Here is a 72,089-nt window from a genome sequence, read left to right on the forward strand (position 1 = left end):
TTGCCATTAGTACAAAGAAATTGTTTTTCTTTGGCTCATCAATGTTTGATTCCGAAGATAACTCATCACAAGTTATTTTGAGGGCCTTCTTCTTCTTAAACTTTTTCGACTTGTCTTCCTTGAGATTGTGACACTCGTGCTTATAGTGCCTCTTTTTGTTGCACCCATAGCATGTGATGTTGACTTTGTTGCTGTTGGAGGTAGACTTTACCATCTTCTGCAAGTCCTTGGTAAAGTCCTTCTTTCTCTTAATGAATATTTTTCTTACCAAGTTCACTAGGTGTTCTTCATCATCTAAGTCTGAATCAGACTCAATTTCTAGTTTAGGTTTAGTTATGGACTTTGTTTCTTTAGAGGAACCTTCAAGGAGAGCAAGACCTTTCTTGACTTGTTTGGAGTTAGTTTGCTCATGTAGTTCTAATTCATAAAATAGTTTGTCTAATTTTAACTGTAACAAATTTCTCAAAACTTTGTAGGAATCTACTATCGATGCTCATAGTGCATTTCAAGGAAAAGAATTCAGGACATACCTTATTAAATCCCTGTTCTCTAGCTAGTGGCCGATCAGATTGAGTATGTTGAGGATATCTTTGATCCTCATGTGTAGCTATGTTGTCATTTCTCCATCCTACATTTTAATGTTAAATAAAAAATTTAGCAAAAGATTTGTTTTGGTTACCTTCGCATAGTTGGTGCCCTCGTGTAACTCGATCAGCTTGTCCCAGAGCTCTTTCGCATTTCTGAATGGTCTAACTCGATTGAATTCTTCTTGGGTTAGTCCACATTGAAGGATGTTCAGGCCTTTTGAATCAACCTGGACTTGTTTCTTCATCTCTGGGTTCCATCTTTCTAGGTCAAGTGGAATCTCAGTTGCTTCTTCTTTAGGAACCTTATACGCTCATTGTATGCTAATCCACTAGTTTATGTTTGTTTTCAGATACACCTCCATTCTTCTTTTTTAGTAGGGGAAATTATTCCCACTAAAAAGTAGAGGGCGAACAGTACTATATCCTTGCCTTGGGCCATTTGAATTTGTACTTGAACACAAGAAGATAAAAGGAAGAGTTGCCAAGACTAAGTTTTGGATTAGTAGTGTGGGAAATGAAAAAAAATAAAAAGACTCAATTGGTGTTTCACTAATTCAAAGTATTTTGCAATGAGAAAACTTGTCCAAAAGAGATGATTGTACCAATTTGAACTAGATCAAAAATCTTAAAACTAGACGAGGCTTAAAAGAAAAAAAAAACTAAGAGAACTCCCTACCCGATTGATAGTTGTATCAGTTCAGAGCGAACAAGATTCTGATACCATTTGTTGGATTAAGGCATGTGAGGGGGGGGGGGCCCATGAATCACATGTACTTAAAAAAAAACTTTCCTTTTGAAACTAAAGAAAAGGTGAGTAAAGTGCGCAATAGAAAAATAAAAACGAAAGAACACATGGAGTTACTTGGTTCAGAGCCTTCGTTGACTCTTACTCCAAGACTCACGATCCCTCGAACCATAAAAATAGGCAATCCACTATAAACCTTTTTCGGAACCACCAGAAAAGGGAATCAAGTACAAGATTAAAAGAAGGACAGTGTAACAAATTACACTTCCTTTTGAATAATAATAAAACAATTAACTTTAATTAACAATTACTGAAAGATTGTCATGCCATTTTCGAGAACTATTTTCAATTAATATTAGTTGATTAGCATATGAGTTACTCTAGACATTTTCATTTTTCTTTTTCATTCTCTTTCTTATTTTCATTATGCATTTTATTTCTTGTCTTTAAATTCTATATTCATTTTTTAAAAATAAAATAAAATAAAAATTGGTTGAGTGTCTTGATTATTTTATCTCCTATATCCATGTCCTATGTGATAATTACTCATAGTGTCTTATGAGTTCAGTGCTAGTATTTTAGGTGAGACTAGAAATTTTCTTTGGCCGTCTATAGGTATCACTACAAGAAATTTTGGATTCAACGACGCTTTTTCACTATTATTGTAAGCCCTTTAAAATTGTTATTAAAAACCCTGTTGTTAAAAAGGGTGCTCAAAAATAATGATAAAAAACTATTATCGTTGACCAATGACAATGGTTTTTCACCATAATAGAGATAAAAGATAATTATCTAGATTGACCGGATCAAATTACCAAGTCAAATCAAATTAAGTATTAGGGTTATTCTAATAATTCAGTTATAATTATTAGAATAATTCTCAGAATAATTTTTAGAATTATTCTATTATTTGTTAATTGGTTAATTGACCGAGTACTTGTTTAAACCCTATATATTGTATTGTTCTTATCCCACCTATTCTTTTCTAAAATAAACCTCTATTTCTCCACCCTCCCTCTCTGCATTGCCTTGTGCGAGAACATCCTCGCCCAGCAATATATACCTGTTTTCTCTTCTTTTGTCCTTAGAATAATTCGCTTCTTTGCTGCTGCTCCTAAAGATCTCAATAGCTGTGGATTTTCCTTCTTCTGCCGCTGTATAAGAAGAAGCTGCCGGCAAGGAGCAAAAGTCCTGCCCACGCCAAGGAGTTCCAAAGAAGATAAGTTATTGTGGTGACACAAAAGTCCTGCCCACGCCAAGGAGTTCCAAAGAAGATAAGTCATTTAATCTTTTTTTTTTTTTTTAGAGCACCTCTCTCCACCATCCACCATCCCAGATAAGCTATCATTACATAACTCACTATTTTATAATGTCAGAACTTTCATCTCCATCATCTACCACAGAAACAAACCTTGGAACACAACTCTTTTCCTTACCCCTAAATGCCATGTCTTATTTACCCATCAAACTCACCAATGATAACTATATGCTTTGGAAGATGCAATTTATTTCGCTACTTCGTGTTCATGATTTACTCGGAATTATTGATGGTATCTCTCTTAAACCGCAAGAAGATGATCCAGGCTATACTATATGGAATAAGAAGGATCAACTAATTATGACATGACTGATTTCAACAATTAGTGAGCCTATACTTCCTGCGATTGTAGGACTTGTTAGCTCTCGTCAAATATGGGAAACTCTTGCTCGAACCTTTGCTTCACAGTCTCAGGCTCGTGTTCTTCAACTTCGCATGCAGTTACAATCAATGCACCGAGGAGACAAATCCATCAATGAATATATGCAATCAATCAGAACCATTGTCAATAATTTAGCTGCGATTGGCAATCCAATTTCAGATCCAGATTTATTAATACATGTTCTTGCAGGATTGGGGCCTCAATATGATAGCTTTATTCCTAGCATAACTACTCGCATCGATCAAGTGTCACTTGATACCCTTCATGGCTTGCTCTCTTCACATGAGATACTTCTACAATTACAATCTCAAAGGGTTTCAGATTCTATTGCTCTTACGGCATGCAAGACTGATAGTACTATCCACCAAGGAAATCAAGGAGGTCGAGGACGAGGACAAGGTCGAGGACGAGGTCAAGGACAAGGACGAGGTCAAGGCCGAGGACGAGGACGAGGACGTTGTCAGATTTGTTTCAAGATTGGTCACTTTGCTCATCAATGTTATAAGAGATATGATCCAAATTTTACTGGAGGTTTTGCATCCACATCTCAAGCATCAACCTCAACTTCATCATATCACCCGGGGGCATTTTCTCTTGCAAGCAACCCTTATGTACCTACGACAAATTCTTCAGTCTCAGGATGGCATCCAGATTCTGGAGCAACCCATCACGTTACATCAGATTATGACATTCTTACAGAGGCCTCCTCCTATCATGGTCCTGATACTGTACAAGTAGGCAACGGTTCAGGTTTGCAAATTGCTCACCTTGGAAACACATTTTTTCATTCATCTGGTCGACTCTTTTCCATGCGCAATACACTTCATGTTCCTTCCATCACTAAAAATCTACTTTCAGTCCGTCAATTTGCTCTTGATAATAATGTGTTTTTTGAATTTCACCCTCACTATTGTCTTGTGAAGGATCCCACAACCAAAACCACCCTGCTCAGAGGAGAAATTAGAGATGGTCTTTACTATCTTCAACCTACATCTGCCAAAGCTCTAGTTGGAGAACGCACAAATAAAACCTCCTGGCATGCACGACTTGGTCATCCATCTCTACGTCTTGTTCAAGGAATCATCAATCGGTTTGGCCTACCGACATCTTTATCATCCTCATCTCATTCTTGTGAAGCATGTTTGAAAGCAAAAAGTCATAAATTGTCCTTTGTTTCTTCTTCTCATATGTCTAGTTTTCCTTTAGAACTTATTCACTCTGATGTTTGGGGCCCTGCTCCTATTTTGTCAAATCAAGGTTTCCTCTATTATGTGATTTTTATTGATGACTTTAGCAAGTTTACTTGGATATTTTTCATGAAACGGAAATCTGATCTTTTTGATATCTTTTGTCAATTCCAAAAACACGTAGAACGTTTCTTTGATCGTAAAATACTCTCTCTCCACTCTGATTGGGGTGGAGAATATCAAGCGCTTAATCGTCATCTGGGCTCTTTGGGCATTCTTCATCGAGTCTCATGTCCTCACACTCCCGAACAAAATGGTTCTGCGGAAAGGAAACATCGTCATATAATCGAAACCGCCTTAGCTCTTCTCAATCATGCATCAGTTCCACTCAAATTTTGGGATGACGCAGTTCAAACTGCTGTTTATCTTATTAATCGTCTCCCTACTCCATTACTTCACCATAAAAGCCCCTTGGAAAAACTCCACAATCAGTCTCCTAACTATACCTTCTTACGTATTTTCGGTTGTGCATGTTATCCATGGCTACGACCTTATTCTAAACATAAACTTAATCCTCGTTCTCAACAGTGTGTTTTCCTTGGTTATAGTAATTTGCACCATGGCTATCGTTGCCTACATATACCGACAGGGCGTATATATATATCTCGGCATGTTATTTTTGATGAATCTCTATTTCCTTTTGCAGCCACAACAACAACTCTATCCTCAAGCAGTGGTACTTTCTTACCCCCACCTGATATCCCATCTGAATTACCACAGGTTGCTCATCCAATTAGACACACTGGAAATGCAAGAGGAGATGGCATCCTGGGTTCTGCTCCAGAATTCTCTGCAAATTCTCCAAGATCACCAGAATTGACCCAAGTGGCTACTCCATTAAGAGCAGGGCATACTGATGAGAGGAATAATGTTGTAGAACCTATTCCGTGTCCAATCTTGGAAGCATCGCCAGCTATGGATAATATACTCTCTAACTCTGGATCGTCAAATAATACAAGTCCGTCATCGGAATCGCCATGTCAGTTTCCTTCCTCCTCCTCGTCAACAAGTGATTCGAATGATGGTCCTCCTCGTCGCATGCTTCCCTTAAGTGACATATATGCACGATGCCCTCAAATAACAACTCGACATCCCCTTCCTCGAGCTCTATTGGTTTCTTCAAAATCTATTGAACCAACTTGTTTTACACAGGCAAACAAGGATCCAAATTGGCGTAATGCAATGGCTATAGAATTTGATGCACTTCTTCGTAATGGAACATGGAACCTAGTTCCACGTACTCCCTCCATGAATGTGGTGGGCTCTAAATGAGTATTTCGTCTTAAGCATCGAGCTGATGGTTCTCTTGAACGACATAAAGCTCGCCTCGTAGCCAAAGGATTTAGTCAACAACTAGGTATTGACTTCAATGACACTTTTAGCCCAGTCATCAAAATTACATCTGTCAGACTATTGTTATCAATAGCTGTTAGTTCTAATTGGCCCGTACGACAATTAGACATTTCAAATGCGTTTCTCCATGGTCATCTTGAGGAAACTATTTTTATGGAGCAACCACCTGGGTTCATTCATCCACAATTTCCATCTCATGTTTGTCAACTCAAGAAATCATTATACGGTCTTCGACAAGCTCCTCGTGCATGGTTTCATCGATTATCTAATTGGTTACAAACTCAAGGATTTTCTGGATCAAAGACCGACTCGTCTTTATTTTACAAAAATAATGATGGATTTATGATATTTTTTCTTATTTATGTGGATGACATTCTGGTAACCGGTAATGATCACAAAGGTATCACAACTTTATTAAGTCTTAACAATCAAGAATTTCCTACTCGAGATTTGGGCATTGCTCGATTTTTTCTTGGCATTGAGCTTATTCCACATGAGGATGGATATCTTCTCTCTCAGAGCAAATACATTACTGGACTTCTTCAAAGAGCTAAAATGGATGGGGCACGTCCGGTCTCTACACCAATTGCTGTAAACAACTCTCTATCTTCATCTTCTCCTGCTCTGTCTGATCCACAGATTTATCGAAGCATTGTTGGAGCCTTACAATATGTCACTATTACACGGCCTGATATTACTTTTGCAGTAAATCGTGCCTGTCAATTCATGCATGCTCCGACTGAACAAAATTGGGATAATGTAAAAAGAATACTTCGTTATCTCAAAGGTTCTATTCTACATGGTCTTCTTCTATATCGTCAATCGTCTCGAGATTTACATGCTTATAGTGATGCGGATTGGGCTAGTTCTCCTGAAGATAGACGCTCTACTAGTGGATATGCGATATTTCTTGGACGAAATCTTATCTCATGGAATTCGAAAAAGCAACCTACGGTATCTCGTTCAAGCACTGAGGCAGAATATAAAGCTATAGCAAATACAACGTCTGAGATTATTTGGCTTCAATCACTTCTTTCTGAACTTCATCTTGCATCAAATATTGCACCAAAAATTTGGTGCGATAATATTGGAGCAACATATCTCTCAGCAAATCCGGTCTTCCATACTCGTACAAAACATGTAGAAATTGACTTTCATTTTGTTCGTGAACGTGTGGCAACTCATCAATTATCTGTCTCTTATATCTCTGCTGAAGATCAAATCGCTGATATATTTACTAAGCCATTATCCAGACACCGTTTCAACAAGTTAGCAAGCAAACTCAACGTTAGAGATCTCCCGTTAAGTTTGTCGGGGGGTAATAGAGAAAGAGATGAGAGTAATAATAAATCTTGTTCATTGAAATTTGTCCTAAGAACAATACAATATATAGGGTTTAAACAAGTACTCGGTCAATTAACCAATTAACAAATAATAGAATAATTCTAAAAATTATTCTGAGAATTATTCTAATAATTATAACTGAATTATTAGAATAACCCTAATACTTAATTTGATTTGACTTGGTAATTTGATCCGGTCAATCTAGATAATTATCTTTTATCTCTATTAACCATTGTCATTTAGGATGATCGATAATAGTTTTACAGTGATTTTTCATCGTTGTCGTTTAGGATGATTGATAATAATTTAGCAATGGTTTTTCACTGTTGTTATTTAGGACGATCTACAATAGTTTAGCAATGGATTTAAACCGTTACCTTTGGATGGTATAGATAACATATTGACAACAAATAAAAACAGTTGTCTGTTGTTTTAACAACAAAAAAAAAAAAAATAAACTGGTGTCTAAATAATTAAAAAATATTGGGATCAATCCAATTCAACAACAACTATAGCATCATAAAAATACTTCACATTAATAAAAAATGACAATAACATCTACAATATATTGTAACAACGGTTTCTCCAACATCATAGTTACAAAAAGACTTAGCAAAAGTTTCTCCAATGAACACATAAAACATGCAGTATTATTATATACAAAGCTAGATAGTTTCTCCATGTAAGGATAGACACCAAAACTTGGCTGCTGTCTATTTGTACAATGCATCCATCCTCCATGAAAATCTAAGGCACTCTAGTTCGTCCAGTTTCTGAGAAGAGAGATGAACATGGAAAGAGGGATCAAGTCATTCAAATAAATCAGGAACCAGTAAAATGAAACAACTAAAATGAATGTGATACTCCAAAAAGAATGGCCTTTCAAAAGAGTTTGTGTTTCCATATAAAATTGAATTCAACTGTATGCACAATAAAAATAATGCACAATAATAAACCTTTGATTATATTTTCATGGATTTGTAGGAAATTTAAACCCATGCACTGTGCTAATAAAACCAGTGTGAAACAAGTAAAATGAATGTGATACTCCAAAAAGAATGGCCTTTCAAAAGAGTTTGTGTTTCCATATAAAAATGAATTCAACTGTATGCACAATAAAAGTAATGCACAATAATAAACCTTTGATTATATTTTCATGGATTTGTAGGAAATTTAAACCCATGCACTGTGCTAATAAAACCAGTGTGAAACAATAGGTGCCAGAAATGCAAGTCGAGTATTTTGCACCAAATGAAGATGTGATACTCCAGAAAGAAACACCCACAGATTTATGCATCATAGTATCAGGATCAGTGGTTAGTACATCATAGTATCAGGATCAGTGGTCAGAAATGCAAGACTAATTGTTGGCTATCTAATTGCAGCAGGTGGTAATGTTTTCAGATGGAACTGAATAAGTAAGACTTGAAGATTATGTATACATTAGTTAACCAAACACTATTCTATGTAAAATATCACAGCCGTTCACCATAAGAACCATTGAGTTATCCCAAATCGTCACACTAAATGGGACTGCACTTTACAACACTATTCAGGAAAGCAAATTTAGATGCAACTATTATTATGAGAAATCTTTACCAGGTACATTTAACACTTGTAACACAGTTTAACTAAATAGAAAAATTGTGATATCATTTTCTCACAGAAATAGAAGCTGATACTGCTGGCTATTTAAAATCCTACAGAACTTAAAACTTGATGACAAAGTACACCTTGGGATACATCAAAACAATCCATAAGATTTTTAGAAAGAACAGTCAGACATAGATCATATGAATAAGAGCAAGAACAATGCAAGTGATTGACATGATTATCAAGGATACCTACTACGTGACAAGGAAACTAACAATGATAACTGTGTATAGGAAAGATGCAATGAACAATAATTCTGCCAATGGGAGACAGCAGAAGCCACCATGTAGCTAGCTCATATAGCAAAGATTATGTCCCTCTTGTTTTCGAGTTTTCTTCTAATAGCAAAGGTACTTTTAAATGAAATAAAATGAATTCATGTACATACCTATTCATAAATATGATCTTGTATGCATTCAGCAACCTTGGTGCGCACTTCATCAATTTCTTCTTGAGAGTACTCTGCTTTTGTGAACTGTGAACACACATAAATTGTCATGTTTCAATCCATGTAGTTAGGTGAAAAATTATTGTAAAGGGTTAACTAACATAAATAACATCTAATCACCAGTAGATCTTATGTTTGATCCTTGTTATCGAAGTTAATATGGTAACATGATGGTTTTGTCTTGCTTGTTCCATCTAAAATTACCCATGTGAATAGAATACAGATGTTCCGGACTCATATGAAGCTAACTATGGTGCCAGTGGAGCTTTTAAGTGGTTAGTAAAAAGGCAAAACAACACTACAATGTACTAGATTAGGGTTGTTCTGAAAAGAAAAATCCTTTGTCTAGCAAATGAATTTTAAAATAAGAATTTTGAAATATACTTACTATTTCTTTAGCATATTGTGCATATCCTTTATGAGCAAGGCAATGTGGGTATATGTTCTTCTTTCTTTTCTCTTTCTGTTAATCACTTAGTTTCTAGTCAAGTAAAACATTCCACATATCAAATAAACTATTTCAAAAATTACCCTAATGTCTACTTATTTTGAAAGAACAAAAAACTAAATGTGATTCAGATCATATTTACGAGCAATGCATATTGTGAACTACCTTAACGTCATTCATAGCAAATGACTGTATCAGGATAATGAAGTAAGTTTAGCCTGCAAACATATAGTCTCTTTATCATGTATTGTGTTTCATCTAATGGAGTTACAACAGGAAATGAAGATTCAGAGTAGATGACATCTATAAAAATACAACAGTTCTTCAAAGTAGAAGATTACTGTAGTTCAGATCATGAACAAGATTGCTGTAGTTCAGATCCAAATAATGTAACAACTCAGAGACAAATAAAAAAACCAAAATTTTTAACACCCATCCATCAAATCCAAACATCTATAAAAAATGATTGATTTGGAAGCAACACCAATGACTCCTTTTAAACCTCACACAAAGAAGACACATATTATCAAAACAAAACTTTGTGGACGATAAAACAAGGCATCTACATTTCTGATTTAGAGAAGTAAACGCGATTGAAACATCAGAGGCAAAGAGATCAGATGGCCCTGGAAAGAAATATGCACACTAGAAGTAGGATCAGATCGAAGATGAAAGATAAGTCGGGAGGTACACATACTCGAAGCGATCGTGTTCAGACGGCAGAGTAGAGGTACGATTTCTGTGGAGGGCTGCTCTTTGTTTCCAAATTCTTCTGATGGCGATGACTCCCTGTCCTTGACTCGTTCCAGTGGAGAGGCGAAAAGCAGAGGAGGGGTTTGGGTGGAGGAGTTGCGGATGAGGGGTTTTGGCAGAGGCTAGGTTTTTTCCGTGGCGTTTTTTTCGTGGAATTTTGTTACAGTTTAAAAAAACCCGTGGTTTCTTATCATATTTTTAGGATCCAAAACACCCCATATGCAATAATTTTTTTAAACGGTTATCTGTTATCATGTAAGTAACGCTAATAGATAGTGATTGATTAAATTCATTATCATATATCTAACAAATAAGTTCAACAATAATGATTTTTAAAAAATCGTTTGACATACATAAGATAACGTTTTTTAAAAAATTATTGTCATTTTTTTTTTTAGAATAACAACCGTTTTTAAGAAAATCATTGTTAAATGAAAAAAGATAATGTTTTTTTTATTAAAAACCGTTATCTTTTGGGTGTTTGAATTTAAAATTTCTTGTAGTGTATTCTTGGCAACTTGGAGGTGTAAAGTATAATTTGGATGATGAGCAAATATTGAACATATGCACAGTATGTGGTAGTTCATCCCATCCGTTTACCATATGTCACCTCTTCTAAAATGAAGTTGACCCTTCCACAGAATCAACTGATGATATCTGCACAGTTTGTGGCAGTTCATCTCATCCAACTGCTATATGTCACTTCTTCCAAAATACTGTTACCTCCTCCACGAAATTTCAGAATCTATTCCAACCTGTACATCAAGACATGTATGATTCAATTCTTAGTACTTCTATCTACGACTGGGGAGATCCAAAACTTTTAACCCCAGCATACTTCTGAGGAGGATAAGTAGTTACTATTACAACATCATATCCCTGACTCACCTCAACACTACAATCAAGATGGGATGAATTATCAAAATTTTGAATATAACAATATTTAAAGTGTTGAGCAGTCTTCTCAAGTAAATCAAAGTCCATCAGAATTTTAAAATGATTCACTGTTAGATGGACCATATCATAGAGAGTAAGAGAAAGATTAAGGAGAAGATGAGAGAAGGAATAAGAGATGATCTTGGAAAGGGATGAATTAGGATTTTGGTTTTGTTATGAAGCTAGTTAATATCCTTATGCATTGTTCATTTACCTAACTCCATCCTTATACTCGTGTAGGGATTCTAACTAAACCCTATCACAACCCCCGCGTAGGTTGCACTAGAGAGTCTATCCAAGTTCTAACACCATTAAGTAGAGTGGTAACCTAGGAAGTTTGGTTAAGAGGGAATTCCTATCACTAGTACCCCCGGTCATATGTTCCTAGATTATATAGTCACTTCCTAACGGTAGCATTGGAGTATCCACTTCAATTCGAATGCCCTAACAAGAATTAGTCCCTATGTTAAGATCTTTTGACTCTAGAAAGTGGGTAAGTATTAATGTCCTTTGTCACTAAGGGCATAATATGTCTGGTTGAATAAGTATTCTCTGTCACTAAGGATCCCCCGGTTATCCAGTCTAATAGCAACCTTAATATAGAGACAAATATCTCACATCTACATGTATTGACCTCACACATATTTCATCAAACACATACAAGGCACAATACACATAAAACATGATATAAATATTTCATAACACAAGCAAATGTCCAAATACATAGTCCATATATCACAACACATCAATTACATCCTACATCCTAGATCTGGAGAATCTACTACATTACAAGGGAGATACAATCAAGAGATGATAAATATAGCATCTACTGTTGGTTAGTCCTAGGAAAATGTACCAATTCCACTATACAAAAATTTTGTACAAGTGTCGAACCTTTCCTTAAATAACCTATTGGTTCTTTAGAAGTTAAATTAGGAATCGCAGACAGAACTTAACATCATTGATTCCAAATTTAACTTATCTGTTCTTAATGGTTTAGATTTGAATCGCAAGTGGAACTTAACACTATTGATTCAAATCCACCTATGTTATTAATTCCATTAAATATTAATTTCTAAAATTGGCTTCCAGGACTACATGGCGAGACACATGGCTTTCTTGGATATGGGAGCAACCACCACCACCTAGACAAAGCCTTTTAAGGAAAGCTAATATTTAATTTCCTTAAATAACTCTAGGTTAACCAAAAAGAACAATTGAATCACAAGTTCAAAAAAGAAGAAAACACAAACTCGAAAAACTAATTCGAAAAACTAAATCTAATGCCTCTTGTGTTTGGAATTCTTACAAAAAGAAATAACTAGCATGATGTGGAAAATAATTACTAATTATACCTTCTTTTTGTATGCTAATGACCTCGAGATCTTCTGCCGTATTCCTCACCTCGCCTTGGACGTCGTGTGGGCGACGATCTTCCAAGATGAATACCACCCAAAAGCTTGCTTCCTCTTCCTCTAAAATCCGGCCACCACCACCACCAAGGAGAAGAGAGCAAAGGGAAAACGATAAGAGAGAGGGTCGGCCACCACCAAGAGAGACTCCTCCAAGAGAATAAGAATTCTCTCTCATGAAGCCTCCTCACCACTTCTTTTATAATACTTGCCCAAGGCAAATAAGAAAAGATTTTTTTACAAAAACTAAAATCTTCCAAGAGTTTTTCCTTTTCCCTTTTATTTTTCCTTTTTCTTTCCTCTTGATTGAATCAATCACCAAATCAATTTGAATGATGATTTTATTTTTTTGTTTTGGCCGGCCACATTGCTTGGGCACCAAGCAAGGGTGGCCGACCCCTATAAGAGGAAAGAAATAATTTTTTTTTATAAAATTTTACAAGAAGAAACACTCTTATAAAATTTTACAAGCTCTCTTTCCTAAAGTAGGAGTTAAAAAAGGAAAGTTCTAAAAATTAAAACCATGTTTTAAAATTTAAAACTTCTCTTATAAAATTTTCTTTTTTAACATGGTGATAGAAAATTTAAATTTTAAAACTTATCTTCCTTTTTTTTCTAAACCATGAGGATGGTTAAAAAAGGAAAGTTTTAAAATCTTTTAAACTTTCTTTTAAAACATGTGGCCTAATTCAAATAAGGAAAGTTTTTGAAATTAAAATCTCTCTTTTAAAACTTATAGTTTTCTACAAAGAGAAGATTTTAAAAATTCAAAACACCCCTCCTTGTTTGAATTATTGTAGTCGGCCCCTACATTCTTGATCACCAAGCAAAGGGCCGACCCCTATAGAAGAGGATGTGACCGGCCCTTGCTTGGTCACCAAGCATTGGATCGGCCCCCTTCTTGGACACCAAGATGGGCTTATATTTGGATGGGCTTGAGGCTTTAATGAGGCTACGACAGGGACCTAGAGGAGAAATTGGTTTTGGCTTTCTGATGAGCTTGAGTATCCCGTGCTCGCTCCGAACACACAACTCAAATTCATCGATAATAACTCATTCCACTAGAGAGTTATTATCGCACTACCGCACCAATCCCAAATTACATTATGGGCTCCTTCTTATCATGAGTGTGTTAGTCTCCCTATGTTTAAGATAATGAATGTCCACTAATTAAGTAAGTTACTGACAACTCACTTAATTAATATCTAGCTCCAAGAGTAGTACCACTCAAATTCATTGTCATGTCGGACTAAGTCCACCTGCAGGGTTTAACATGGCAATCCTTATGAGTTCCTCTTGGGGACATTCTCAACCTAGATAACTAAGACACAGATTCCTTCTATAATCAACAACACACACTATAAGTAATATCATTTCCCAACTTATCGGGCATATTGATTTATCGAGCTAAACCTCACCCTTTTGATAAGTCAAAGAAATAAATATTAAACATATGTGCTTGTTATTATATTAGGATTAAGAGCACACACTTCCATAATAACTAAGGACTAGTTCTTTTATTAAGTCAGTACAAAAAGAACTTACCTAAATGGTCCTACTCAATACACTTAGAGTGTATCAGTGTAATTTATTAATCAAGATAAACTAATACTTAATTACACTACGACTATTCTGATAGTTTGTTTCTTTCCATCTTAGTCGTAAGCAGCTATTTATAATTTATAAAGAACCGACAACATGATCTTCTGAGAGTGACATCACACTCCATGTTATCTACTATATAAATTAATTGAACAATTACATTTAACAAATAAATGCAGATATTGACCAATGTGATTCTTTTATTTAAAAAAATAAATGTTTTCAAAAGCTAGGCATTTAGTATACACTCCAACATCTACAACTCAAAACATGGATTGAGAGAGAAGAGGATTCTTATCTTTGAAGCATAGTGTCCTTAGAAGCACTCTCTTGCTCTGGAGATGTAAGGACCTTGAAGAAGAAGTGCCTTAGGGCCCCCCCTAAGGGGAGAACCCTTCCCCAAGGAGAGGGTGAAGTCCTCAATCCCAAGATTAGTGAAAAAGGGGAGAAAACCCCTTTTTATAGCACTTAGCATGGACTGGCCACGGCCCCTGCCATGGTCATGTAGATTCACACGGCCAAGTTCTGCTTGGTTTTTGGAAATCTCACACGGTCGTGTGGATTCGCACGGCCTGACTACTTCTTTTCTGGAAATTCCACACAGTCGTGTAGAGTCACACGACCATGACTTGACCCTGGCATGGCTCTGCATGGTTGTATCTCACAGAAAAATCTTTTAGACAATCAAGATGTAGTTTTCTCTAGTTGAAGTCTTCAGCAAAGTTGTAGATCTTGAAGTTATCCACATTATTATATAAAGAACACCCATAACTCCAACCAAACAAAAAGTTATGGGCATTTTACTTTCAATATATAGTGCAAAAAATTCCACAAGACTGCGCCTTTTTTTATACATGGCTATGTGAAATCCACACGGTCAGAGCATGGGAAAATCTTGGTTTTCATATGGTCATGTGGGTTTCACATGACCTAGACACTTTGGAGGCTCTAGATTTCATTTTAGCTCCATTTTCCATCCAATTTCTTTCGTAGGAACAAGCACATGTCAAGGAATATGGCTAGAGCATATTACTTGATTAAATCTCCAATTTGAAGGTCTTTTGAAAGATTTTTCCTTAATGTATGTTTCATATGAGCATGCTCCTTCCTCCGACTTCACATTTTGAGGTTTTTTACTCCATTTTTGCTCTGAAAATACATTCTATCAATCAAAATATGCAAAGAGTAGATATTCAAATAAAAAGAGTAGAAATATGAGATTATAATGAAATAGGATGCAAGAAATATAGATTATCATAATAAAATACAAGTAGATGTACGTTAAAATATGCATAAAAGTGTATATAATCTATGCACATCAGTTACTAATCACAAAGTGTGTAGATGTGGGATGCTTGTGTATTGGTGTTGGTCTACTAGAAGCAATCAGATATCTCAGAGCAGTAGCACAGTAGTAGGACATAGTCGGAGTAATAGAAGAGTCATTGAAGCTCGTAAATCAGTTGTATGGCAAATGTTGGTCGAATATATCTTTTAAAGAGGGTTGAAGATGTCTCCAAGCTCATCTGAGACACCTCCAAGCTCAAAGATGATCCCCAAACTCTCGAACTCGATAACCTCCATCGACTTCAGTTTCTATCTACATGAGGGCGCCTGTAAGCTCTCTGAGGCGCCTCCATGCCATAAAGTTTTATCTTCCAATCTTATCTCCTTGAGGGAACCTCTGACTGGTCCAGGGTGCCTCCAAGCATCGATCCAAGGTGCCTCGGATACTATTCATCCAAGGCTGATTTTTGGTACTTCAATCTTGAAAAATCTATTAGTCCAAAAATAAAGTGTAACATACAAAAAAAATGTTAGAAAAATATAAAAAAAACATTATTAATTAGATTTTGTTGGATTTAATTAGATCTTGTTTATCCAAGATCAAGATCTAGTCATGGTCTCAGTTTAGGTATCCAAAATAGACCTAAACTAGATCTGCGCTTAAAGTCCCTAATTGGAACTCGCCCTCACTAGAACACTCTCCTCCAGTGGCTTACCTTACTTATACTATGCAGAATCGCTTGACCCTCCTTTGACCCACTAGGTCTTCCCAACAGTTGTCAGGTCCACAGATCTAACTGGATTTCAGCCAACTGTCAGGTCCCTCAGACCATGCCGAACTTCCCGCTATATATTAGATCACTCTTTGACCAATTTGGACTTTCCACTGTTGAATTGAAAGTGCTAGAGGTGGGGTGAATAGTGCTCGTAGCTTTCACTTTCATTTTGAAAAACTCAAAGTAAAATGCAGCGGAAATAATAAACAAACAAACACACGAACTCCAAGATTTACTTGGTTCGGAGCTTGGGGCGACTCCTACTCCAAGGCCTACGCTCGTTGAGCATTTACTTTGGGCAATCACTATAAGCACGGGAATATTATAGTTTGAAATACAATTAAAGCAATAATAAAGTATATACCGACAACAAAAAATAATAAGTTTGAAGCTCCTGGTCGTCAGGGTCTTGCTATAGCTTTTCTGGATCGTCTTTTGAGTAGCACGGAGAAGACAGATTGTGATTACGTTGTTGTTCCAAGCTGCTGCTCGAGACTGTCTTTTATAGCCTGTGGAGGGTGCCCTCAACATCATCGAGGGCACCCTCATCCATGCCGAATCCGCAACGTGGATGAGCTCCGACCCAGTCGCAGCCTATCCACCTGAGGGCGCTCTCAACCTCCATGAGGGCGCCCTCACGCAAGTCTAGGGTGCCCTCAAGCTCCATGAGGGCACCCTCGCCCCAATGTCCAGGGTACCCTCAAGCTCGATGAGGGCGCCCTCACGCCAAGCTATGAGGCAGTCTCTACATACGACCTGAGGCGCCTCCAAGCTCCATGGAGGACACCTCGGGTACTGTTCATCCAAGGCAAAGTTGTCCAATTTACTTCCTGCAAGATACGTTAGTCCAACAAACCAACTATACCCTGTAAAACAAAGTTAGCACAATATAGACATGTAAAATAGAGTATTTGACAGTCATCGAACTATCCAGTTCTGACTTTGGATTTTCGACCGAAAATCCTAGGTCGAACCGACGTCTACTGTTCCCTCACCGGGGAACATGTCCTCACTTACTCCACTTAAGAGAGTTTACCTGTTGCCAGTTGATCCTCCAGACCAACTGGAATTTTGCTCAGTGCCTGAGACTTCAGGACTTTCCGCTGGGCGTCCACTCCATGACCCGCCCAGTCTTTCACCTAGTTCGCGACACCAGAACTTAGTCCTCAACTCTAGGACTTTTGCCCAAGCCCTTGACCAGCCAAAACTTCTCGCCTAGGGTTACCACCCCGTAGGACCTAGGGTTACCTCCCCTTAGGATTTTTCACCTGCCTAACCGCAGCTAGGACTTTTGCCTAAGTACACTTAGGACTTTCCTGCAAGCTCATTCAAACATGTTAGATAACAAATAACCTTAACTTTGAACCGTTTGTCATTATCAAAACTTAGGTTCGATCATCAGATGCTTTCTGCGCCAACAATCTCCCCCTTTTTGATTATGACAACAAAATTCAAAGTTAAGTAAAACAAAAAGTACTCAAAAAAGATAAATGCAATATTAAGAATCAAGTCATTGCAATAACTAGAACATGTTAAGTAATTGTAGCAAATTGAACAAAATGTTCTAGTTTTCTCTTTTATTCATTTTTACTTTAACTTTCTTAATTTTCACTTTCCTCTCATTCTTTGCCATATATCAAAAATATATAAAGTAGAGAAAAGGATGTAAAGAAAAGATAATCAGCTCCCCCTGAAAGGAAGCTTTGTTACTTGAAAATAATAGTTGTATAAAAATTCAAGTCTTAAACTTACTCCGTAAAAACTTAGCAAATAATATCTAGTCAAAATAATAGGTTTGCTAGTTGAGTTAATAAATTAAATTCAAGTTTTAAAACCAAGCTAATTTAAATTGAATAAATTGAACATAGTTAAAAACTTTGAAAAAATACTAGGCTTAAACTTTCAATTTTAATTCAGACTCCAATTCAAAATAATTTAATCCAACCTTAAGTATAAATAAGTCAAAAATAATTTTTATTTCAAAGCCAAGTTAAAAAATAATTTTATTTCCAAGTCAAAAATAATTTTAAATCCAAAAAATAATTTTATTTTAAACCAAGTCAAAAATAATTTTATTTTAAATCCAAGAAAATATAATTTTAAATCTAAAAAATAATTTTATTTTAAATCCAAGCAAATATAATTTTAAATGCAAAAAATAATTTTATTTAAGAAGGGGTTTAACCCTTCTCCTTGGGGGAGCGAGCCGTCAGCGGGAGAACTGCCTTGGTGTCGCTCCACGCCATCCAGGACCTCTGTCCAGCGATCCTTCATTACCACAGCAACTCCAGAAGCAAAGGATTGGATTCGAAGATCACTCGTCGTAGTGGATAAGCATCATTTCTCTTTCTCTCCTTGTTTGAGGATTGTATGCTTGATTACATTATGTCTTCAGGTTTTTCTCCGGCGTCTATGAAGTAGATTCCTTTTTCTAGGATTAGAGAGTAGTTGTGGATTGGTTTTGATGTAAGACTTGTATTTATGCCTTTATTCATTGGATGATTTCGCTTGCTTTGTTTCAACTATTATGCTAGATTTTCATATCATATTAATTGATTGTGTAGGAATTGTCAACCTCGTAGAGGGAATACCTTAGATCGTACACCTGAGGGGCCCTAGTGACAGGGGTAACCCGTTCATGGACATCTAGGGTACTTCCTTGAAAGGAGAGGCGAACTTGATGACTCAGCAAAGCCAGCTCGTCAGCACTGATCAGCAAGCAAAGGAAATAAGCTGATCGGTCGACCGAACCTGGGGATTGGTTGACCGATCCAATCAGCATGTATTCAGCTTTAATTGATGGTCTCGGCAGAATCACGACGAACAGGGAAGGAGGCTGTTCGGTTGACCGAAAAAGGGGTTCGGTCGACCGAACCATTAAAGACCAGTAAATGCAAAAGATTGAGCCAGCTTCGAACTTCAGCCAGGAAGGAAGGGAGCGGGTTCGGTCGACCGAACAGAGGGATCGGTCGACCGAACCTCCAGTACACCTATAAATTCAGACTCAAAGACAGAGGCCAGAAGAACAATTTTCTGATCTATTCAAGTGCCTGTCTGCAAGCTTGTCGTGCTACGAATTCTCATCAGTCCTGCAAAGCTACTCCATCCGACCGAGCTTCGACTTTAAATTTCCATTGTCAGTATATTTCTTTTTATATTGTACTTAATTCTATAAGATAGTAGAGTGTTACTATCTTACATGCTTGTAACTGTACGATCCACTTCTCTCCGAAGGTTTCGGAAAGAAGTGTTATAGTGGTTTGCCCATCGATACAATCAAGGACCGCGGGCCTTCGAGTAGGAGTCGAGCTAGGCTCCGAACGAAGTAAAATACCTTGTCTCTCTTTATTTTCCGCTGCACGACTTTGGTTTCAAAAGAAAAGAATAGTTTTAAAGCGCGCGATATTCACCCCCCCCCCCCTCTATCGCTTCAAACGATCTATCAGATGGAAATTCCACTCCTCAAGTTGATAAGTGTCCGCTCCGCTGCAAACACTTAATAAGAAAGAAGAGACATGGTTAGAAGAGTTAGGCAAATCATACTCCAACCTTTCCTTACCAATTACCAATGAAAGCTTATGATTTTTAACATCAATTATTGCTCCAGCAGTTGCAAGGAAGGGTCTTCCTAATATGATTGGAATCTTCGGGTCCTCTACCATGTCCAGAACTACAAAATTTGTGGGAATTGTAATCCCACCAACCTCTACCGGCACGTCTTCAATAATGCCCATAGGATATCTGCAAGAATGATCATCTAATTATAGTGTCATGGTAGTAAGTTTCATATTTTTGAGACCTAACTTATTACAGATTGAATAGGGAATGAGGCTAACACTTGCCCTTAAATCACAAAAATCTTTTTCTATGAATTTAGATCCTATGTTGCAAGGAATGTAAAAGCTTCCTAGATCTTTAAGCTTTGGGGGCATGTTCTTCTCAAATAAAGCGTTGCATTCCTCGGTCAGTGCAATGGTCTCAATATCTCCCCTTCTTTTATTCTACATAATGTCCTTTAGAAATTTGGTAAACTTTGGCATTTGTAGGATTGCATCAATTAAAGGCACTTCAACACAAATTTCTTTGACTTTATCCAAAAATCTGCTAAACTCTTCATCCTTCTTTAGCATTACTAATCTTTGAGGAAAAGGGATTACTTGACTCTGTTGGTTTAGTGGAAGAGTCTCTTCAACCTTAATGGTACTGTCCTCATTTTCTTGAATTTGATTTGGTTTATGTGCTGGAGGAGAGAGCTCTTCTTCAACTTTCATCCCTTTTGGAGCAGTCACTTGAGGATTACCCAAGGTCTGCTCGCTCCTAAGCTCGATCTAATTGCAATGCTTTATTGGATTAACATCAAGTTTTCTAGGAAATTGCCCTGGTGCTCTTGAAGATGATGAAGCTAGCTAGGCAATTTGGCTATCTTGAATCTTTTGATACTTTTCAGAATTATCTATTCTCTGAGTTAGCTTCAAAATATCTTGCTTCATTTCATCTTGATTGGAGATAATTTCCTCAGGCATCTTCTCAAATTTAGAAAACTGATAGCCTTGAGAAGATTGTTGTTGTTGCTGAAAATTCTATTGCCTGGATTGGAAATTCGATTTGCCTCCCATGGATGGTCCTTGTTCTTAATTGTTTTATAAGAGAAATTAGGATGATTCTTCCACCCAGGGTTGTATGTGTTGGAATATGGATTATTCTGCCTTTGATTAAAACCCATGATAGTGTCACATTGCTCTAACTGATTTATTTGTGTAGAGATAGCTCCCAAAGGACATGAGTCTTGAGAATGATCAGAACTTCCACATGTTTCACAACAGCATACTATGTCATTTACTGTATTAGTGCTAGTCCCTATATTTTCTAGTTTCTTTATAAGAGCATCCAACTTTGCAGTCATTAGAGTGACTGCATCTACATCAAATTTTCCTGATGCCTTTGTTGGGTTTGAATAAGAATAGTCTCCACTTCTCTCTATTGTCCATTGATGATGACTCTATGCTACACTCTTAATGATTTCTTCAGCTTCATCTAAACTTTTGTTCATTAGTGCCCCTCCAGCGGCTAAATCTAGGGACACTTTAGTATGATAGTTAATGTCATTATAAAAAGTGTGCAAGACCAACCATTTCTCTAAATCATGATGTGGGCATTGTCTAAGCATATTATTGTATCTATCCCATGCTTCAAATAAACATTCTGAATCGGATTGTCTGATAAGATTTCTCACATGAGCTGTCTTGCTAGGAGGATAGAACTTATCTAAGAATTGATGCTCACATTGTTCCCAAGTGGTAATGCTATTTGGAGGTAAGGAATTCAACCATTGTTTAGCTCTATCCCTTAAAGAAAACCCAAACAGTAATAGTCTAACTGCTTCTGAAGGAACACCATTCATTTTCATGGTGCCGCAGATTTCATAGAAGACCTCCAAATGATGATTAGGATCTTCATGCGGTCGACCTCGAAACTGATTTTGCTGTACCATATTGATTATTGCAGGCTTGATCTCAAAGTTATTTGCTTCAACAGAGGGTCTTGTAATGCTTGAGTGAAACCCTCTAGCATAAGGTGATGCATAATCCTTAAGTGGTCTATTAGCCATTGTTGATTGTTCTTGTTCTTCTTGATGTCTTTGCAAGATTTTCCTTCTATGGAATGTTCTATCAATTTCAGGATTAAGACGAAGTAGATCTCCTGCAAAGATAGATCTTCATATATAAGAACAAGATTAAAGAATTTGCTTCTAAGAAAAGAAAAGAATAGAAAGAATGCAATTTACAAAAAGAATTAAAGAACAATGTAATGAACGAATGAAAAAATACAATGAATGAATGAAATGAGAAAGGAAGAAAAAAATAGATGCAATGAAAGAATGTAATGAAAGAATGCAAAAAATAATTGGAAAACTAGTTACAAGTTAGATGTAAGACAAGAAAAGAAAAGTTTAGTCTAACTCAAATGATAATCTCTAATGTTATAAGCGTAGTCCCCGACAGCGACGCCAAAAACTTGTTACGAACCGCAAGTGTACGGTTACGTTGTCAGTAATAATAAAAGATATCATATCCACAGGGACTGGTAATAATCACTAAAGATGTCTCAAAAGTGAATTAGCTAAACAAACGATTAAAAGATCATTTACAACTAAAGATTAGAGGTAGGGGTTAAATGCAGAAATTCAGTTTTATAAAGGTTCTAGGAGTTTTAGTTTCTTTGTGATATTCATCAATGTAATGAAATCTACCAAAAATTGTCCTTAATTGTAATGTATTTATAAGAAGTCACCGGTTATCTTCTATAGAAAACACCGGTCAAGGACTCACATCTAAACCCTAAGAAATCAAAGAGTTATGATCCCTATGAAGTTCGTTAGCGGGGCAGCCCTATTACGACACCCCTTGGTCATACAACATAGAAACACATCACTAATCAATTCACCTTAAGATATAAAATTAAGCATATCAATCGTCCTACTTCTTTGAATGTTCTTGTTTAATCCCTAAAGATGATCCTTTAAAAAGTCTGTTAGTGGGGCAACCCTGTCACGACGCCTCTCAATCATACAATTTAGAGAATTCCTCAACAAGATTCCACAAGACATACAAACAACCAATCAAGAATGGTAATTAGGCACAAAACATAACAATCCATACAAGATTGATCGATACAAAACATAACAATATCCTTGAATCAAGAAGATGGAAAATCCATGAATCTTACATCAATTTACATCACAAATACTCCCTCCTTCCTAGAACAAAGGATCTACTCCATAGAGAATGAAGAAAGAATCGAAGACAAGAAGATCTAAGACATTTCGATCCAAATCAAGAAGAATAGAAAGGAATGTTTATCTCAATACGATGAGTGATCTTCGGAACCAATCCTCCGCTCTTGGAGTCGAATCTTGGATAGAAATCTCCTTCCAAATGCTGGAAATTCACCCTAGAATAGATCTCCCAAAAGGGAGAGCCTCACCCTTTCAAAGAGGAAGAGACTCTATATATAGAGGAGGACATTTGGGCACCATACGGCCTAGGACACGACCGTGTGAGATCTTCTTGGCCAGGGCATTCCTTCTCTCAGCCAAGGTCACACGACCGTGCCATGTTCCGCTTCTGCCTGCTTACACGACCGTGTGAAACCACATGGCCTAATCAATTCTTATCTCTGGAAGAGTTGCAAGACCGTGTGAAACCACATAGCCTAATCAATTCTTATCTCTGGAAGAGTTGCACGACCGTGTGGCACACACGACCATGCCACTCTTCGGTTCTGGAAAGGCTACACGACCATGTAACTATACACGGCCATGTACTGGCTGGCTGAAGAAGGTGGCACGACCGTGTACCCTTCACACGGCCAAGGCATTCTCCCTTGTTGCCGATGCTACACGGCCTTGTCATGACCACACGGCCAGGGCCATTCCCCTTTGCAAGGTCGTGTGGCACTCATTGCCAAAGTCATTTTTCCTCCGTTTGGTTATAGAATCAACTACGAACATCAATTCTTCTCCAAATTCGACTCCTGAAAGCATAAAATGCACAAAAATATATCTCCAAACAAAGAAAAGTATTTATGCAAAAAGCAAAGCAAGGAACATGAAAGTGCATAGATAAAGCATGTATAAAACATAAGAATATACGTCAAAATATTCTAAACAAGTGTATAAAATCTACACACATCATGTATTAAATGCTCACCCTGGAGCATTATTCCACATTATGATGCTCATCCTAGAGCATCCATAACCCCACAATGAAGATATCCATTCTCCATTGTTTGTCAATGCTCAACCTTGAGTATTGTTGTTCTAAACGAAGGTTTAACCACCTTCGATGGGTTTGGAAAATAAGTACCATGTCCTTAAAGACTGACTCCCCCTAAAGACATGCTTCAGACTTCTGTCATTGCACCAACAATGACTTGAAATCCCTAAAGCTTTAGGAAACCCAAAATTTAGAAGTTTTGAGGTCCATAAATTCAATAATGAAATCAAACCTCAATCTAAACTTCTATTTAGTCTTCCTTAACCAATTCAATCTTGTTTCCATCATGAAAAACTCCCCCCTAAATGTATATAAATGTATTTTGAGGGGTTAGGAATGGTTACCTAGACTAAAAATGGGTGAAAATGCTGAAATTAAGCTTTCCAGCCAAAATCAGTACTTCAATCGATCAATGGATCAATTGAAGCAGTGTGGATCGATCCACTGAGTTTCTGTTCGCGATAACAGCCTTCTTAATCGATCACCCGATTGATTGAGGTACTCCAATCGATCGGGTGATCGATTGAATGCCTGATATCCTGAAAGTCTATTTCAGCAAAGTTCAGAAGCTCCCTAGAAATTCTACAAAAATCTAAAAATCGTGAAAATTCGTGTAGACATTACTTAGGGTATACACTATCAAGGAAAAATAGTTTTTTATGAAAATACTTTCTATTTTCAAAGATTGACACAAACTTGAAAACTTGTAAAAATTTTAGTATTTTCTTCAAGTTTGTGCCTAACATTTCAATGATGATTACTATCAAAAGATAGTTAATCTCTAGCGAATCAATCAAATTCTATCAAATGATTTCATTGGTGAGCAAGATACAAAAGTAGTTTGAGTATGCTCTAAGTAGTAGTCCTTCGTGCTCAGTGCGAAAGTGACCTAGATTTATCAAGTTTCAATCCCTAAGTCTAGTCAAGTCGTCATAAAATTGTGTTCCTTATGCTTCCGGCGATAGGCACTTACCTGCCAAATGCAAGGTTCGTTTCCCTCAAAAAATGCTATGTATCGTCTACACAAGGTCTCAAAGGAATACTCAGTATCAAGAGAAACATAGCATTCATTTCCCCAGTAACCTAACTCGGCCTCAAAGGGTTGAATTGCTAGTTTCCACTCATGACAACTATTTTTTTATCCCTTATTTTTTTTTTCCATTTTTTTTTCTTTGATTTGCAAAGTATTAAACTTGAACAAAACTTCATTTATTTTTTTTTCATTTTTTTTTATTTTTTTTATTTTTTTCGGATTGATTTTTTTCCAAATGAGCTTACATGATCTGAGTTTATCCAGTAACCAAAATGCAGTTGAGAGGTCACCATAGTGTTGGGTTTTTCGGGCCGCGAAAATCGCTTTTCGCGTCGCGGAAACCCCGAATCGCCCAAGCCACGGATCTCGTGCAAGGTAAAACCGAACGAAAATACGAGTACGAGTTTGAAAACTTTAATCTACAGTAGATCTACATAAGGATAAACCATTTATACCTTTGATGCGATGCCCTTCGCGTTCCCGCTCGTCCAAATGATGCCGGATCTCAAGACCGTCAAGCGCCGGTCCTCTAGAAGTATCCACACGGACACACTAGATGGAGATGACCAAAAGCCAAGGTGTGCTAGCACCTATGTGGTTCGGCCAAGGGAGGAGGAGAGGGAGAGGGAGAGCTTGAGAGGAAGAACACAAGGAAGAAGAAGAAGTTACACCACTTGAATGGGAAAAATGAAATTTACACCCAAAAACCAAGTGGCCGGCCACATTTCAAAATTCACATTAATTGCATTAATTGCAATTAATATGAAACCATAAAATCACATTAATTACATTAATTGCATTAATTGCAATTAATATGAAACCATTAAGAGAGTGGCTTTGTAACTTCCATGAGGTGGCACCCATGATGATGTGGAACATCATTATTGGTCCACCTAATGCCAACTCACCAATGAGGTGGCAAAAAGGTTAAGTCAAAATTGACCTTTGGTCTTCCTTCTCAAGTCAAGTCAAACTTGACTCAATCTCTACCATGGTGGATCTAATCCAATCATTTGATTCGAGCCAACTTAATATAATGAATCTAATTCATTAAATTAAATTGATTCAATGAGTCAAAATCTAAATTAGACTCATTTAACACATGAATCAACTTGAGTCGAACTCAAGTTAGCCCAATTAGGATTACTCTTAATCTAATTTGATTCATCAAATGAATCTAATCCTCTTGGTTCATCATATGAACCTAATCTCCACCTAATTGTCCTAAGTGTGTGACCCTATAGGTTCTTGTAACGTTGGCAATGCCCTAAACCCATTTAGGAGCATAAGTAATGAGCGGTATCTAGCAACACATCATTACTACCCAAGTTACAAGAATGTCGAGATCCGACATCACCTTGTGACTACCAATTGTGACTACTCACAAAATAATGACAAGTGTCCTTCTATCCTAGACATCTAGATTGATCAATGTGAGGCATAGACCGTGTCATCCTCTAATCAATCTAAATCTTGAACTCCAAGTAGACTCACTCGATCAAATGAGCTCAACATCTAATGTTGACTCATTTGGGCATGGCCATGCACTTAGTGGTCTCACTCTATCAAGAATATCGATGTCTCTCCCATCATATGGGAGGGATAGATCCCATCTACATCACTCACATCCCTCTACATAATTCGTTATATACCCAGTAATCGCCTTTATAGTCCACCCAGTTACGGGTGACGTTTGACGAAACTAAAGTACATAACTCCTTATGTAGGGATCCATGGTGACTTCAGGTCTAAGGACTAATAGTCATACTAATAGCCACATGAGAAAGTATATGACACTCATATAATGATCCATGATACTTTCTCATGGCGGGTCATTCAGTATACATTCTCTAATGCATACCCATGTGTCAGCTTGATATCTCTATATACCCAGTAATCGCCTTTATAGTCCACCCAGTTACGGGTGACGTTTGACGAAACTAAAGTACATAACTCAGCTTGATACTTTCTCATGGCGGGTCATTCAGTATACATTCTCTAATGCATACCCATGTGTCAGCTTGATATCTCTATATCCATGACTTGTGAGATCAAGTCATCGAGCTGACCTACATGCTAGTCTTATTGTATTAACATTGTCCCTGAATGTTAATACTCGACTAGGAATGATTTAGAGTAGTGTTCCCTATATCATCTCACTATCGATTCAACCAATCGATTGATATAGGTAAGAACCTTTTACTCAAGGACGTTACTATACTTATTTTATCTGGCACTAATACAAATAAGCATAATAGCCAAAAACCAAATGCCTTAATATATATATAAGAATATGATATACATGAGTCCATACAATCATCAAATGATTGGCTCTAGGGCTCTAACTAACAATCTCCCACTAGCACTAGTGTCAATCAGTATAGGCTCTAAGGCCTAATGACCTAGTGTGACCATCATGCTTTCTCTGTGCCAAAGCCTTGGTCAAGGGATCTGCGATGTTAGCTTCTATAGATACTCTGCAAATCTTCACATCTCCTCTATCGATAATCTCTCGAATGAGATGGAAACGTTGTAGAACTGCTGTGAACTCTGCCAACTCATAGCACTACCATTCAAGCAAAACACGAACCTCGACTGCGATTTTTAATCATCCTGGTCGGTCTGGAAGCTAGCATCACTGTAACCCTTTACAGCTAGCTCATCATCGCCTCCATATATCAAGAAATATTCTTTAGTCCTTCTCAAGTACTTAAGAATATTCTTGACCGCTATCCAGTGACTTTCACCTGGATCTGACTGGTATTTGCTCGTCATACTCAAAGCATACGAGACATCAGGTCGAGTACATAACATGGCATACATGATAGATCCTATGGCTGTGGAACTACAAAAACCCTCAGGTTGTGTCATGTACACATCCTCGAGTATGTTTCCATTTAGAAACACGGTTTTTGACATCCATCCGCCATATCTCAGAATCTGGTCTCATCACAGCTTCCTGATAGGTGTTAGGCTCATCCTCTATGAGCACAACGTCATCATGGTCAGACACGAGAAATGAATATCTCTCAGGCTGACGATGTACCCTATCAGACCTGCGAAGAGGTATGTCTACTTGAACTGGTTGTTGTTCCTCAACTCCTTGTGGAACAACATCATCCACAACATTTTGTGGTTCCAGTTCAATTTCCATCGAGGCATCAGTGCTATTGTTCGCATCTTGAACTTCTTCAAGATCGAACGTGCTCCCACTAGTCTTTCTAGAAACAAAATCCCTTTCTAGAAAGACCCCAGTCTTTGCCACAACTTACCTTGTGCTGACTGGGAATGTAGAAGTAATATCCCTTAGTTTCCTTGGGATATCCGATGAAATAGCACTTGTCGGATTTGGGTCCTAACTTGTCTGAGACTTGACGTCTAACGTAAGCCTCACAACCCCAAATCCTCATGAAAGACACTTGGGCATCTCTCCCAGTCCATATCCTATATGGTGTCTTTATCATGGCCTTTGATGGAACTCGGTTGAGTATGAAAGCTGCCGTGTCTAGAGCATATCCCCATAGATATGTCGGAAGATCTGTGTGACTCATCATAGATCCTACCATATCTAATAAGGTACGATTCCTCCTTTCGGATACACCATTCCACTGTGGTGTTCCAGGAGGAGTGAGTTGAGATAAAATCCCACACTCAGCTAAGTAGTCACGAAACTCATGGCTTAAGTATTCACCACCTCGATCTGATCGAAGTACCTTAATACTCTTGCCAAGCTGGTTCTGTACTTCATTCTTGAATTCTTTGAACTTTTCAAAGGATTCAGACTTATGTGTCATCAAGTACACATAACCGTATCTACTAAAATCATCAGTAAATGTGATGAAGTATCTATAACCGCCTCTAGCAACATTGAAAGGGCCACATACATCACTATGTATGAGTCCTAACAAATCAGTTGCTCTCTCGCTATGCCCACTAAAGGGGTTCTTGGTCATCTTGCCTCGTAGGCATGACTCGCATATCTCATATGATTCTAAATCAAATGAGTCCAGCAAACCATCCTTATGGAGCTGGGATAAGCGCTTGTCATTTATATGACCTAAGCGACAGTGCCAGAGGTATGTTTGGTTCATGTAATTTGACTTGAATCTCTTGGTACTAATGTTATAGATAGGGCTCTCAAGGTCTAGAATATAGAGTCCGTTTATTAGTGGTGCACTACAATAGAACATATCTTTCAAATAAACAGAACAACATTTGTCTTTTATTATAAAAGAGTATCCTTTCTTGTCTAAACAAGAAACTAAAACTATGTTCTTAGTAAGAGCAGGCACATAACAACAATTATCTAAATTTAGTACAAGCCCAGAGGGCAGAGATAGCTGATAAGTTCCTACAGCAACAGCAGCAACCCGTGCTCCATTGCCTACTCGTAGGTCCACCTCGCCCTTTGCCAATGCTCTGCTATTTCTCAGCGCCTGCACATCAGTACAAATGTGAGAAGCACATCCAGTATCTAATACCCATGATGTAGAAATAGATAGATTGACTTCTATAACATATATACCTGAAGTGGAAGTCTCACTTCGCTTCTTCTTAAGATCCTCCAAGTATACCTTGCAGTTCCTCTTCCAATGCCCGGTCTGCAGTGGAAGCAGGTAGCATCCTTGGCGACCCCTCCTTTAGGCTTCAGTGCCTTGCCTTGCCTTTGCCCTTGGCTTGGGACTTTCCTTTGCCTTTGGGCTTGCCTTTGCCCTTATGCTTCTGGACCATCAGAATGGGCTTAACCTTCTTAAGGTTAATCTCAGCAGTTCGTAACATACTAAGGAGCTCGGGCAGTGGCTTGTCAATCTCGTTCATGTTATAGTTCAGAACGAATTGACTATAGCTATCTGGCAAGGATTGCAAGATTAAGTCAGTGGCCAGCTCTTGGCCAAGTGGGAACCCCAGTCTTTGTAGGTTCTCTATGTACCCAATCATCTTGAGTACATAAGGACCTATAGGAGCCCCGTCTGACATCTTGCACTGAAATAGTGCCTTCGAGATCTCAAATCTCTCATGCCTTGCTTGTCCCTGATATAGTTGGCGAAGATGCTCAACTATATCAAAAGCGCCCATCAACTCATGTTGCTTCTGAAGCTCTGAGTTCATGGTCGCGAGCATTAGACAGGACACATCTAATGCGTCGTCTTGATGCTTCTTGTAAGCATCTTTGTCGGCTTGCGGGGCATTGGCAGGAGGAGCCTCCGGAATGGGCTGCTCCAGAACGTACAGCTTACGCTCCTGGGTGAGAACTATTCTCAAGTTCCTGTACCAGTCCAGGAAATTCGCTCCGTTGAGCTTGTCCTTCTCAAGGACAGATCGCAGGGAGAAGGAATTCGTGTTCGACGTCATGGTTATCTACAACAGAAAATTTGCAGACATAAATATCATATTCTTTAAAAATCATTTAATTAGGCATTTAATTAAACGATGCTCCCACTGAATTCTATAATTCTTGTGGGACAAGATCCACATCATACTAACCCTTGAGTTAGCTTTGGCTAATACGCCCAAGGCTTAGTATGATCGGTAGGTAACGATTACCAATTACATCTCTATGCAACTCTTGTTTATAGAATCAATATCCGTATTTATATTAAAACTCGAGTTAGCTTTGGCTAATACGCCCGAGAGTTAATATAGATGTGATTTTGACCTATCTTTTCCAACCGTTGGAATAATGCCTATAGTTGACTCGATCCAACCGAGTAACTAGGAATACTCAATCTAATTGAGTTTGTATTCACTCATGCGTTGATAGGTGGGACCAAGATTGTCCCTCCGTACCCTACCAAGATAATATGTATTGCTCTGCTTTGGCAGATTCAACAATACATGTGATCGAGGTAGTGATAGGTATCACGGCACGGTTAGGCATTTAGAGTTGGTTCGATCTAGATCTAATCTAATCGAGAAGGATGCATCTTGTGCATGACTTAGATCTAATCTAATCGCAAGGGTGCATCATGTGCACGACTTAGATCTAATCTAATCGTTAAGGCACTAATTAATTAATTAACTATTAAACATGCATCAGATACATAATAATTAATTAATTAATCTATTTGTGATTTAGTCATGGCCCTACTACGATCTTCTCAAGCCAATGAGAAGATCGAATGGTCAACCTAGGGTCAACAACTTCTCCAAGCTCCTCCCTTTGACCACCTTGTGTTGCTCGTGCCCGCCTTGGAACTCCGTCTCGTGTGGACCCTCCACCGCTCCAATTTGTACATTACAATTTGAAACTCGAGTTACATTCGAGTCTAAATCTAATTTACAACAAGAATAAAAGACGAGGCACGACGCGCAGGTCGCGAATAATAAAATAAATACAACACGCGAAAACACATCACGGTACGCAGGCCGTATTATGAATTACAACACAACCAATCATATTGGGTTTTGGGCAATGACTATCACAAAATTAATATATAATTCAAAATTATATATTTTCTTATTTTCTGTAATTTTTAAAATATTTTTTTTTTAAATTTTACAAGTAAAATTTCCCGGCGGTCCCGTTTAGCGGTTTCGGGCGCAATCGCGGAACGGATCCCCTTGCGGGGCCCAGGGGCAGCGCCCCTACCCGCGATCTAACCATCGCGAGGGTTCCTTTGCGATCCAACAGCGCCTAAACCCGCTGTCCCAAAACGATTTGGGCCGAGACATTACCGTTTCGGAAAAATCTTCCCGACGGGTTCGTTTTTAGCGATTTCGGGTGCGATCGCGGAGCAAATCCCCTTGCGGGGTTAGGGGCAGCGCCCCTACCCACGATCTAACCATCATGAGTTGCTCCGTTGCGATCTAAAGGCACCCGAGTCCGCTGTCCCAAAAGATTTTGGGTCGAAACGAAGCCGTTTGGGAAAATTCTTCCCGATAGCCGAAGCCTACAAGTGCCGAGACACTTGTGCTTCGCCTATAAGGAAAAATTACCCATAAAAATATAAAAATTGAATTTTTACAGAAAATCACAGAAGCTTTTTGTTTTCCAAAAACCAAAAACTAACTCGTACAAGTCTTTGCACGTGGCTCTGATACCACTGTTGGGTTTTTCGGGCCGCGAAAACCGCTTTTTGCGTCGCGGAAACCCCGAATCGCCCAAGCCACGGATCTCGTGCAAGGTAAAACCGAACGAAAATACGAGTACGAGTTTGAAAACTTTAATCTACAGTAGATCTACATAAGGATAAACCATTTATACCTTTGATGCAATGCCCTTCGCGTTCCCGCTCGTCCAAATGATGCCGGATCTCAAGACCGTCAAGCGCCGGTCCTCTAGAAGTATCCACACGGACACACTAGATGGAGATAACCAAAAACCAAGGTGTGCTAGCACCTATGTGGTTCGGCCAAGGGAGGAGGAGAGGGAGAGGGAGAGCTTGAGAGGAAGAACACAAGGAAGAAGAAGAAGTTACACCACTTGAATGGGAAAAATGAAATTCCCACCCAAAAACCAAGTGGCCGGCCACTTTCAAAAACTCACATTAATTGCATTAATTGCAATTAATATGAAACCATAAAATCACATTAATTGCATTAATTGCAATTAATATGAAACCATTAAGAGAGTGGCTTTGTAACTTCCATGAGGTGGCACCCATGATGATGTGGAACATCATTATTGGTCTACCTAATGCCAACTCACCAATGAGGTGGCAAAAGGTCAAGTCAAAATTGACCTTTGGTCTTCCTTTCTCAAGTCAAGTCAAACTTGACTCAATCTCTACCATGGTGGATCTAATCCAACCATTTGATTCGAGCCAACTTAATATAATGAATCTAATTCATTAAATTGAATTGATTCAATGAGTCAAAATCTAAATTAGACTCATTTAACACATGAATCAACTTGAGTCGAACTCAAGTTAGCCCAATTAGGATTACTCTTAATCCAATTTGATTCATCAAATGAATCTAATCCTCTTGGTTCATCATATGAACCTAATCTCCACCTAATTGTCCTAAGTGTGTGACCCTATAGGTTCTTGTAACGTTGGCAATGCCCTAAACCCATTTAGGAGCATAAGTAATGAGCGGTATCTAGCAACACATCATTACTACCCAAGTTACAAGAATGTCGAGATCCGACATCACCTTGTGACAACCAATTGTGACTACTCACAAAATAATGACAAGTGTCCTTCTATCCTAGACATCTAGATTGATCAATGTGAGGCATAGACCGTGTCATCCTCTAATCAATCTAAATCTTGAACTCCAAGTAGACTCACTCGATCAAATGAGCTCAACATCTAATGTTGACTCATTTGGGCATGGCCATGCACTTAGTGGTCTCACTCTATCAAGAATACCGATGTCTCTCCCGTCATATGGGAGGGATAGATTCCATCTACATCACTCACATCCCTCTACATAATTCGTTATATACCCAGTAATCGCCTTTATAGTCCACCCAGTTACGGGTGACGTTTGACGAAACTAAAGTACATAACTCCTTATGTAGGGATCCATGGTGACTTCAGGTCTAAGGACTAATAGTCATACTAATAGCCACATGAGAAAGTATATGACACTCATATAACGATCCATGATACTTTCTCATGGCGGGTCATTCAGTATACATTCTCTAATGCATACCCATGTGTCAGCTTGATATCTCTATATCCATGACTTGTGAGATCAAGTCATCGAGCTGACCTACATGCTGGTCTTATTGTATTAACATTGTCCCTGAATGTTAATACTTGACTAGGAATGATTTAGAGTAGTGTTCCCTATATCATCTCACTATCGATTCAACCAATCGATTGATATAGGTAAGAACCTTCTAATCAAGGACGTTACTATACTTATTTTATCTGGCACTAATACAAATAAGCATAATAGCCAAAAACCAAATGCCTTAATATATATATAAGAATATGATATACATGGGTCCATACAATCATCAAATGATTGGCTCTAGGGCTCTAACTAACACATAGTAACACAAGTACTAGTCCAATTCTATAAATCATGACTATTTTAGAGTTATCAACCATCAAAAATAGGCATAGTGTATAGAGATCCTAAAACAAGGCCAATACTTAAACTCTTATAGTAAAAACATTGCTCACTTCATGCTATCGTAGATAGAAAAAGATATATCACTAAACATACTAGCACATGAACCACATAAAATCTAGAATAAACGTTCTAGTATTTTGCAACAAGGAACAAACAATCATAATATGATGTAGAATGCAACTACTAAGCAAAAAGAAGTAAGTAAAAACTGAACTAAACTACATGCATCTAATGCATCCCCCCAGACTTAAACTCTTCATTGTCCCAATGAAAACTAAAAACAATGTGGAGAAAATTTAAAGTAAGAGAAGTTACCAAGTGATGAGACATTCATGTTTTTGAAGATACTCCTCTATCCAATGCTCACATTCCTCCACAACTTTGAAATCTACAAAAATAAGATAGATAAGAAAAAATCAATAGAGGTTATGATTTATTATCAATGAAGTAAAAACAAGCTAAAAAGAAAACAAGGAAAATGAACTTGGGTTGCCTCTCAAGAAGCGCTTGTTTAAGGTCATTAGCTCGACCACCTCATTAGATTCATCGAAATCTCGCTCTTGGAGGGGTAAGATATTTTAAAACCCTCTTACCAAGGGCTCTTATTATGGAGGGAGCTTTCATCAAAAAGTGAAGAATCACTCTCTCCATCTTCGTCTTCTTCGAAATTCTTTCAGGAGGTCGAAGACGATTCAGATCGAGCTTCCAATTATAGGCCCCAAGAAAATCTACACACCCAAAAGAAAAACATACCTCTCTCAAGCATGTAATATAAGACGGAACTAGAACCATATTAGTATGAACTAAGTATGTATCAAAAATTATATCACATCCAATAAAATCAATTATAGGTACCTCTATGAAGTTTTCCGAAAGATCACTAGAAAAACTAACCTTGCATTGTTGAGATATACCTGAAAGTTCTAAACATATGGATGTGACTTCTTCAGAATTAAGTACTGGTTCTAGCTCTGACTCAAGTGGTGGTGCTTCTGAAAATGGTGATTCTTGGGGTTTTGCTTTCATTGCACAAGTCCCTACACATTTATCATCAACTAATTCCATTCTTTCAACTTCCATAGTGTCAATCGGTTGTGTGATCAAAGCAGGTGATTCTTGGGATGTTTCCTCTATAGTACACGTCCCTACACTTTTATCCACCACATCACCATCAAAAGTATTGAGGAGTCCACTAACATCAATAGCATCAATGGAGGGATCAACAACATTATCAGATATTTGAAATAATATTCGTAAAGCTGAGATCCCCCGTTGCACCATTAGTTCTTCAGAAACTTGTGTTGTGGTCTCCATCTGACTTGGAGCAAGGATATTTGTGTGTTGGGAGTCCTCCAAGTCAATCAGCTCATCTGGTTGTGAATGATGTGGTCTGTCCAGTGAAAAATCTTCTTGAAACTCTGAGAAACTCTAAGATGCTTGAAAAGAATGATCAACACCTTGCACACTTCTATAATCAAAATTTTGATGATCCCTCCAATCTTGATTGTAGTGCTGATGTGGGTCAGAGTTCTGCTACTCGAAAAATGACTGCTCACTCTGCTCTAGAATTAACTGAGGTTGAAAGTTCTAAATTTGATGATCTTCCCAGTCATAGCCATAACTATCAGGAACTTGCTCATATGTATCTTGATGTTGAGGTTGAACCAAACACTGAAGTTCCAGAGTCTTAGTAGATTTTTGGAAAAAATGACAAATAACAGCTAGATGAGATGTGCTACTACACACTCCACAAAGGAACTCAAATTGATCATCTTATGAATCATAATATTCATCAATGGAAGATCTTGCACTCATGGGTGTGAAAAATTTTCTTGAAGTCCTACTTGACATATTAGTGCTCAAGATATTCAAGAAAAAATTATGAGAGAAAAACAAAAATGAAGAATTAAAGATAAGAAATAAAATGCTATATGAAAAGCAAGAAACAAAACGTAGAATTTAAATTGCTAGGAAAAAAAATGCAGGGTTTTTTTTTGAATTATGAAGATGGATAAACAAAAACTATTCACAAGTCTAGACTAACTAAATTGCTAATCTACTAATGTCAATGCGAACAGTCCCCGGCAACGGCACCAAAAACTTGTTACGCAACCGCAAGTGTACGGTTTCATCGTCAGTAATAAAAATATCGAATCCACAGGGACTATTGATTAAGCATTAGAGATGTAGCAAGGTAAGTTATCTTGACGGTTGAAAGCTAGCTTTGGTATTTGCAAACTAACGAGGGTGATTGAAAAGGGAAAGAGAAGGATGAGAGAAAGAGAAAGAACTGATCTTGGATGGAATGAGCTTCGGGAGATGGATTCTAGGATTTCGGTTTTATTGTAATACTAGGAGATACTACATAGATTGCTTAGTTTCCATCCTCTATGTCAATGTTCTTGTAAGAAGTTAGATTGGCCAGTATCCCTAAGTATCACGTAGAGACGTTCCCTGTGAAATCCTGTAACGGTTAGCCCCCTTGTCATGAGGGTGCCTCGGTAGATCACTGGGATACATATCTACTAAAGAACAATAAGGATAAGGGTAGAGGTTCGGTACGGTTACCTACTTCCTTATGGAGGAATTGCCTCTCCTTTCAAGAGAATGTCCTAGACGTCCATGAATGGGTTACCCTTGTCACTAGGGCCCCTCAGGTATACGATTTAGAGCACTCTCTTTACGAGAGCAGCAGTTCCTAAGAGATTGTCTCTCCTTTTGAGGGAACGTCTTAGATGTCCGGAAAGGGTTACCCTTGTCACTAGGGTACCTTGGTCAATACACTCTTATCCCCTTTGTGGGATCAACCATCCTCCAGATAAATCAATCAAAGAATATAAATATAAACATCTCACACAAGCATGAACAAGAATTGGCAAGTCATCATATAGAAACAAAGTGAATCTACATAGTTCTACATCTCCATTGCATTACAAATGCTTCCTAATCCTAGAAGAGGATGTCTACTCCATTGTGGGGGAAGAACAACCCCAAAACATAAAGAAGAACATACTTACAACCCTTGATAAGAGAAGGAAGGGAAGAAGCGATGCTTGCCGAGGTTTCCGATGTCTTAGAGATGCCCCCTTGCTCTGGAGATGGACGGAACATCGAGGGATGGCGGTGGATGAAGCTCTAGGGTTTCTCCCGAAGGGAAAAACCCTTTCCCAAGGAGAGGTGCGAAGTCCCTGAACCAAAGATGCCAAGAATAGGGTTCTTGACCCTTTTATACCTCCTCCAAGCTGCCCAGGAAAACTAGGATTACGGGGCATCCGGTAAACCGAATTTTTCACCCATTAAAATTGGTTTTGTCGTGATGTCCCCTGAACCAAAGTTGTATCTCTTGAAATTATCTTCAATCTGATACTTGGATCGAGCCCTTTCTCCAACCGAGCCGAAAGTTATGGTGGTTCGATGTTTGATTTGCGGTCTGGGCGGAGGTCCAGTTGAACCCGCGGTTGGGAGGCACGGCCGTGCCATTTAACACAGGAAAACAATTCTTTCTCTCTGTTGGATCTGAAGAAAAGTTGTAGATCTTGAAGTCAGCTACGTTTTGGTATAAATAATGTCCCAAAACTCCAATGGAGCGCAAAGTTATAGCCAAATTATGAACGGTCTGCAATCTGCCCAGAATTCAGCACAACCCTGTTTTGGCGTGGAACGGCCCGTGTTCTTCGTCGCACGGCCGTGTTGAATCCACACGGCCTCACACGACTCCTTCTCAGGTTGATTCACATGGCTGTCTGAGGTTACACGACCGTGGCCTTCTTCGTCTCTGTCGAGGTCACACGGTCGTGTGAATTCACACAGCCGTGACCTTCTCTGTCTCTGGAATGTTGGCACGGCCGTGCCATTTGGCACGACCGTGTGCTGCTTGGCCACTGTCATGGGGGCACAGTTGTGCATGGTTGCACGACCATACCTTTCTTGGCTGCTGGTGGTGAGGCACGACCGTGCAGGGTTGCACGACCGTGCTGGGTTGCACGGCCGTGCTCTGATTCCTCTCTGGATTGGCCACACGGCCGTGCAAGGTTGCACGGTCATGCTCTCTGCTTTGTCCTAGTGCGTCGACAATCACCGTTTCCACTCCAAAAGTTATCTCTGTCAATACAAAACCAAATAAAGAGTAGATATCCAAACAAAAGAGTATATATGGTGAATACATGCTAAAAGAGGCGATCATGCAAGGAATATATATGTATAAAGCAAGTGAATGTGCGTCAAAGCATGCATAATTGATCATACTATTTAAGCACATCAATAGTCTTCACCAAGGTTTTCCTAATGTATTTTAAATCATTTTCAAAACCAATATCCAACCATGTTCTTTGGGCTCAATGCACATGACTTGTACATTAGCTTTCCCAATGATTGGAAAACACATAACTATGTGTTTTGATGAACCTCAAACTCAAAAGAATGCACTAAATCAACATCTTGAGTTTTGTTCATTATCCTAACATCTCACTTGTATATAATGTGCACTAAAACACATACAAGTCACCTTATAGGTCTTTGTGAGATGTAAAATTTAGTTTTGCCCTAAACTAGGGATCATACATATCTACCTAGGCATTTTGGGATTATGAACATCCACCTAGGATGTTACTTGTTAGTGAATGTCATTGTCCTTAATTGCAAGGAATTAAAAAAATACATGATGTGCTATGGCATATATCAAAATAAATAATTTTCAAAAGAAAATTTGCTAGAGCTACATGATGTATGAATGACATGACATGGTATTTTTGTATTTTTCATAATGAAACATGAATGCAACATATGATGTCATGGCATATGACGGGCAAACAATCATGGTAAGTTAGCATAAATAAAATATACCTAAATTACCTATCTAAGTATCCTTAAACCTTAGCTAACTTAAAATTTTAAATCCTAGATTGTCCATGATCTTCTTAAGAAAATGTCAAACCCCAACTTGGAATTTTTTTTACTCTTAATTTTTTGTGCCAATTAAAATTACACATACTTCCTCAAAGTTTGACACACTTTACCCTTTCAAAGAGTAATCATGTTAAATTAAGGCCTACCTTGCCCTTAACTTTCTAAGAAAATACCAAAAGCCCCAACTTGATATTTCTTATCCTTTTCTAAATGTGTCAATTTAAAATAAGTCCAATTCCTCAATTTTAGACACATTTTACTCTTCCAAAGAGTAAACAATTTTTTTAAAAAAAATAAGGCTAAAATTTGCCCTTAATTCCCTTAAGAAAATGTCAAAATCCCAACTTGGCATTCCTTGTGCTCTTCTTATTTGTGCCAATCAAAATTAAATTCAATTCCTCAAAGCTTGGCATATTTTACTCTTCCAAAGAGTAAACAAGTAATCTATTTCATTTTCAAAGGTTAATAATAACCTTGAAAATGCTCTCCGAGTACCAACTTCATCAAAGTTGGGTTAACTACCCTTTCAATTAGAGTTGACACTCTCTAACCCATCTAAGGGGTAGAGAAAATGCTCCTAGGTTATAGGAAATTATTTAGGAGCATGTGATCTTCTTCAACTGAAGGGGCACAATCCTATTTAATGGACTAAGTATCAAGTAATGGTATACACTTAGACGCATTCAATAGTATCCTCCCCAACAGAGTCACTGCTATTGTTTTGTGTGACCAAAGGAAAACCAACTATTAATTTTATTTGTCATAAAGTTAGGATGACAAGATAATAAAATTAATGGGTTACTCCCTCCTCTAACAAATGTTGAATTTGTATACGTTCACACTAACGTGGCATGCAATATTCACGGTGTTTTGAGGTGTTGGTAAATTTAAATAGTATTGTTTGAGGAGTTAATATTATTCTAAATTTAGAGTCTTGACCAAAATTTATTTTGTGATTCTTAGGATGACTTTCAACCCACTAGCCATTATACTGAAAGAGAACAAACTTACTAGTCCCAACTATATAGATTGGAAAAGGAACCTGGACATTGTTCTTACTGCCGAGAGCTATAAGTTTGTACTGACTGAGGCTTGCCCTGATGCACCTAACGATGACTCTACCCTAGAGGAGATTGAGTATCATAGGAAATGGATAAAAGCAGATAAGATGGCTCGGTGTTAAATTTTGGCTTCAATGTCAAATGTATTGCAACATCAGCATCAAGATTTACCAACAGCTTATGATATAATGAACAATCTCAAAGAACTCTTTGGGCACCAGAGTTGGACTGCTAGGCAAGAGGCAATGAGAAAGTTAATGACAACCACCATGATTGAGGGGACACTCGTAAGGGATCATATCCTCAAAATGAAGGCTTATCTGAACGAAATACAAGTCCTTGGAGGAGAAATCGATGGGGAAACCCAGGTCGATATAATTCTCCAAACGCTACCCAAAAGTTTTGAGAAGTTCCGCCTGAACTATAACATGAATAAAAGAGAGTATATGTTGGCGGAACTTCTGACAGAACTGCAGGTAGCAGAAGGTATATTTCGTCACAGTTCTCAGATTCACTATGCTGAAAATGGTTCTACTTCTAAGTCAAAAGGCAAGAAGAAGAAGAAACAGGTCTTTTCAGCAAAGAGAGTGAATAAACCTCAGGGTACAGAACAAAAAGTTGGAATGAAGAAGCCGAAGGGCAAGTACTTCATCTGAAGCAGTCAGGACATTGGAAGGCGGACTGTCTTCGTAGGAATCAGAACAATAAAGGTATATCTCATACTCTAGTAGTTGAAACATGTTTAGTGGTGTTATCTACCAGCACCTGGTGTGTAGATATGGGAGCCACTGATCATGTCTACAATTCTTTGCAGGGGTTCCAGGAAACCCGACGATTATTTGACGGAGAGATAACCGTCTACATGGGCAATGCTACTAAGGTGGCGACTGTTGCAGTGGGAGACGTCTACTTATCTTTTGATAGGAATAGAAGTTTGATTTTAAGAAATTATCTTTATGTACCTAGTTTTAGAAAGAATTTAATTTTAGTTTCTAAATTGTATATGGATGGATATTCTGTTTCCTTTAGTAACAATGTCGTTATAAAGAGAAATAAGGTGATTATCTGTTCTGGTGCATTGGTTGGCAATTTATATACTTTAAATCCAATTTCTCCCACAAAGCAAAATATGGAAATTAATAACACATCTTTTAACTCTAATAAGATAAAAGAACCTTCGAAAATGAACCAAACGTATCTTTGGCATCTAAGGTTTGGTCATATTAACTTAAGTAGGATTCAAAAGCTTGTAGCTGATGAACTCTTGGGTTCATTAGAGATGGAAAACTTTCCAACATGTGAATCCTGCTTGGAAGGTAAAATGACCAAGAGACCTTTTAAGGCCAAGGGGTATAGAGCCAAAGATGCGTTAGAACTGGTTCATTCTAATTGTGTGGTCCTATGTCTATCTAGGCAAGAGGTGGTTATGAATACTTCATCTCCTTTATAGACGATTATTCAAGATACAGATACATTTACCTGATGTGCCGCAAGTTAGAATTGTTGGTGCAACCCTAGGTCAAGGTTGACCTGGTTGACCCGACTCGAGGTGACTTGACTCGAGTTGTATTTTGATGTTTGACTTGGGAAGATTGTTGGTGCAACCTTAGGTCAAGGTTGACCTGGTTGACCCGACTCGAGGTGACTTGACTCGAGTTGTATTTTGATGTTTGACTTGGGAAGATTGTCGGTGCAACCTTAGGTCAAGGTTGACCTAGTTGAGTTGCATGTTGATGTTTGACACTCGTGAGAGAGTTCTATTCTTGATATGAGACAAGAATAGATGTTTGGGAGATTATTGGTGCAACCGTAAGTCAAGGTTGACTTGGTTGACCTGATTCGGGAAAAAGTCCAAGTATGAAGACTTGGCACTGGAAAAGTCCAAGTATGGAGACTTGGCACGGAGAAGTCCAAGCAGGGAGCTTGGCACGAGGGAAAGTCCTAACTGGGATGTTAGGCAGTTGGAAAGTCCTGGTGAGTGAAGCCAGGCAGTGGAAAGTCCTAACTGGGATGTTAGGCAGTTGGAAAGTCCTGGTGAGTGAAGCCAGGCAGTGGAAAGTCCTAACTGGGATGTTAGGCAGTTGGAAAGTCCTGGTGAGTAAAGCCAGGCAGGGGAAAGTCCTAACTGGGATGTTAGGCAGTTGGAAAGTCCTGGTGAGTGAAGCCAGGCAGTGGGAAAGTCCTAACTGGGATGTTAGGCAGTTGGAAAGTCCTGGTGAGTGAAGCCAGGCAGTGGGAAAGTCCTAACTGGGATGTTAGGCAGTTGGAAAGTCCTGGTGAGTGAAGCCAGGCAGTGGGAAAGTCCTAACTGGGATGTTAGGCAGTTGGAAAGTCCTGGTGAGTGAAGCCAGGCAGTGGGAAAGTCCTAACTGGGATGTTAGGCAGTGTGGAAAGTCCTGGTGAGTGAAGCCGGGCAAGGCAAAAATCCAGATGGATCAAGGGTGATCGGACATCTGGTGGGAAAAGTCTAAGTGGGTCAAAAGGATTGACCGGACACTTAGCGGGGAGTGCTAGCAGGTCAAGGGAGTGACCAGATGCTAGGGATGATGTACCAACAGGTCAAGGTTGACCGGATGTTGGTGTGGAAGCCTTAGGTTTAGGGCTGAGAAGTTTGGATCGGCCGCATCGATCCAATGATCATGGCTCATCCGATCGGATGGTGACCGATCGGTGACCGATCGATGCTATCGATGGTTATCTCGATCGGCCGGAGACCGATCGAAGAAGATCGATGGCAAACTAGCAGAAGCCGATCGGTCTACGGACCGATCGAAGGTTCTGATCGGTCCGTGGACCGATCAGAGAGCTGATCGGTCCATGGACCGATCGGGGAACCACTGATTGCTTTCTGATCGATCCGCAGACCGATCAGGATGTTACCTGATCGGTCCACAGATCGAGCCGTTGTGACGCAACGGCTAGTTTCTTCACTGCTGTTTCTTCTTCGTAGGTATAAAGGGGTCGAGGGCAGCTGCATACCTCTCTTCTTCCTTCTTCCTTCTTCCTTCCTTGTTTTTGCTTGAGCTTTGTTGAGCTTTGAAGCTTCGCGTGAGCTTCCTGTCGTCACCAGCTGTTGCGCTTGGAAGCGGCTGCTTCTTCCAGTCGAAGAGAAGGCAAGAAAGTTTACATTTGTATTGTACTTTATTTCTTGTTTTCCTTGTACTCTTTTCTTGCTGTTGCAAGAAGTTTCTGTGGCGAGGTTTCTCCACCCAGAAGGAGTGTTTTTATTAGCCGATTTTCCGGGGACTCATCCACCGACGGATTGATTGGGTTCGTCCACCTTACGGACACGCCGAGGAGTAGGAGTTTTATCTCCGAACCTCGTTACATCCTTGCGTAGAGGTTTGATTTCTTCTCCTGTTTTCTTTCTACATTTAGTTTCCGCTGCGCTAACCCTAGTTTGTAGAAAGAAACGCGAGCAATTGGGGTCGGCTATTCACACCCCCCTCTCTAGCCGCGTACGAACGATCCTAACAAGTGGTATCAGAGCGAGGCCGCTCTTCGTCGGATCAACACCCGTGGGAGCAAAGCTAGAGAATGGATCTCTATGGAGAAGACATCTCCATTCCACCCTTCTACGAATGCGGCGACTTCGCGTATTGGAAGGTAAGGATGAAGTACTTTCTTATGACTAACATAATGAATTGGTTTTATGTACAAGAAGGTTTTACTCCTCCGGTGGATAAGAAAGGAAAACCACTTGAGAAGAAGGAGTGGACAAGAGAACAAATTCACAAATCCGAAATCAACGAAGAGGTAACGAGAATAATTGAATTTTCATTGCCTACTAACATCTTGTGTAAGATAGGTTACAACAATGCCAAGGAATTATGGGATAACTTGGCCAAGTTCCATGAGGGAAGCTCAAATTCAAGCCATGAAGAGGAGCTAAGTGAGCCAAGTAGCTCACATCATGGAGGAGAAGATTTAGAAGTTGAGGGCCACTCAACATCTAAAGAAGAAGAGGAGGAGAGTTCTTCTTCAAGTTCGGAGCAAGAAGAAGAAGCTTCTACCTCCGAAAGGGATGAAGAAGAGAGCTCGCATCCACCCTCAACCCTAGGTAACTCAAGCAATTTGAGTTCAATTAAATTACACATTATGTGCTTTGAGTGTAGGGAACATGGACATTACAAGAGTAAGTGTCCGAAGAGGGTAAGAAAGACTCCACCGGCGCCAAAGGTCAAGGAAGCCGGAGTCCCGAAACACAAGGGCAAGGAGCACATCGTGTGCTTCCAATGCAAGCAAAGGGGACACTATAGGAGCCATTGTCCGAGGGGGAGGCAACCTTACAAGGGCAAGAGACCGGGCACATCGATAGGGGGAGCTAAGGCAAACCCTAAGGTAACTTCTAAGGTTCATTTTTGCAATTCTAATAAAATGCATGCTAGGAATTTTATTGCACTTGTCGATAATAACAAGCATGATAACCTTAGGAATCAATACATGTGCTTAGGAGCTAAACATGTGAGTCTAGATAAGGATAATTCTAGAAAGGCTAACCCTAAGATCAACCCATCTAAGGCTAAGGATAACCTAGGTAGAAATCCTAAAACTACTAGACATATGCCTAGGAATACCTCAAAGAAAAATGACAAATTAAAAATTGAGGTATTAGAGAAGGAGAATCAAATCTTGAGGTCAAGACTTGATACTTTGGAAAAGGCCCTTAAAAATTTAGAGAAGTCAACTCTAGGGTCTAAGGGTCAAAAACCCAAGTTCAAGGACAAGAAAGGTTTGGGTCACAAATCTAAGTCCCAAGTGGTCAAGCCCACTTATCACAATGTTCCATTCGATTATGGAACAAAACCTAGGGCTAGGAAGACCACCACCAAGGTCACAAGGCGAGTCACCCCTAGAGTTGATCTTGATGAGTCCCAAATGACCAAGGCTTCAAAGCCTAAGAGGGTCATTAGGAGGGTTGCTAGGGAAGTTATCCCTAGTGAATATTTAGTGAACCCAATGAGCTCAAATAGGTATTGGGTTCCTAGGAGCATCTTCTCTACCCCATAAATGGGTTAGAGAGTGTCAACTCCAATAAGAAGGGTAGTTAACCCAACTTTGAGGAAATTGACATTCAAGGAGCATTTTCAAGGTTTTGATAACCTTTGAAAATGAAAAAGAATTATTATTTACTCCTTGAAGAGTAAATTGTGCCATATTTGAGAAATATCGATTTTAATCTTATTTGGCACAATTTAAGAAAACCTAGAGAAATATCATAATTGGGATTTTGGTTTTCTCTTAGGGATATATGGGCAATCTAGGGTTAGATTTTAAGTTAGCTAAGGCTAAGGATACTTAGATAGGGAATTTAGGTATTTTATTTGTGCTAACTTGCCATGATTGGTTGCCATATGCCATGCCATGACATCATATTTATCTTATTATCATTTGAAATGTCATGATAATGCTTAGGCTAGTTTATATGTCATGCTTTATTTAAGTTTTCAAACTTTATGCCATGACATCATGACATTGGCACATGTTTTTACTTATGATATCATTATATGTCATGTCATCATCTCTTGCATTATAGTCAATGAAATTGATTTAAGGACAAACATATAATTTGATATTGAGATCAAATTGGTGTTTAGAAAATGCATGAGAACTTAGCCTAAGTTGACCTTAATCCATATCTCACATCAAATTGACTTGAATGTGGTTTGATACACCTTAGATGTGTGTGAGATATTAGGATCATGAGTTAGGATCAAGGTGCATAGTCCTTGTACCTAGATGACCCTAATTCAAGAAATTAAGGATCATAGGGAAAGCTTATGTACAAGTCATGTACATTTAGCCCTAAGATTATGGTCCTAAATTAAAAGGTTTAAAATCATTTTAAAATTGATTTGGAAAACCTTGATGAAGCTTTTCTAGTGATAGCATTCATCATTGAGCAAGATGATACAAAGATGACTTAACTTTGAACTATTTCAAAGTCTTTTGAACTTTGTATCAAGATTTGAAAATGGAAGTTATTTTCATAGAAAATTATTTTTCCTTGATAGTATATGGTATGAGGAATGTATCCTCAAAATTTTATGATTTTTGAAATTTTCTGTAATTTTCTGTGAGTTTCTGAATTTCTCCCGGGGAGAAAAATCAGAAACCTCTGATTTCAGAGGCTAGATCGGTCACTGGACCGATCCAGGGAAGGCTGGATCGGTCTGGGGACCGATCCAGAGGGATTCTGATCGGTCCGGTGACCGATCAGGCGTGCTGAATTTGCTGAAATTCAACTGTGGTCTGAAATTTCAGCTGTGGGAGTTGAGATTCGGGTTTCTAAAGGTTTGAAACTCTCCAAGACATTGTTGGTGCAATGGTCAAGGGGGAGTTGACCTTTAGGGGGAGTCTTAACTAATTGTCAAGGGGGAGTTGACTTTTAGGGGAAATTTTTACTCCTTAAGACTCTTGAGGATTAGTGATATGGGATTGTCACTAAGTTGATTGTTGAGTTTAGTATCAAGGGGGAAATTAAGAGTTCCTATGAAAGGTATGGGACTTTCATTAGGAAGAAACTTTTGACCTTGATACCCTCCTAATTCTTTTTGATGTGTGTCAAAAAGGAGGAGAATTATTGGAGGACCTAAGTTAGGTTATCGGGTTAACCTAACTTGATTATGAGTTTTGTCAAACATCAAAAAGGGGGAGATTGTTGGTGCAACCCTAGGTCAAGGTTGACCTGGTTGACCCGACTCGAGGTGACTTGACTCGAGTTGTATTTTGATGTTTGACTTGGGAAGATTGTTGGTGCAACCTTAGGTCAAGGTTGACCTGGTTGACCCGACTCGAGGTGACTTGACTCGAGTTGTATTTTGATGTTTGACTTGGGAAGATTGTCGGTGCAACCTTAGGTCAAGGTTGACCTAATTGAGTTGCATGTTGATGTTTGACACTCGTGAGAGAGTTCTATTCTTGATATGGGACAAGAATAGATGTTTGGGAGATTATTGGTGCAACCGTAAGTCAAGGTTGACTTGGTTGACCTGATTCGGGAAAAAGTCCAAGTATGGAGACTTGGCACTGGAAAAGTCCAAGTATGGAGACTTGGCACGGAGAAGTCCAAGCAGGGAGCTTGGCACGAGGGAAAGTCCTAACTGGGATGTTAGGCAGTTGGAAAGTCCTGGTGAGTGAAGCCAGGCAGTGGGAAAGTCCAGCTGGATTAGGGATGATCGGAGTTCTGGTACGAGTGGAAAGTCCTAACTGGGATGTTAGGCAGTTGGAAAGTCCTGGTGAGTGAAGCCAGGCAGTGGGAAAGTCCTAACTGGGATGTTAGGCAGTTGGAAAGTCCTGGTGAGTGAAGCCAGGCAGTGGGAAAGTCCTAACTGGGATGTTAGGCAGTTGGAAAGTCCTGGTGAGTGAAGCCAGGCAGTGGGAAAGTCCTAACTGGGATGTTAGGCAGTTGGAAAGTCCTGGTGAGTGAAGCCAGGCAGTGGGAAAGTCCTAACTGGGATGTTAGGCAGTTGGAAAGTCCTGGTGAGTGAAGCCAGGCAGTGGGAAAGTCCTAACTGGGATGTTAGGCAGTGTGGAAAGTCCTGGTGAGTGAAGCCGGGCAAGGCAAAAATCTAGATGGATCAAGGGTGATCGGACATCTGGTGGGAAAAGTCTAAGTGGGTCAAAAGGATTGACCGGACACTTAGCGGGGAGTGCTAGCAGGTCAAGGGAGTGACCAGATGCTAGGGATGATGTACCAACAGGTCAAGGTTGACCGGATGTTGGTGTGGAAGCCTTAGGTTTAGGGCTGAGAAGTTTGGATCGGGCTGCAGACCGATCCAATGATACATGGCTCATCTGATCGGTCTGGTGACCGATCAGTGACCGATCAGTATGCTACTGATGGTTATCTGATCGGTCTGGAGACCGATCAGAAGAAGATCAGTGGCAAACTAGCAAGAAGCCTGATCGGTCTACGGACCGATCAGAAGGTTTCCTGATCGGTCTGTGGACCGATCAGGAGGTTTCCTGATCGGTCCATGGACCGATCAGGGACGGAACAGAAGCGAAGGCTTCTTTCCTGATCGGTCTGCAGACCGATCAGGATGTTACCTGATCGGTCCAAAGACCGATCAGGGTTCTAGCCATTGCGACGCAACGGCTAGTTTTTTCGCTGTTTCGCTGTTTCGCTGTTTCTTCTTCGCAGGTATAAAGGGGTCGAGGGCTGCTGTTGTACAGACATCTCTCTCTTCTTCCTTCTTCTTGTTCTTGGTGCTGCTAAGCTTGCTGTTGAGCTTTGTTGAGCTACTTTGAAGCTTCGCGTGAGCTTCCGGCTGGGTCACCTGCTGTTGTAGGCGCTTGGAAGCGGCTGCTTCTTCCAGTCGAAGAGAAGGCAAGAAAGTTTACATTTGTATTGTACTTTATTTCTTGTTTTCCTTGTACTCTTTTCTTGCTGTTGCAAGAAGTTTCTGTGGCGAGCTTTCTCCACCCAGAAGGAGTGTTTTTATTAGCCGATTTTCTGGGGACTCATCCACCGACGGATTGATTGGGTTCGTCCACCTTACGGACACGCCGAGGAGTAGGAGTTTCATCTCCGAACCTCGTTACATCCTTGCGTAGAGGTTTGATTTCTTCTCCTGTTTTCTTTCTACATTTAGTTTCCGCTGCGCTAACCCTAGTTTGTAGAAAGAAACGCGAGCAATTGGGGTCGGCTATTCACACCCTCCTCTCTAGCCGCGTACGAACGATCCTAACAAGAATGCTTTGACAAGTTCAAAGAATATAGGGCTGATGTGGAGAAACGTCTTGGTAAAAGTATCAAGACACTACGGTCTGACCGTGGTGGCGAATACCTCTTTGGAGAGTTTAGGAGTTAGTTATCAGAAGTCGGGATTCAATCCCAATTGTCTGCACCTGGTACACCCCAACATAATGGTGTGGTAGAACAAAGGAATATGACTCTTATGGAAATGGTTAGATTAATGATGAGTTATTCAGAATTACCAAATTCGTTTTGGGGATATGCTCTGGAAACAGCAGTGTACATTTTGAATATGGTAACTTCTAAAACAATTCCTTCTACTCCCATGGAATTATGGAATGGGCGTAAGCCTAGTCTGAATCATATCCGGATATGGGGTAGTCCAGCACATGTGCTGAAGGGAGATACTAACAAGTTGGAATCATGTACAGAAGTTTGTCTGTTTGTGGGATATCCTAAGGGAACGAAACGTGGTTTGTTTTATAATCCTAAAAATCAGAAGATCATTAATGCTCGATTTTTACAAGAAGATTATGTAATGAACCATAAGCCCATGAGTGAAATAGTTCTAGAAGAAATAAGAGATGACACGTCTACTTTAGTACCAACAGTACAAGATGAAGTGCCACTAGAAACTGCAACACGTGCTACACATGATACACAACCAGAGACAGTGCCTCGTCATAGTGGGAGGGTTGTAAGGCAACCTGAGAGATTCATGTTTTTGGGAGAGTCTTCGGACTTGATCCCGGGTAAACATGAACCTGATCCCTGAACATATGACGAAGCACTCCAAGATAAAGATGCAGTATCTTGGCAAAAGGCAATGAATTCTGAAATAAAATCTATGTATTCTAATAAGGTCTGGAAACTTATAGAACCACCTGATGGTGTAAAAGATGTTGGATGTAAGTGGATCTACAAAAGGAAAAGAGGGACAGACGGGAAGGTAGAAACCTTCAAAGCAAGGCTTGTTGCGAAAGGGTATACTCAGAAAGAGGGAATCGATTATGAGGAGACTTTTTCGCCGGTAGCTATGCTTATGTCTATCCTGATACTCTTATCCATTGCCATTCATATGGATTATGAGATTTGGCAAATGGATGTCAAGACAACTTTCCTTAACGAAAGTCTTGAAGAAAACATCCATATGAAGCAACCAGAGGGATTCATTGAAAAAGGCAAAGAGCATCTAGTATGCAAGCTGAATCGGTTCATTTATGGACTGAAGCAAGCTTCAAGATCTTGGAACATCCGGTTTAATGAAGTAATCCAGTCATATGGATTTATCCAGTGTCCGGATGAGTCTTGTGTATACAAGAAGTGTAACGGAAATGTGGTGGTATTTCTTGTACTATACGTAGATGATATTTTGTTAATTGGCAACAATGTCAAGGTATTATCGGATGTAAGGGTATGGTTGTCCAAACAATTTGATATGAAGGACTTAGGAGAATGTGCACACATTCTTGGGATCAAAGTTATATGGGATTGAAAGAAAAGAATATTGTGCCTATCTCAAGCTTCATATATAGATACAATCCTTGCTCGTTTTAGCATGCAGAACTCCAAGAAAGGTTTCTTACCTTTTAGGCATGGAGTAGCCTTATCTAAAGAGATATCTCCGAAGACATCAAAGGAGATAGAGGACATGAAGACAGTTCCTTATGCTTCGATTGTGGGAAGCCTAATGTATGCAATGCTGTGTACGAGACATGATATTTGTTTTGCCATGGGCATGGTTAGCAGATATCACACTACAAGAAAAATCCTCATAGACATCGGTGGAACAACAACAGTTTTAAACAAAAACCGATGTCTTTGAATATTTTACACCGGTTTTTCCAAAAACCAATGTCTATGAGCGTAGATTTTCGCTCATAGACATCGATTTTTTAGCCGATGTCTATGAGCGCCTTTTTTTGTTAATAGACACCGGTTTTAACAACGGTTTTTAAAACCCGGTGTTAATGAACCAAAAATAATAATTTAATTTTTCCACCAGCCAAAATTTACAACACTTCACAAAGTTCCCTCCAAACCTAAACTAATATCGCGCCGCTTCTCTCAGTCTAAACCTAAACCTAAACCTCTTGACCATCTCTCTCAACCTCATCTCCCTCTTCCCCTTACTGGATCTCTTCCCCTTCTTGGATCTTGGATCGATGAGGAAGATCAAAACCACCTGCTTCTTCTCCACGCTCGCCGGCACGATCTGGCCGGGCCAGTCCGGCGGCTCCGGCCTCACCGGCACCCACGGGGGCTCCGTTGAAGGCTCTTGCTTGCTCAACGACGGCGGCGTGCTCATGTTGAGGCAAAAGGAAGCAGAGAACAGGGATGCGTCTCCTCCATTTCCTTGTTGCTACTGAAGCTCGAGAATCGATTCCTCCAACCTCTGAGCAAACTCCTCCACATTATCCTCCTCCACCCGATCATCATCGTCGTCGCCAGAAGGGAAGCACTCGGTCCTGGCGCCGAAGGCACGGCGGCGTAAAAAGCCATGTCCAAGCGGCTGCCTTCCTCTGCCTCCCCCAACCTCCATCGACCGAGTCCGCAGTAGCCTGGCCGATTCGCCAGCCCCAAGGAACGTGCAGCCCACGATGCCCTTCTGCTTGCCGGACCCAACGGTGGAGACAACGGCAGCGAAGATGGCGGCCTGCGACGGCATCGTGGAGGCGGACCACGTCCCAGCGACCTGAACACCCATCTCCTCTCGACGTCTCCTCCGCCTCTGTGCTTTCAATGAAGTCAAACCTTACCTTTTCGTGACTGAAAACGTAGGCCTCCTCTCACCCTACCCGCCCATGGAAAGTGTTCATCAAGAACAATACTAAAACCGGACACTATCGCACGGTCTGGCACCAAGGAGATCTGGTGAACAATTTAGGCACTATCGCACGGTCTGGCACCAAGGAAAAATCTGTAGCGAGGCAAGAGTAGCAGCCCCGTGCACTTCCTTCACCAAAAGGAGTGAGCTTTGGTCGTGGATGCCTTCCTATCTCTGTCCTCAACCCTACTTGTGAAAAAGATCATCTTTGGCTGATCTCGCGCCTGGTGAGTTGTATTGGTAGTTCCTGGATAATTAATGGGTAACTGCTGGGTCAGAGGGAAGACATCCGTCTACGGAGTGTCATCCAGTTCGAAGTCAGGTGGGTCTCCTCTTTTTTAACTCCAATGATTTGGTTGTCTCTAAGAGTTGATTTTTTGTTTCTTATACTTATTTTTTAGTAGCTAAAGCTGTGATATTTTGCTAAAGAGCAAAGTAGATACGTGCTAAGTTTGATAAAGAAACTTCCTATTTGTTCTCTGGGGTTTTGCAAGTAAGGAATGGACACATGGTTTTCCTTGTATTCTTTAAAGTTGCTTGTGAATTTTTGACCTGAAACCATTATAGACTTTGTATCTTTTGGGGGAAACAGATTTAACAATGTTTTCTTTTGATAATCGTGTTTATGCCTTAGTACAAATAGTCAGGTTTTAGCTTGTGTTGTACTGATGCATGTTAGATACACCAAAGGAAGCATAGGTTGTAAAAGCTTGTTTTGTCCATCAACAGAATGCCCAAGACTCCAGACACATGTTGTGAGACAAGAGGAGAAGGAAGGTAGCAAACTGCCTTCAAACCCTGAGGAAGTTGAGGATTTGCGATGGGATACAACAGTAGATCCCCTCATAGCCTTCACTTTTAGTGAGCTGAAGCTAATCACAGGGAATTTTAGGCAGGATCATGTTTCGGGTGTTGGAGGATTTGGTAGAGTTTACAAAGGTTTGATCAGCGAAGATCTCAGGGATGGGCTGCAACCCCTTCAAGTAGCAGTGAAAGTCCATGATGGTGATAACAGTCATCAAGGTCATAGGGAATGGCTGGTATCCATCTCCAATAACTCAATTGTTGGTTTTGTCTCACTACTGTATTTTTGCTATAACAATATGGTGTTTACAGGCTGAAGTTATATTCCTTGGGAAAATTTTCTAGCTAGGTTTTTTTTCCTTATGTGGACTTTCTGCATGTGGCCTTTTTTTCCCTTCTATTTTAGATGATGAGTATTAGAATGATAAATTCATCTAGAAATGGGACATGCTTCAAGCATAATTAATCTATTCTAGGAAACACTGCTGAATTAGTCAATACCATGCCACATTTGTGTACATGATCATATGGCCGTGTTTGCAAAATTTGTCCAGATTGTCAGGTTCAACCGGTAAAAATTGAAACCCAAAGCCATACTGGTCCAAAGATTATTGATTAAATTACATTATTGATTAAATTATTGATTAAACTGGGTAAGAGAATTACATTATTGATTAAATTTGAAATATCTTTTATAGTTACTTCTCGCCAAATATCTTTTATAGTATAGCCTTGGGAGTGTTTGGCGAGCTAACTTACAGTCACTGCATGAAGGAGTGCTGCAATGATGAGAGATGATGATCCAAAGAAAAGCAAGGTTTGTATTTGCAAGATGAAAAAATAATATATTTCTCTTCTTTAGTTCTGTTTTCTTCATCTCTAAGATGGTTGATTTGGGCATGCTTTGTTCCCTCAGTTTCTTGGGAGCAGCTGTCTTGGTCCAAGGCCTTTGTTAAAAAATGGTTCAACATCAAGAGCAAAGGTCAGGATAACCATGTCGATGAGATTGCTAGCAAAGGTGTGCCTGATCTCTTCTTCTTATTCAATTCCAGTTTATTTTAATTTTAATACAGTTAGTGTTGGTGCGGGAAGCATCCGACGATCGAACCCGAGTTTTGATAATGACAAAGGATTCAAAGTTAAGGTGCTTTGTGATCTGATAGCTTTTGCTGAGTGTTTCAGGAAAGTCCTAGCTGCGGTTAGGCAAGGGAAAACCCTAGGGGGCGGTAATCCTAGGTCATAGGGGGTGGTAACCCTATGCGGAAAGTCTTGGCAGGTCGATGGCTTCAGGCAAAAGTCCTAGGGGGTGGTAACCCTAGGTGGAAAGTCCTGGTGTTGCGAACTAGGTGAAAGACTGGACTAGCCGGGAAGCGGATGTCTAGCAGGAAGTCCAGAAGCGTCGAGTGCTGAGCAAAAGTCCAGTCAATCTGGAGGATCGACTGACAAAAGGTAAATCTCCTGAGTGGAGTAGGTGAGGACGCGTTCCCCGTAGAGGAAACAGTAGGCGTCGGGTCGACCTAGGGTTTCCGGTTGGAAATCCGAAGTCAGACTCGGACAGTTCGTAGACTGTCAGCTCTTTTTTAAGTATGGAATATCAGTTTCTAACGTTGTCTTGCAGGGTATGCAATTGCTCGGACTAACCTTATTTTGCAGGAGAAGGAGCTGCTGGAAAAAGGTGGTCCGGGCGCCCGGGATGGATCCGGGCGCCAGGAGGTCCGGGCGCCCGGAACAGGTCCGGGCGCCCGGGACTAAACTTTATCCCTGCCGCGACTTCGCCACGTGGAGCATCCTTGTTGGTTGGCCACGTCACACTCCAGGCGCCCGGAAGGGATCCAGGCGCCCGAAATATCATATATAAAGAGGGTCAAGGGAGCAGCTAAAGCACAATGAATACAACAATCTTCTAAGCAATCTCCCTGCGACAAGCTGCTAACGACTCGATCCAGAAAGTGCTACAACGACACCCCGACAACCCGGAGCTTTAGATTTAGTCTTTTGTTGTCGGTATAATCTATTTACTACTTTGAATTGTACTTAGTCTGTAATATCTTTATCGTGCTTATAGTTGTTGCCCACAGAAAGCGATCAAGGATCGCGGGCCTTCGAGTAGGAGTCGCCTTAGGCTCCGAACAAAGTAAATCTCCTTGTCTCTCTGTGTTTATGATTTCTTTATTCCGCTGCATTTTTACTCGTTTGTTTTACGAATCGAAAGAAATAGCCACGCACGCTATTCACCCCCCTCTAGCGTGATCTCGATCCAACAATTGGTATCAGAGCGGGGTTGTTTTGGATTGGTGCAACCACCTTTCAAAACAAATTTTTCTTTCGATTTTATATTTTTCGGAGTCAATTAGAATCTAGCCTTATAGCTTTATTCTAATTCTTTTATCGAATCGGCTTTTGCCCGAAGTTGGTGCAACACCACTCGAGCTCGTAATTATTACTATTCTTTATTCCCGCACTACTAATCCAAGACTTAGTCTTGGAACATATATTTTTGTTGTTTTTGTTGCATATTACAAATGGCTCAACAAGAGGGGTTCAGTACTGTTCGTCCTCCACTATTCTCCGAAGATGATTTCGGTTACTGGAAGGGAAGAATGGAGACGTATATGAAGATCCAGTTCGAAACATGGATGATCATTAAGATGGGACTTCAGCTACCTTCCGATGACGACGGCAAACCAACCCCCTGCGAGAAGTGGGACGCCTCTCTAATCAAAAAGGTGGAAGCCGACGCCAAAGCTACCTGCACCCTCCAGTGCGGCCTTACCAAAGAAGAACTCAATAGGGTCGGCCCGTTCTCTTCCGCAAAGGAGCTCTGGGAAAAGTTAGTCGAACTCCACGAAGGCACTAACGACACCAAGGTAAGTAAAAGAGATCTTTTACTTAATAAATTATATAATCTAAAGATGCAGGAAGGCGAGACGGCGAGTTCTCTACATGCGAGAATCCAAGACATCCTCAATTCTCTTCACGGAATCGGACAGAAGATAGAGAATCGGGACGTCATAAGGTATGTTTTAAACTCGTTTCCAAGGAACACATTGTGGGCATCAATGGTAGATGCCTACAAAGTTTCCAAGGACTTGTCTTCAATAAAATTAGACTAATTATTTTGTGAGTTTGAACTTCATGAGCAGACTAATGCACAGCCAACCGAGAAAGGTGTTGCGTTGGTTGCAGGTACAAGTCGAACACGGGAGCCGAGATCACGACGAAGAATGGAGCCGGAGTCGGAAGTTGAACCAGACTCAAACGATGAAGACATTGAAATTACAACCGAGCTGGTAAACCTCGTAAAGAAGCTCTACAAGACGAAGGGCTTCAACAAAAGAGATCTAAAAAAGGCAGTGAAAGCGAAGGAAGGTTCACAGAACTCAAAAATGAAGTTTGAAGTGACATGCTACGGGTGCAACCAAAAAGGGCACATCAAATCCAACTGCCCTAACCTGAAGGAGGTCAAAAAGCAAAGAAGGAAAAAGGCCCTTAAGGCAACATGGGACTAATCTTCATCGGAGGACGACGACGACGAGCTCGAACAGACGAGTCTACTCGCATTAATGGCCCGAGACCAAATCGTCGAATCCGGAAGCGAGAGCGAGTCTGAGGCGGAGTCCGAGCAAAGCCACGAATCTGTATCCGTTTCCGAAGGACCAGACCCCGCTGTAAGTATCTTCCGGTTAAACATTTTAGTTAGTTACTCATTGCGCAAATTAGCTAAGTCAAACCTGAAAGTTAAGTCACTTCTAAAGGAAGTAACTGTCCTTAAAGAAGTGGCTGACACTAAACCCTTACCTGACCAGAGTCAGACTGAATTTCCAACTCAAGTTCAAAAACTTGAGAAAGAAAATTCAAGTCTAAAAAATCAGGTTAAAGATTTAAAAACTACCTTAGAACGGTTTTCTTTGGGCTCCAAGAACTTGGACTTAATTCTTGGGACACAAAGGGCCATTTACAATAGAACTGGGCTGGGATATAAAAGTAAATATAAATCTTACTTATCCATAATATACAAACAAAGTAGTAACTCAGTCCAAGCATGGGTCCCCAAGTCCAAATTGATCAATCAAGTTGGACTTAGTCAATACTGGGTCCCGAAGGACCAAATACACTACCTCGATAGACCATATCGAGGCCGTGATCCAGGGGGAGCAAAAAGAAAAACGATATTAAAAATATAAATTCAAAATTCAAAATTAATCTATAAATTCAAAATTCGAAATTAAATAATAAATTCAAAAAATTCAAAATTTGAAATTAAATTATAAATTCAAAAATTAAATTCAAAATTCGAAATTAAATTATAAATTCAAAAATTAAATTCAAAATTCAAAATTAAATTATAAATTCAAAAATTAAATTCAAAATTTGAAATTAAATTATAAATTCAAATTCAAAATTCGAAATTAAATTATAAATTCAAAAATTAAATTCAAAATTCGAAATTAAATTATAAATTCAAAAATTAAATTCAAAATTTGAAATTAAATTATAAATTCAAAAATGAAATTCAAAAATCGAAATTAAAGTTAAATTCGAATTTAATTAAATCAAATTAAAATCCAAAGGAAGGCTCCAGATTATCTGGTACCTCCAAACTTAATCAACCCGATAAGTGTAACCAAGGGTAGACTACCCAGCAGGGTAATTAAGGTTAGATAAAATGGGCTAGGTTTAACTTGACTCACGGTACTGGTGAAGTTTTTGGATGATAGTACGTTAGGGAAGCTTGGGCATCGCATGTCTAGGAAGATATGGCTTCGACCTGGTGCATTTGGCCAAGTGGAACTGACTGAAGCTACCCTTAAATGGATCCTAACTAGTTAGACCAAGGTTTAGTATTAAGCTCAATGGGTAGGACTATTTGGAAAACCTCGAAGGCATGGTTACTTTAATGAGTTCCTTGTGACTCACCATAGCCCAGAAGTTTATCCAAAGAATGCTTACTTGTTAAACCCAAAGCTAAACCTGAATCTAACACAAAGTTAAACCAATTCCTTAAACTGAACCTCAATTCATCTCACAACAATTATAGGGTTCCCTGATTGAAAATTTAGATCGGGTGAGATGACTAAATTAAAATTGACTTAAATCAAGTTAATTCAACAAAATAATTTCAAAATTATTTTAAACCCAATTTCAAAATTATTTTAAACCCAATTTCAAAATTATTTTAAAACTCATCTTTCAAAAATCTTTTAAATTAAACTTTAAAACACTTTTCAAAACAATTATAACAATATTATTGTTAACTTAGCCTGGGTAAGATAAACTTCTAAGGAGTCTACTTCAGTCAAACTATCTTTCTATCCATTAACAAGAAACCAATTCATTCACTTTATGTGTAGGAGTTGAATCAATGGATGTTGGATAGTGGATGTTCCAGACATATGACTGGAGATAAATTGAAGTTTTCAAAGCTCAAACTAAAAAATTTAGGATCAGTTGCATTCGGCAACAATGGTCAACTTAAGGTAATCGGAAGAGGTAATATCGAACTCAACTCCGATTTTATTATTAGAAAAGTTTTGTTAGTTGAAAATTTCAATTTCAACTTACTAAGTATAAGCCAATTGTGTGATAGCGGATACTTAGTCACTTTTGACAAAGCTAGGTGTTTAGTCAAAAATATTGAAAATCCTGAAATCACACTTAAGGGACTTAGGAAAAACAATATGTACTCAATTAATCTACCCACATCCTCAATAAAGTGTTTTATAACACAGGAAGAGGAAACTGACTTGTGGCACAGAAGACTGGGTCACACTCATATTAGACTCATTTCAAAAATGAGTCATAATGGTCTAGTTAGAGGTTTGCCCAAACTAAAATTCATTGAAAACTCAATCTGTAATGCTTGTCAACAAGGAAAACAAACTAAGACAACACACAAATCAACAAATCTAGAAAGAACCAACTTGTTACTTGAGCTCCTTCACCTTGACCTATTTGATTCACATGGAGCCAAGTCACTAAGCAAGAACCAGTATTGCTTAGTAATAATTGATGACTACTCTAGGTTTACATGGGTAAGATTCCTAAAAACAAAAGATGAAACCTATGAAATATTTAGTAATTTTTGCAAATTAATAGAAAATGAAAAAGATACTAAAATTAAAAGAATAAGAAGTGATCACGGGGGAGAATTTGAAAATCATAGATTTACTCAATTTTGTAAAATAAATGGATACCTACATGAATTTTCATGTCCTAAAACCCCTCAGCAAAATGGTCTAGTGGAACGTAAAAATAGAACACTACAAGAAGCCGCTAGAACTATGTTAAATGAATATAATTTAAATCACCAATTTTGGGCTGAAGCAATAAATACTGCAAATCATATTCAAAACAGAATTTTAATCAACAAATTTCACAAGAAAACCCCTTATGAACTATATTATCATAAAATTCCTAACTTAAATTATTTAAAAATATTTGGGTGTAAAGTTCACATTTTAAACACTAAAGATTATTTAGGAAAATTCACACCCAAATCTAACCCAGGAATATTTTTAGGATACTCCTCAAATAGTAGAGCCTATAGAGTCTACAATCAAAACACTCTAAAAGTTGAAGAAACAACTAACATAATATTTGATGAAGAAAATAATCTACCAAATATAAATGAGAATCTTGATCCAAGAAATATAGAAGATGATGAAATTCAACCAAATCTTAATAAACCAGAGGAACCAGCCCCTGACCCGATTATACGACCAACTAGGGCCAGTACTTCTCACCCACCTGACCAAATTTTGGGTGATCCAAACCTAGGAGTCAGAACTAGATCTTCCTATAGAATTCATAGTCAGATTGCCCTAATTTCTAAAATCAAACCTAAGACAATAGAAGAAGCACTACCTGACCCGGACTGGATCATAGCTATGCAGGAGGAATTAGCCCAATTTGAGAGAAACCAAGTCTGGGACCTTGTACCTAAACCCATAGATAAATCAATAATAGACACCAAATGGGTTTTTAGATATAAGTTGGATGATCAGGGTGATATCATAAGAAACAAAGCCAGACTAGTAGCCAAAGGGTTTAGTCAAGTTGAAGGATTAGACTATGATGAAACCTATGCACCGGTAGCTAGACTCGAATCCATTCGAATGTTATTAGCTTATGCAGCAAATAAAGGGTTTAAATTATACCAAATGGATGTTAAGTCAGCCTTTTAAAATGGTTTCATCAAAGAAGAGGTCTATGTAAGCCAACCCCCAGGATTTGAAGACTTAAACAATCCTAATCATGTATTTAAGTTAAAAAAGGCCTTGTATGGACTTAAACAAGCCCCTAGGGCATGGTATGAACGGTTATCCAATCACTTAATATCTAAAGGCTTCAACCAAGGTCAAATAGATCCAACTCTATTTGTAAAAACTGTAGAAAAAGATATCTTCATAGCCCAAATCTATGCTGATGATATAATTTTTGGATCCACTAACTCTAAATTTCTAAAAGAATTTGTTAGATTAATGGAAAATGAATTTGAAATGAGTATGGTTGGTGAACTTAATTTTTTCTTAGGCTTACAAATAAAACAAACTAAAGATGGAATTTATATTTATCAAACTAAATATGCTAAGGAATTAATTAAAAAATTCTGCATGGAAAATTCAAAAATAATAAATACTCCAATGGCAACCAACATCAACATTGACTCTGACCCAGTAGGAAAACCAGTAGACCCAAAATATTATAGAAGTGTAATAGGTAGTTTACTGTACCTAACTGCAAGCCGACCTGATATATTGTTTGCTGTAGGTATGTGCGCAAGATACCAATCCTGTGCAAAAGAGTCACACTTAACCCATGTTAAAAGAATACTTAGGTACATTAAAGGTACTCTAAATATAGGACTCTGGTACCCTAGAACTTGCACCCTTGACCTTCTTGGCTATTCTGACTCAGATTACGCTGGATGCAAGTTAGATAGAAAAAGCACAAGTGACAGTTGTCAATTTCTAGGGCAATGTCTTGTAAGTTGGTCAAGTAGAAAGCAACATTGTGTTGCTTTATCTACCACTGAAGCTGAATATATAGCCTTTGGTGAATGCGCATCTCAATTGCTATGGATGATGCACACTCTTAAAGACTATCAACTAGAATATAATAAAACAAAATTTTCAATTGATAATATAAGTTCAATAAATCTAACAAAAAACCCAATTCATCACTCAAGGACTAAACATATAGAGGTGAAGCATCATTTTGTAAGGGATCATGTAGCTAAGGGTAATATTATACTCAACTATGTTGAGTCAAAATCAAACCTAGCTGACATTTTCACAAAACCCTTACCTGAACTTGAGTTCAGCTCACTAAGAAGACAAATAGGTATGTGTTGGGTAGAATAGATACTATAACTTTATATTCTTACTTTTTTTTTTATAACTTCTAGGCAAAACTGATTTTCCAAAATCCCCACTTTACTAGACTTTCGAAAGATGGATGTAGCCTAGGATTTCCCCCTAGAAATCATGTTCCCCCAGGACTCAGCCAGAGCATCTCACAAACACCTAGGTTTACATTGATTGTGTTTGTAAAACATAGAACGGTGTGAGATGCATAGGGTACAGCCTGGACTCAAGAATGCTTATTTCTGTACATCAATATGAGTCTGGACGTTAAATACATGGTTAACAGTAATCAAATCAAGTCTTCCAGCCTAAGTACAATCTAACTGGATCAATTGACTTGACTTGACTAACCAAGTAAACACTGTTGCCCTCTAGGTAATCAGCAAGTAGCTAAACGGTTAGACAGTTGATGGAGGAAATAATAAGTTTAAGCATGTCTGTACTTAAGGGATCTGATACCTGATCAAAACAAATCTTTACTCATGCTTGGACTATAGGGCTCTGATACCTTAGTTAAGATGAAACCTCTTCGAAATTTGGAAATTTGAGCTTAAAAACCTGAATATCTTCTTTCAAGAAATTTTTTTAAATTGAAAATTCTGCTTGAAAATCTTTAAAGTTGAAAATTTTATTAGAAAATTTCTGAAGTTAAAATTTTTTAAAATTTTTGAAGGTAAAAATCTTGTTAGCAAACTTTTGACGTTGAAAAGTTTTAAAATTTCTGAAGTAAAAAAATTGTTTTTACAAATTTCTGAAGTTGAAAACTCTGTTAACAAATTTCTGAAGTTGAAAATTAGGTTTTTCAAAACTGGCTCATTTTTTATGTATGGCAAAGGGGGAGAGTAGAGAAATTCAAAGAAAGAAATAAATTCAAAGAAAATATTTTAAAGGGAGCTTGTTTATGCGTATTCTTAAAGGGAGCTTGTATTAAGGGGGAGCTATGTTTATGCCTATTTTTGCTATCATGCTTATCTTGCTTATCTTGTTTCTTGTGCTGCATAATTTTAACTTAACTTTGAATTACGTGTTGCCATAATCAAAAAGGGGGAGATTGTTGGTGCGGGAAGCATCCGACGATCGAACCCGAGTTTTGATAATGACAAAGGATTCAAAGTTAAGGTGCTTTGTGATCTGACAGCTTTTGCTGAGTGTTTCAGGAAAGTCCTAGCTGCGGTTAGGCAAGGGAAAACCCTAGGGGGCGGTAATCCTAGGTCATAGGGGGTGGTAACCCTATGCGGAAAGTCTTGGCAGGTCGATGGCTTCAGGCAAAAGTCCTAGGGGGTGGTAACCCTAGGTGGAAAGTCCTGGTGTCGCGAACCAGGTGAAAGACTGGACTAGCCGGGAAGCGGATGTCCAGCAGGAAGTCCGGAAGCGTCGAGTGCTGAGCAAAAGTCCAGTCAATCTGGAGGATCGACTGGCAAAAGGTAAATCTCCTGAGTGGAGTAGGTGAGGACGCGTTCCCCGTAGAGGGAACAGTAGGCGTCGGGTCGACCTAGGGTTTCCGGTTGGAAATCCGAAGTCAGACTCGGACAGTTCGAAGACTGTCAGCTCTTTTTTTAGTATGGAATATCAGTTTCTAACGTTGTCTTGCAGGGTATGCAATTGCTCGGACTAACCTTGTTTTGCAGGAGAAGGAGCTGCTGGAAAAAGGTGGTCCGGGCGCCCGGGATGGATCCGGGCGCCCGGAGGTCCGGGCGCCCGGGACCAAACTTTATCCCTGCCGCGACTTCGCCACGTGGAGCATCCTGGTTGGTTGGCCATGTCACACTCCAGGCGCCCGGAAGGGATCCAGGCGCCCAGAATATCATATATAAAGATGGTCAAGGGAGCAACTAAAGCACAACGAATACAACAATATTCTAAGCAATCTCCCTGCGACAAGCTGCTAACGACTCGATCCAGAAAGTGCTGCAATGACACCCCGACAACCCGGAGCTTTAGATTTAGTCTTTTATTGTCGGTATAATCTGTTTACTACTTTGAATTGTACTTAGTCTGTAATATCTTTATCGTGCTTATAGTTGTTGCCCACGGAAAGCGATCAAGGATCGCGGGCCTTCGAGTAGGAGTCGCCTTAGGCTCCGAACGAAGTAAATCTCTTTATCTCTCTGTGTTTATGATTTCTTTATTTCGCTGCGTTTTTACTCGTTTGTTTTATGAATTGAAAGAAATAGCCACGCACGCTATTCACCCCCCCCCTCTAGCGTGATCTCGATCCAACAGTTAGAATATTTTTTCTAGATTGATTGTTTTTGTTGGTCGTCGTATTCTATTGTTGTTATGTGTTTGGTGCTTTATGATTTGTTTGTTTATGACTGTGAACTTGTTTTAATTGATTAAGGGTACAATTGTTATATATACGTATTGAGAAAATTAGATATTCATTAAACTATTCCATCTTATAAATACTCCCTCGGAGCCTCGTCCTCTACCGCATCCGTGTCTGAAGATCGCGACGATCTCTCTCTTTCCGATCCCGATCACTACGCCCTCATCGCTTCCGATTCCTTCGTCAAGGTAAAAGCATCGCACTCTCGGTTCCGGTTCCTGCTTTAATCTCTTTTAGTCTTGATTTTGATCATTTACTTGCATTGAAATCATTAAACTATTCGTGAATTATCGATCTGCTGTAGTAATGCTGGTGAACTTGATGAAGGACTTGTTTTTATGAGGTCTTGTTAAGTGATGAAACCTTCTACATTGCTTTAAATGCAAGCAGTTGGTTGATTATCCAATTAGTGCCCTGTAATTTGTATACGGTTCATTAGTACCACAATGATTATGCAAGCATAAAAATGAAACAATAACATATTTTCCAACTTGTCCAGTAATTTTTCATTCTTTAATTTGTTGGATACAAGTTTAATTGTTAATTAACTTCCATAATGGGGGAACAAATGGCCATCTTTTGGATTTGCAACTCTGTTTGACATCAGCTATCATATTACTAAACTTTCATTCTGATAATGCCAAGGCGCAAAACTTCCAGATTGCTAGTTTTTTGTTTTCTCTCTATATATTTTTTTTATGGATCATGAGTTACCTTGGACTTTTGTTATCAAAAAACTCTTGCAATCTCCTCAAATACTCCTTATTATGTTGTTATGTGTAACGCCTGCCCTTCCAAGGACACTCTGACTGTCCTTAGAGGGACGGGGTTACTTACATTCACCTAACATACTAATGCATATGAACTCATGGCAGCGGAAGACATACTTAAAAATTTTATCATATGCATTTGATTGTCTTAAATATGGCATGTGAATCATAACTTATTAAACTTTTTATCATATCATAATAAGTCTAACATGGCAAACTATCATGAGAGCATAACATACTAGCTCAACCATCATCATAAACATAGGGTCCAAACTTAGTTCACATGCAGAATTTAGTCAATATAAATTTAAACTTAATTTGATCTATCCACCATGCCACTTCCACACACATCATCATCGCCCTTCCTGCTGCTCCCCTTAGTTCATCCATTCCTTGCCCTTATCTGCAGTACAAGGAAATGTAAAACTATAAGCCCAAAGGCTTAATGAGCTCCTTTCCTACTCATAAAACATAAGGCACATAATACCATATAACATGTAAAACATAGCATAGCATAACATAGTATGGAGAATCATAACATAAAACATAGTTTGTCATATAGGAAGCATAACATAGCATGGCATAGCATGTGAGTACATATCATGGGAACATATCATATCCTGTAAGCATGCATCATAACTCATACCTGTTCATAATAATGCATAACCCATAATTCATAAAACATATGCATGTAAATGCAAGATGTATATTTTCAAAACATGTATCATGGAATGAACATATGCATCATGTCTCTTTTAAAACATATCTTAATACATACTTGAACATAACATAATCATCATGAGGGCCCGACTTGTACCACATACATACATAATGCGCGCAATCCCTAGGACAGGGTAGCTAGCCCCGAACCTACTAGGGATCTAGGTTCGTTCATAGTCCGTCGACCTAAGGGCGTACTAAGGAGCCCATCCCTTTTTACGAGGCCCGTTTCATAGACCATCGACCTCGGGGCACTTATGGAGCACACCCTTGGTACAAGCCATATAAAATAAAATATCATGTCATCATGCATATCATAGCTTATCATACATGTCATAATTTCTTGTCATATCATGAAGAGAGCTCTTGATCCCATCTTAAGGGAAGCATCTCTTTGCCATACCATGAAGAGTGCTCTTGATCCCAACTTAAGGGAAGCAACTCTTAGGCTTTTCTTCTTACATAAGCCTTTCATACATATATCATGAAACATAACATGTTCGTATCATAACATAAAACATATCATGTGATCTTCATAACACTAAGCATGACATATCATAACATGAAGCATAGCATATCATATCATGAGCATGGCATATCATATCATAAGCATAGCATATCATATCATGAGCATGGCATATCATATCAAAAGCATAGCATATCATATCATGAGTATAGCATATCATATCATGGAACATAGCTTATCTCATAACATAAGGCATAACATATCATATCATAAACATAGCATATCATATCATGGAACATAGCTTATCTCATAACATAAGATATAACATGTCGTATCATGAACATAGCATATCATATCATGAGCATAGCATATCATATCATGAGCATAACATATCATATCATGGAACATAGCTTATCTCATAACATAAGGCATAACATATCATATCATGAACATGGAACTTAAACTAATCACTTATCAAAGACCATACATCATGAGAAAACATAAGCATGCTTGGTTAGATTCACTCTAGACCCATTTATCCATCTTGGCCGAAACCCTACTAATTGGGTTTCCCATTTTTTTTTCCACTATAAGAAGCATGAAACTAAAGCCACCTATAGATAAATAACCATATATCATAAATGGGCATAAACAAGCATGGTTAGTTTGCAAGACATGGCTCTAAGTCTCTACACTTGCTTGGCCGAACCCTAAAGTGAAGTTCTAGGTTCCATTTGTGTAACATGTAGCATAAAACTTATCTAACCATAAAAGATCATGATTAGGTTTCAAAACTTTACCCTAGGCTTGGCATTCCTTCTTGGCCGAGACCTTCATTTAGGGTTTTAGGTTTTCTAATGCAACATGTAACATAATGTTTTAACCTTACCATATACAAGATATCATACTTCATGAACAAGCATAAATAAGCATGATTGGGTTTCAAAACTCTACCCTAGGTTTGGCATTCCCTCTTGGCCGAACCTATATTTAGGGTTTAAAATTTTTCTAATGCAACATGTAACATAATGCTTTAACATTACCATATACAAGATATCATACCTCATGAACAAGCATAAATAAGCATGATTGGGTTGCAAAACTCTACCCTAGGTTTGGCATTCCCTCTTGGCCGAACCTATATTTAGGGTTTAAAATTTTTCTAATGCAACATGTAACATAATGCTTTAACATTACCATATACAAGATATCATACCTCATGAACAAGCATAAATAAGCATGATTGGGTTGCAAAACTCTACCCTAGGTTTGGCATTCCCTCTTGGCCGAACCTATATTTTAGAGTTTAAAATTTTTATAATGCAACATGTAACATAATGCTTTAACCTTACCATATACAAGATATCATACCTCATGAACAAGCATAAATAAGCATGATTGGGTTTCAAATTTTGACCCTAAGCTTGGTATCATGTCTTGGCCGAAACTTTACACTAAGGTTTCCATCATTTTTGTTATCACATGAAGCATAAAACCTAAGCTATCAACATATAAAAATTTCATATATCATGAAGGAGCATAACAATATTTTTTTTTTTTTCAAAATCTTGCCCTAAACTCTATGATTCATCTTGGCCGAACCATTAGATTAGGGTTTCTAATTCTTTTATTGTCATATAAGGTCTTAAACTTAAACTATCAACACATGAAAGATCCTACATCATATAAGAGCATGGATAAGCATGATACCAAAAGAAACTTTTCTCTAGATCTTCCCTTTTTGTCTTGGCCGAAACTTCAAGATGAGGTGAATATATATTTTTTTTTTCTACAACATAAAGCATAACTTGTAACTTGTAAATCCTAAGTGACTACCAATCTATCTTGTCAAAAACTTTCAAGGAATTTCATAAGATTTCAAAAGCGTTTTCATACAACACAAATCGAAACTACTTGTACTGCAGTGAGGGGATACTCACATCTTTCGCTTGATTTCCTTAGGGAAGTAACCTTGATTTGTGGAGCTTTCTTAGAGGGAAGTTTTTCCTTTGCTTGGGTTCGGCAATGGTGAGGAGAAGAAGTTTGGTCACGGTGAGGAGGAAAGAGGAAGGAAGCAAAAATGAAGAGTTTCCTTCATTTTCTCCTTTTATTCCAAATGAGAAGAGGAAGGAAAAATGGGTTTTTCCTCCTCTTTTCCTTTACTTCTCCCTTAATGAAAAGAGGAAGCAAGAGTCCTCTTTTCTTTTGAGAGAAAGAAGGCAACTCTAACTTCTCCTTTTAAATGAAAGAAGCTCTTTTCTTACTCTTAACTATATTGTCACTTCTTTCTCTAACAATATCTTCTCTTGGTCTATTGGTTAACACATACATGTATCTAGTAAGAGATCCAAGGTTCAAACCTTGGTCATCTCTGTTTGGTTCCTTATTTTATTATTTTTTTGAAATTTTACATATAAGGCCTATTTATTTTTATTCGTGATAAAAATATCTAAAATCTTGCTAAGTACCCTATGGGTGTTACATTATGTATGTAGAAATATGAGCGGACAACAGGAGAACGTTGCAACTCCAAAGTTGAATGAAAGGATATTGTCGTCATTGTCCAAGAGATCAGTGGCTGCCCATCCTTGGCATGATCTTGAAACAGGTAACCGAAAACGAAAGAAACAGTTCCACTAATATTTACACATCTATTAATTTGATTTGTCTCAGTATCTGTTTCTGAACATGAATTTTTCTTCAGGTAAAGAGGCCCCTTTGTGTTCAATGTGGTAAGTGTATTTTTTTCCTTTTAACTGATAAAATGTACAAAATAAAGTATCAAAAGTGATATTGTTTTTTTACAAATGCAAACTAATTTTGAGTAAATTATCTTTTTGCTCGTTTATCAAATTAGATTGCCTCCCAAAAGGATGCAAGGGTTAGATTTGAACCTGTTATTCATAGATCTATCACTAGATGATATGGTTGAGATAATTGATGAATGTTTATCTTTTTAAGCATTCCAATTAGTCATCTTGTTACCTGGTGCTCTTATTGCATTTTCAACTATGATCTTTGGTCTTGGTTCACTAATATATTATTTATGTGTTTTTACAGTTTACAAATCTCAAGTACTCCAGAGTTGAAATTGATGAAGTGCGGTTCGAGTGGGCTGAATACATGCTAGATTACATTTAAAGTGCGGTTCTTCCTTGATGTGTTAAAAGAATGTTCTACCTTGATTTTGATATCTATTAGCTAGCTTTTGATGTAAAAAGAATGTTTGGGTATTTTATGGATACTGTTGTAAGAAGATTATTATATAATTTGTGAATATTTGTGTATTTTATGGATATTGTTGAATGAAGAATATTTGTATAATTTGTAAATATTTGTGTATTTTTTTTATTATTGTCGGTTTTTCATTGTTTCGGAAATCAAATTTGTGCTGTTAAAAAAATATACATATTACATCGGTTTTCCACCACTGCAAAACCGGTGTTATTAACTAATATTACATCGGTCATTTATCGCTTTCAAAACTGGTGTTATTAACATACAATATTACATCGATTTTACACCGTTGATGAAACGGTGTCGTTAAGTGATACTACACCGGTTAATAACCGATTCGAAGACCGGTGTCGTTAAGTGATACTACACCGGTTTTAACCCGATGTCTAAAATGGCAGACTTTTAACATCGGCTTCATAGACATCGGTCGAAAATGAAATAGACACCGGTGGAAAATCGATGTCTATGAGGATTTTTGTTGTAGTGTCAGAGTAATCCTGGACAAGGACATTGGACTGCTGTAAAACATATATTGAAGTACCTGAGAAGGACTAGAGATTATATACTAGTTTACCAAGCAGACTATTTTCTCCCTGTGGGTTACACGGATTCAGACTTACAATCAGATAGGGACAATAGTAAGTCTACATCAGGCTATGTGTTTACTCTGGGAGGTGGAGCCATTGCATGGAGGAGTGTTAAGCAGAAATGCGTTTCAGACTTAACCATGGAAGCTGAGTATGTGGCAGCCTCTGAGGCAGCCAAAGAAGCAGTATGGCTCAGGAATTTCCTAATGGACTTAGATGTGATTCCTGGTTTGCCCAAAATCATCACAATTTATTGCGATAATAGCGGTGTAGTTGCAAACTCGAAGGAACCATGAGCCCATAAGGCAAGCAAACATATAGAGTGCAAGTACCACCTGATACGAGACATCGTCAAACGAGGAGAAGTTGTCGTCGCCAAGATTGCATCAGCAGATAACCTGGCAGATCCTTTCACTAAGGCCCTTCCAGCGAAAGCTTTTGATTGGCATGTGGGAGGGATGAGAATCAGATGTATGGCAACAGATATGGCAACATAGTCTTTTAGTATAAATGGGAGATTGTTCGAATGTATACTAAAAGCCTAGTTTTTGTAAATATTTATTTTTGAAATAAAAGAATCACATTGGTCAATATCTGTATTTTTTGTTAAATGTTATTATTCAATTAATTTATATAGTAGATAACATGGTGTGTGGTGTCACACTCAGAAGATCATGTTGTCGGTTTTTTATAAATCATAAACAGTTGCTCGCGACTATGATAAAAAGGAACAAACCATTAGAATAGTCGTAGTGTAATTAAGTATTAGTTTATCTTGACTAATAAATTACACTGGTACACTCTAAGTGTATTGAGTAGGACCATTTTAGGTAAGTTCTTTTTGTACTGACTTAATAAAAAAAACTAGACCTTAGTTATTATGGAAGTGTGTACTCTTAATCCTAATATAATAACAAGCACATATATTTAGTATTTATTTCTTTTACTTATCAAAGGGTGAGATTTAGCATGATAAATCAGTATGCCTGATAAATTGGAAAATGATATTACTTATAGTGTGTGTTGTTGATTATAGAAGGAAACTGTGTCCTAGAGATACTAGGTTGATAATGTCCCCAAGAGGAGCTCATAAGGATTGTCATGTTAAACCCTGCAGGTGGATTTAGTCTGACATTATGATAAGGTTGAGTGGTACTACTCTTGGAGCTAGATATTAATTAAGTGAGTTGTCAGTAACTTACTTAATTAGTGGACATTCGTTATCTTAAACACGGGGAGACTAACACACTCATAATAAGAAGGAACCCATAATGTAATTTGGGATTGGTGCGGTAGTGCGATAATAACTCTCTAGTGGAATGAGTTATTATAGATGGACTTGAGTTGTGTGTTCGAGGCAAACACAGGATACTCAAGCTCATCGGAAGGCCAAAACCAATTTCTCCTCTAGGTCCCTGTCGTAGCCTCATTTAAGCCTCAAGTTCATCCAAAGAAAGGTCCATCTTGGTGTCCAAGAAGGGGGTCGGTCCATTGCTTGGTGACCAAGCAATGGCCGGCCACATCTCCTCTTAAAGGGCCAGCCCTTTGCTTGGTGCCCAAGCATGTAGGGGCCGACCACAATAATTCAAACAAGGAGGGGTGTTTTGAATTTTTAAAATCTTCTCTTTGTAGAAAACTACAAGTTTTAAAAGAGAGATTTTTTAATTTAAAAGCTTTCCTTATTTGAATTAGGTCACATGTTTTAAAAGAAAGTTTAAAAGATTTTAAAACTTTTTTTTTTTAACCATCCTCATGGTTTAAGGAAAAAAGGAAGAGAAGTTTTAAAATTTAAATTTTCTATCACCATGTTAAAAAAGAAAATTTTATAAGAGAAGTTTTAAATTTTAAAACATGGTTTTAATTTTTAGAACTTTCCTTTTTTAACTCCTACTTTAGGAAATTAGAAGAGAGCTTGTAAAATTTTATAAGGGTTTATAAAATTTTATAAAAAAAATTTTCTTTCTTTCCTTGATGAGGTGGCCGGCCACCTTGCTTGGTGCCCAATCAAGGGGCCGGCCAAAAGAAAATAAAAAAAATCATCATCCAATTAATGTTTGGTGATTGATTCAATAAAGAGGAAATAAAAGGAAAAATAAAAGGAAAAAGGAAAAATAAGAGGAAGATTTTAACTTTTGTAAAAAGTCTTTCCTTATTTGCCTTGGGCAAGTAATATAAAAGAATGGGTGAGGAGGCCTCATGGGATATCAATTCTTATTCTCTTGGTGGAGTCTCTCTAGGTGGCTGGCCCTCCCTCTCCCCTCTTCTTTTCCCTTTGCACTCTTCTTCTTGGTGGTGGTGGTGGCCAGATTTTAGAGGAAGAGGAAGAAAGTTTTTGGGTGGTGTTCATCTTGGAGGATCGTCGCCCACACAACGTCCAAGGCGAGGCGAGGAATACGGCAGAAGATCTTAAGGTCATTAGCATGCAAAGAGAAGGTATAATTAGCAATTATTTTCCGCATCATGTTAGTTATTTCTCTTTGTAAGAATTCCAAACACAAGAGGCATTAGATCTAGTTTTTCGAGTTTGTGTTTTCTTTATTTTCAAATTTGTGATTCGATTATTCTTTTTGGTTAAACCTAGAGTTATTTAAGGAAATTAAATATTAGCTTTCCTTAAAAGGCTTTGTCTAGGTGGTGGTGGTTGCTCCCATATCCAAGAAGGCCATGTGCCTCACCATGCAGTCTTGGAAGCCAATTTTGGAAATTAATAATTAATGGAATTAATAACATAGGTGGTTTTGGATCAATAGTGTTAAGTTCTACTTGCGATCCAAATCTAAACCATTAAGAATAGATAAGTTAAATTTGGAATCAATGATGTTAAGTTCTGTCTGCGATTCCTAATTTAACTTCTAAAGAACACAATAGGTTATTTAAGGAAAGGTTCGACACTTGTACAAAATTTTTGTACAGTGGAACCGGTACGATTTTCCTAGGACTAACCAACAAACCTATTGGTGCTCCTTGGATGCTCTAGATACTCACTAGGGATAACTTCCCTAGATACCTTCCTAATGACCTTGTTAGGCTTCTTAGAAGCCTTGGTCACCTTTTCTAGGTCAACTCTAGAGATTGCTTCCCTTGTGACCTTCTTAGTGACTTTCCTAGACCTCTTAGAAGTCTTAGTCACTTTTGTTGTTGCAAAGATACTCCTAGGGATAACTTCTCTTGTATTCTTGACTTGATC

General features: G+C 38.6%; 1 long non-coding RNA gene and 1 other non-coding gene across 3 annotated transcripts; one reads left to right on the top strand and one right to left on the bottom strand.

Moving 5' to 3' along the window:
* Nucleotides 1-7,488: 7,488 nt before the first annotated feature.
* On the bottom strand, nucleotides 7,489-10,436 carry LOC122051819. 2 transcript variants are annotated; one of them, XR_006131566.1, is made up of 3 exons: nucleotides 10,223-10,436; nucleotides 9,018-9,104; nucleotides 7,489-7,749 (listed from the first exon to the last, which is right to left on the bottom strand). It is a non-coding gene; the product is annotated as an uncharacterized LOC122051819 (long non-coding RNA). The 2 variants fall into 2 exon arrangements; XR_006131565.1 differs by having other exon boundaries at nucleotides 7,489-9,104.
* Nucleotides 10,437-21,429: 10,993 nt separating this feature from the next.
* Nucleotides 21,430-21,531, top strand: LOC122054472. The gene has a single exon (XR_006132779.1). It is a non-coding gene; the product is annotated as a small nucleolar RNA R71 (small nucleolar RNA).
* The last annotated feature ends 50,558 nt before the right edge of the window (nucleotides 21,532-72,089 follow it).

Source organism: Zingiber officinale, chromosome 3A (genome assembly GCF_018446385.1).
Source record: "Zingiber officinale cultivar Zhangliang chromosome 3A, Zo_v1.1, whole genome shotgun sequence".
Lineage (NCBI taxonomy): Eukaryota > Viridiplantae > Streptophyta > Magnoliopsida > Zingiberales > Zingiberaceae > Zingiber > Zingiber officinale.